General features: G+C 42.6%; 2 protein-coding genes and 2 long non-coding RNA genes across 4 annotated transcripts; 1 reads left to right on the top strand and 3 right to left on the bottom strand.

Annotated features, from left to right (window-relative positions):
- Positions 1–372: 372 nt before the first annotated feature.
- Positions 373–6,281, bottom strand: MESD (mesoderm development LRP chaperone). The gene is given in 5 exon segments (XM_036389826.2): positions 373–753; positions 1,461–1,596; positions 1,599–1,691; position 3,737; positions 6,083–6,281. Coding segments are annotated over 5 exon segments (690 nt in total). The 5' UTR covers positions 6,278–6,281; the 3' UTR covers positions 373–488.
- Positions 6,282–8,550: 2,269 nt separating this feature from the next.
- On the bottom strand, positions 8,551–15,238 carry LOC118690739 (uncharacterized). Its single transcript, XR_004980890.1, has 2 exons — positions 15,018–15,238; positions 8,551–13,491 (listed from the first exon to the last, which is right to left on the bottom strand). It is a non-coding gene; the product is annotated as an uncharacterized LOC118690739 (long non-coding RNA).
- A 686-nt stretch (positions 15,239–15,924) lies between these two features.
- On the top strand, positions 15,925–18,476 carry TLNRD1 (talin rod domain containing 1). Its single transcript, XM_036389674.2, has one exon. The coding sequence runs from the start codon at positions 16,642–16,644 to the stop codon at positions 17,707–17,709; it is 1,068 nt and encodes a 355-aa protein (XP_036245567.1). The 5' UTR covers positions 15,925–16,641; the 3' UTR covers positions 17,710–18,476.
- A 2,549-nt stretch (positions 18,477–21,025) lies between these two features.
- LOC118690970 (uncharacterized) lies at positions 21,026–37,156 on the bottom strand. Its single transcript, XR_004980927.2, has 6 exons — positions 37,051–37,156; positions 36,652–36,761; positions 35,567–35,651; positions 29,815–29,906; positions 27,235–27,479; positions 21,026–21,960 (listed from the first exon to the last, which is right to left on the bottom strand). It is a non-coding gene; the product is annotated as an uncharacterized LOC118690970 (long non-coding RNA).
- Positions 37,157–55,314: the final 18,158 nt, after the last annotated feature.

The raw sequence follows: 55,314 nt of genomic DNA, 5'->3' as shown, positions 1-55,314 counted from the left end.
TGTCATTTCAGGCATCTTTGGCCACTATTCTTTGCTACTTTGGGCAGTTTTGTACCAACTATGTGTATCAAGCCATCATCCAAGAGAATCTTTTCACACTGCACTTGGCTCTCAGCAGCTGTGAATCCATGATTTGCACACCCAAGATGGACACAGCTACTACAGATGAACATCAGCATATTCTGAGACCATAATTCTTCTTTGCCACTTAAATTAAGTTTGTGATGTTAGACACACAGATTCGTATGCTAGTTTTAAACAACAACAAAAGCATAAAAAATTACAAACTAAAGCAGTCAATTGCTGTCATGAAGCATTACGTTTCCTGTAACTAAACAAATGGTCAACAGCAATGAGTAAACTGGTGAATTTCAACATAAATTTAAACTTCAGTAGTCTCTGCTTCCTTCCTCCCCAAAACCCAGGACTCAATAGCAGATTCCCTTCAAGGAGCAGCAGAGCAGGATTCAGTCTGGGCACCGTGGCTGTCATAGCTCCTCTCTCTGGTTGGTTGCTCGGTTGTCCTCTTTGACGCCGTTGGATTTCTTCTCTGTGTCTTTTTTCTTCTTTGCTTTTTCAGGTTTTGTTTTGTTTTTCACTTTCTCATTTCCATCTGCTCCTTTGCCAGGATAAACCTGACCTTCCAGAGTAACATCTGCACACCTTTCCTGACTGATCAGGAAGTCTTTGATCTCCCAGGCATAGCCACCATCCCGCAGCATGAAGATGGCGCGGTTGGAGCCAACAATAAACCTACAGGAAAAATCCACATTTTTTTCAGTTAACTCTGTGCTTTTCAAACACTCCAGCATCTTAAACACTCCTCCATGACTGAGGCACGTGTTTAAGAGCAAGAAGCTGGTCTAGTTGTTGCCTGGGGATGGGGACAAGAGAACAATCTTCTATGACATTTAGAATAAAATGTATGAAGTCTATCAATAAGTAACCAAGGAAGTAAGAATAAGAAAACAAATTTAGAACTAATTTGGCACTATGAAAAATCCACTAATGAGCATTAAATTTGCTTTATACACTCATTGCAAGCCTTCTCAGCCTCAATGCAAGAGCACTTCTGTTTCAAAATTATGCTCTCTCTCTCAGAGAGAAAAAAGAGTCAAATTTTTTAACAGGGGAACAAAAAGCCTTTTGGGGTGACAAGTCTTCAGAGTGTGATGTTTTCCATCAGGCACATAGAGGCAAACTACTGCAGCTAGAACTGATAAATAGCTGAACCATAGTGAGATAAAAAGAACTGGGGCTATACACACACGCACACAGTGCACGAGCATTGAAGAGGTTTGTGTACCACACCACAAATTTTGTCACAACTGACAAAGAAAACAGAAACAGCAATGGATGATGGAGATAGAGAACAGCAAAGGATGAACAGTTGAAAAGGTTTTCAGGAAGAAAGAAAGGGTTCTGCAAAGGCAGGAACTTTATCTTTGTGCACAGCTCACCTTTGCACGTCGTAGTTTGCGTTGAAGAGGCTGCCCTGCCACAAGCTGGTGATTTCTTCTGTCTCCTTTTCTGTTGGATCTCCTGACACTGTGACAAACATCATCAAAGTCTTCCCCTTCTTTGTCAGCTTCAGATGCTTTCAGGCTTGCCTGGATCTATTTTTGAGAAATCTATAGGTGCTGGAGGCCTCTTGTGTTCAGGGAGATCTCCCTCTTCAATGTCATCATCTTCTGTTTTGAAAACAACAAGGAAGCTTTAAACTCAACTGTTCCACAAATATATTTTGGGTCTTTTTTTTTCTAATTCCTCTTTGTTTAGAGAATAACTGTACTTTGATAAAATATTTTTTAGCTGAATGATGGAGATTGTGAAACCAAAAGGAATAGTGACTGTTGTTTCAAGATACTTCACCAAGAGTGCTCTTTCCATTTATAACCCTCCCCTGAAAATGCTGCATTTTCATACTGACACGTGGAATCTCATTTTATCACATACTGAGAAATATTTCAGCCTTAAGGCTAATTCAATACAATTCCACCTATGAAACTCGTAAAATGGTATTTTTTTTTTCTTCAGTTTCACAAATATTTATTATGCATGCAAGATGAAATGGGAAAATTGCAGTAAAAAGCCTCATACACACATATATGAAAAAAACTTCATCTGATACTGCTTTCAGAGGTCAAAACTCAGTTCTGGGAATCATGTGATTGCTTGAGAATTTAAGTTCCCTTACTTTGTGTCTTTAAACAATTAAACCCACAAGAATTCAGATCTTCTGTGTGCTTATGCCACAGAAAGACTTTGATTAAAGGTTTCATGACTTTTCTAATGCACAGATGCAGCTCACAGCCTGACAACATAATCACCCAGAGTAAATCACTACCACAGAAAAGAAAAAAATTAACCTCTTGATGCTTCTGCTGAGGCTGACAGCTATTTAAATATTTGGAAAGGCACAATCAAACTGCTGCTCCCTAAAACAGCTCACAACTGTGAGCTGAATATGGTGACAACTTACAATAAGCCAGAACCTGGTTTCTGTAACAGCAAACTTTAAAGTTTATGCACTGCAGAACAGAAGCTGTAGGAGGCTTAAATTTTATCCTTTCTTTCCTTACTAATTATGTATTTGTTTCAATTTTGCCAGACTGAAACATGCTTCAAGTAGTTCACACGCCTTGAAATTTCTGAAATGAGTGAACTGGGAGGAAAGGAGAACCCAAGAAAGTCCCTGCCACCACTAAGTGAGAACATTAATCTTACAGGAGGCCAGAGAATGGTCAAATTGGTAAAGTACAGTGAAAATACAAAATCTTGTGTGATTGACTGAAAAACATTCTCCACAATTAAAAGAAGCTTAAGTCTGGTTTGACTAGAGCAAAGCCAGCTTATTCCACAGTTTTGAAAGAAAAAGGCAGAAAGAAACATTTCCAAATACTCTCCAAATACTCTGTATGAAATACAGAAACTGACTTTGGATTTAGTGACAACATGAGCTACTAACATGTATTACCTATTTTTTTCCTAACTATTCAACTAAATGCTCCTGAAGTTGTATCCTTTCACTTCGAATGGAAATATTATCAGAAGATGCCAAGAGCTCCCCTAGATGGCATCTATTTTCTTATTTCCTGTACAAAATGTCATGCAGCTGTGCTTAAAGCTATCTAAAAGGAAAAAAGTGAAGGAAAAGTGTAAGCTTTGAAAAGTCTAGCAGACTGTCCTGGTTTAGGGCAAACTTGGGAGGAAACTTCCAAAGGGGTCCCTCTAGAAAGCAGATTCAAGTGGCCTCTCTCTCTCTACTGGTTCGGGAAAAGATTTCTTTGGAGAAAAGTGGAAAAAAAACTTTATTCAAGAAGCAAGAGTACTCACAAACATAAAAAATAATAATATTAAACAATAAAACCTCTCGTTGTCCTAAGAGATGACAAGTTCAGAAGGTCCTTTCTGTGGCGTGTGGCTCAGCTCAGTCTCCTCTCAGTCCCTCCTGCACTGGAATGCAGTGTCCCAGGCCCTGGAGGGCCACAGGGCTCAGCTCCAGCGCTTCCCTGGGTTTTCAGTCCAGAGCAGGGCAAATCACTTTGAAGAAAAAGAAAAGCCACAGTCCAGGGAACTTCTCTGCCTCAGCTAGCTAAAAACTAACTGAGAGCAAAGGAGAGCTCTGTCCTGTCCATGCTGTCTGTGAGAAGGAAGGCTGAAGCTCTTATCTCTGTGTTTTTGAATACAGCCACCTCAGACATCCCACTGCTTCTCCTTCTCCCCCTCCCTTCACTCTCACCTAGCTTTAAGGGTGCAAAACTTATTTCTGGGCTAAACAGATGAATGGGGATTCAACTCAGCATCATGAAGTCACCCCAGGACACAGACTCACTCACCTAAACAGTAACATGAGGTTCCAGAGGAAAAGCATTATATAGACACAGGAAAAACTGCAAATTCCTTTACTTGCTCCTCTCCTCAGCTCCCATTTTCAGAAATTTCTCATAAATGCCCCGCATTTTGATTTTTAAAAACATTAAAACATTATCTCACTTAATTGCTTTGCCTATTCAGTGATCAGAGTCAAGCCTGAGAAACCCTGAGCTTGTAACAGTAATGAACTATTTAAAGCACTTGACATTTCAATAACTAAGAGTCCTCCAGCCCAGATTCTCAGTTCTGTGTCCAGCTCCCCAGGACTCCAGGCTTCAGGAGAGTCCCCTTCCATGAGGAAAATCCCTTGGTGGCTTCCTCCAAGCTCCAGCTGTGCGACTGAGCTGCTGAAGCACCTCTGCCTCTTGGCCCTGTTGCCCATCCCTGTTTTCCACCAGATCACCCTCGTGGATCAGCAGGCAGTCATGCACAGGGTGCAAGGGGCAGCACGAGACCCTGTGCAGAGGTGGCTGCTCCTGCTGGGAAAGCTGCTGCAGCCACACACTCAGCCTTGTGGCTGAACCCAAGCATGTCATAACCACCATCCTCCAATGGTTTTAGACTAATTGCCATGGAAATAAAAAAACTTTGGAGTAATTTCATTCAGTTGAAAGTAATGACATTTGGTTCTGTACAGATCATTCCTGTGTCCCTCATTCCCAAGCGCAGTTCCTGCTCTTACCCGAATTCAGTGGCCCCTTTGTTTCTCATCCCACTCCATGAAGTGCACTCGTGCCCTTTCTTCTGCTCCACCACCCCCTCAAGCCTTTCATGTTCCCTGTGTGTCCTGACTCCCACCTATGGCAAAGTGCCCTGCAGCTGACCATCCCAGGAGACCAAACAACCCCAACTGCTGAGCTCAGTCCCTGCTCTGCTCCATGTGCCTCTCCCCAGGGATGCCCCCAGCCCCAGCAGTGACTCCCCAGCTGCTCTGCCACATCTGCATTTGTGCAGCACACCATGACCTGCATCAGGGACCTGCTCCAGCTGAAAGGGAAAAACCCTCCATAGCCTCCTGACCTGCCCACTAGGGCTGGAGCAGAAAATACAGTCAAGAGTTCAACAGCATCAACAGCCCCCTTTCAGCCATCTCATTAATAAGAGATGCTCACCTTTTAAGGTTTTTTATTTTCCTACAAGGCCAAATTTGGTTCAAGTTGGGCAATATGAAGCCTTGATTTTTTTGGAGGCTGGGCCTGTTGGGTCCTTGGCTGATATCACTACGAAAAAAGTGAACTTTGAACCTTTTATTGATTTTATTTAAAATTTTAACTCAATTTTATAAGAACTTCCCTTCCTAAAGGGATATGTGGAATCCATGGGATGAACAAGTCCATAACCTGCCAACCAGGACCAAGGCAGGCATCCATACTTCCTGTTACTTTATCTATAATTCACATATAAAACACATTTCACCTTGCCTTACAGCTGCAACTAGTGCTACATAAAACAGAAGTTTTCTCTCTATTATTTCTTTCAGGGTTTTTTGCAAAATATTCCAGGAAAAAACCTCATGGGAAAGAATAAATGACAGTGAGGAGTGCTCTGGCATTTATCAGAAGATGATGGAACATAACATAGGGAAAAGAACCTAACAGTGGCATGACAACCACATGGAGAAGAGAGTGATGGGAAACCGCCAAGGAAAGTTAAGGCAGCGGGCTGATAAGGATGCAGGCGACGAGAGAGAGCTGGAATTAGAAGTTGTTACTATGAGGAAAGATAGGAAAGAAACACCAAACCAAAACAACGTATCTACCCTGTGAACGTGCAATTAATATTCCTTCCGGTATCCACCCCTCGGTCGTACACTGTGTATCGCTCAATACTTGGAAAAAACCAGACTTTTCAGCCAGACGAGGCTGCTGGCAGGCACCGAGCACCGGGCTGGGTGCTGGGGCTCTGGGAAGGCGGGACAGGGCCAGCCGGGCAGGGCAGGCTGAGGGCCGCTCGCCCGACTTTGAAACCCCCACACACGGACCCGGAGCCTCGGAGGAAGGAACACAGCACCGGCCACCCTCCACCAGGCTCGGGGATCCCTCCCGCCCGGTCCCGACCAGGCCCGGGGATTCCCCGCTGCCCGGGACCGGGCAGAGCGGCCGCTGCCCCGCGGAGCTGCCCCGGCCCGGCCCCGCCGCCCCCCGGCACCGCGGCGTTCCCTCCGCGTGCTGCGGGCGGACACCGCCGGCCCCGGCGCCTCCCGCACCTCCCACTGCTCCAGCAGCCGGGCCATGTCCGCGTCGTTGTAGTCCCGAATGTCCTTCTTCTTGGGCGGCCGCTTCCCCTCGGAGCCGCCGGTCGCGGCCGCCGCGCTCAGACACAGCGCCAGGGCCAGCAGCGCCCAGCCCGCGGCCGCCGCCATCTTCTGCCGATCCCGGGAAGGCGGCCCCGGCTCCCTCATGGGCGGGGGCAGCGCGGCCGGGCCGGGAGGAGGAGCTGGAACGGGAGCGGGGCGGATCGGGCCGGGAGGAGGAGCTGGAACGGGAGCGGGGCGGATCGGGCCGGGAGGAGGAGCTGGAACGGGAGCGGGGCGGATCGGGCCGGGAGGAGGAGCTGGAACGGGAGCGGGGCGGATCGGGCCGGGAGGAGGAGCTGGAACGGGAGCGGGGCGGATCGGGCCGGGAGGAGGAGCTGGAAGGGCAGCGGAGCGATCGGGCCGGGAGGAGGAGTGGAAGGGCAGCGGGGCGGGATGGATCGGGCCGGGAGGAGGAGCTGGACGGGCGGATCGGGCCGGGTCCCCGGAGCGGCCGGGGCTGCCGGGGCTGCCGGGCACTGCAGGTCCTGACGGGCACTGCCGGCTCCCCCGCCGCCTCCCCCGGTGCCGCCGTCCCCGCACCAAGCCCCGCTCCCGGAGGAGAAGCCCCGGTGCGGAGCAGGCCCCGGTGCGGTCCTGCAGGGCCCGGGCAGGGAGTGAACGCTGGGCACTGAAAGGATAAAACGAGTAAATAAATGATGGGCCCAGCGCCTGGCATCTAAACTATGTGGTTGCCTCCTGTTTTTTTAAAAAAACAGGATGAAAAGTATCTGGGTTTGCTGATCTGGGCCCATTGCATGAGTCTTCTGATTTTGGCTACTGTCTCAGCAATATTAGGGTTCTAAAAGAAAACGATTAAAATTAATGCTGTTTGCTACCAAAATAGAACTCCACAACATCTGACCACCACAACAACGTATAAAATACGTTGTTTTAAATACGGGTTTTTCTTTGTACAGAGTGGTTTTCCAACATCTAAACCAAATTACATTCATGGATGTCTGCACAGCCTTATTTCACTCCAATCTTAATTTTTTCCTCATGGTAGGATTTTAATTACAAATAGTACAATCTTCTCTTCTACCTTTCACCTTGGATTCCAGCAAGTTTAAACTTGGGAATTCAAGGAAGCATCACTGTTATTGCTGCTGGTAGATATTAATTGCAGTCAGGCTGATTAGTGAAGAGGCTGCTTTTCTATTTCAGTATTGAAGGTAGATCAGGTTCAGAGCAGAGGAAATAATTCTGTTGAGAGAACTCTTCAACCCCAATTCTGTTACTGTATCATAGAATGCTGTAATCATAGAATGGTTTGGGTTGGAAGGGACTTTAAGGATCATTAGTTTCAACCCCAGATGGTCCAGTTCTGGTCATGTAATGAACCAGGAACCCACCGCCTTTATGGGCAAGGTGTGCACATGGAAAACAAAAGCAGTGAGGAGGCAGAGGTGTGGGTTTGAGGGGCTCTCCAAAGCCTGGCTGACTCTTGAAGTGAGCAGACTCTGCAGGGCCATGTAGCTGGAGAACACCGGGGAGACACGGCACCTGAAGGAGCAGCTTGCCAAGCACGTGAACCATGAGAAACAGCAGAGGAGGATGTGGGATCCAAGATTTCAGCACCCCCAGAACCAACCAGCCTGGGCTGCAGCCTCCGTGTGTTTTATAACATTTCAGACACACTGCCAGTGCCTGAGGAACAGGAAGCAGCCCAGAGCTATTCGTGGAGCTTGTTAAATGTACATAACTGAAACAGGGTTTAGACAAGTACTTCTCACAGAGCTGTCCAATACCAGAGCCACTAATGAGCACATTTGCTCGGTGATCTCTCATTAAATATAATGAACATCAGGTATACTGTATCAGATTGCTGTGATTAATGAGGTTTTACTAAAATAGGTTTCTGCTAACTTTTGTTATTACTGGACCGTGCATACATTCACTGGAAAAAAAAAGAAGAGTCTATCTTGGAATGCTGGACTTGCAGTGTAAAATATTTTCCTTGAATTTCTACTAGGAAATATTTTCTTCAATTCTGTTTTTTCTTGTTAGAACAAACCAAGCCAACTTACTTTCTTTAATATCTGAGACTGTGTTCAGATAGGGATCTCAAAAGTAACCTGTTTCCCTTTGGTAGGTGAACAAGTCGTTCAGTACGCCCAGCACTGCACCAACAAAACGATACATTTCATTGTCGTGCCAGTAAAAGCTTTAATTTGAAAAGGAGGTAGTTTTCATGCTTGGCTCTGACTTTGCAACTACCTCTGTTCAGGCAAAATTCTGTGTCTGGGAAGACTCGTTCAAGTCTGCTGCTTGTAGGGTCAGCTGCAGGACAAACACCTGCTCAGCCCCTGCTCGCTGCTCTCCCTCTCTCCCATGCAAGAAACAAACACAGTGCAGCACATACCACTGACAGCAGCAAATTAAATTGCATTCTCTTTTTATTGAAGCACAATATGTTTTGATCAGATCATCTACTGAATCATGCCAATATGCTTTTTATAGCTTAAGCGTTTTCACATTTCCTAACAGTTTTTATAGTCCTAGCAGCTAACACTATTAGGATTGCAATACAGAATATCAGAGAATACATGGCTACTTCCATTGTAGATTGTGAGGGTAAGGTAGTAAATACTTTACCTTGTAGCCAGAAGTCCCATCTAGTCATGCCAGGGAAGGTCTCAAACAGTGACTGTCGTTTTTGCTTCTGCAACACTCAAGTTTAATGAGTATTATCTTTAATTATAAAGTTATATCTTACCAGAAAGGCAAATCTACCTTCCTTGTAAACTGTTTTTCTTATTGAGCAGGCCTGGGTCAAGCTGTAATATGAGAGGATTCAGGATGTTCTAAATTTCTGTTAATGAAGTTTTAAATTCTCTCTTTTTTCCCATTTTTGGAACTATATTTGTGCAAAATGTATTTTCCATACCATTCTTTCTTATGAGTTGGGAGAAAAATGTGAATTTTTACCTGCCAAAAGCTCTCTCAAGTCTTAGCTGGTGGTGGAGTTTTATATGCAATTTTCTATTTTAAAGTGGATTCCTATTTGTCACATTTTACTTTTATTTGCAGATACAGTGCAGTAGAACCTTAAAGCTTGTTCCTTGACAATCCTAGGAATTAAACCTTAGAAAGAACAGAGAACTTGACTTCGTTAAGGAAAAGGCAGTGCCTTTTGGAAGGACATACGGACAATTAAGACAGAACATCAGTCCTAGAGCATGCAGAAGAGAGAATGAACATGCAAGGGCTGCCTGCTATCAGCATTTGCTATGTCTGGAAGAATCAATTCATTTCAAGAACTCTTCTGGCACAGAAAGATGTTTAATAGAAGCTCACATGAATTAAGTGTTGTGCAAGGCAGCCTTGCAGTGGTAATTTTGGATGCAAGTTTTGAGATGCCCCAGCATTCAGCATATTCTTCCCTGTTTAAAAGCACTATCATACATCTTACAGAATGTCAGGCTATTATGAGTTATTTGCAGTAAAACAATCAAAATTATTGTTTTCATAGGTCAAATTATCTCAAGTACCTTAAATGTTCCCCTGCAGAGAGAATCTAATGCCCGAGCTGTCATGCACAGACAGTGCATTTGTTAATCCAACCCTCTGAATTTACTCACAGGCAGAATAAAACTTGAAGAATCAGACCTGAACATGTTATCTTTAAAAACAAGAAAACGTCTAAGATAAAAAGCAGCACAGCAAGCAGAATATGCTGTCATCTAGAGCGTGAACATTTGAATAATTCAGAATAATTTCAGTCCTCAATTTAATTTCATGCATAAGACAAGCACACTTACTTGCCATGTATTAAAAGAACACAAATTTTTGTTCCACAGCTAGTCAGCTCTTGAATTCCTGGATCCAATTTGAAAAACTACGTCTTTAATTCAAAATTCTCCCAGATTAACTATGGTGATTCCGACATGAAATTCTAATTCAAGTACTAACCTTGAAATTCAGATTCTGACTTGAGCTTTGAACACAAAAGAAATATTTACCCTGAATTTGTGTTATCCTGTGAACATGCATTTTATAAATTCAAATTCATTGATGGGATGGAGATGCCTGATAAATGACATCACAGCTTTGTGTCATTGCCTCCTGCTAAGGGCTGGGGAGGGGGTATGCTGCCTGTCTACTCAACTGCATTAAAACTATACAGTGTGATCCCTAAATTCAGAAACACCATAGAATGTTCTTCTTAGTACTCATCTTACTGCAAGATTTGCTACAAATCTGTGCTGGTTGAAACTATGTACTGGTTACACAATTTACAGTTACCCTATTAAGAAAAGAATTACATTAAATCAATGTCAAAGAAGATTTATACAGCTCCCACAGGAATTCCATTTATAGTCTAATTTTCAGAATCTAATGAAATTAATTTTGTAGTCCCAATTTCACTTTAGGTTTACAGGTCAGTTTTGGCACCTACATCTAATGTAAGTAATACATTACATGAACTTCAGATGAATTAGAGGTGCTAGGCTTAAACTGTTAATGATCAGCAGCCCTGCTCAGAGAACACAGAGAGAGGCACAATGAGAGCAGTGTAGGACCAGAGACTCCTGTGAAAACATCTATTAAACTTCTCTCACAATACATTAAAAGAGGGCAGGGAGGGGAGAAACCCAAAGCCTTCTGTAGAGTATTACAGCTGCAGGACAGAACATACAACCAAAAGTGCAATTCAGGAAGGGTGGGGCCCTTGCACATTTTGTTCAAAATACCATGTTCTCCTTTGATCTCAAAAAAACCCAGATGTAAGAGTCTAAGGGAGGGTCTTGGAGTCCTGTTTGTGCTGGACCACTGTAACCAGCAGCATTTGGCATTCTTGCATTGAGTGCTCCTGAGTCTCGAGGCTACAAACCTGCCTCTGGTCCTTCTCACCTGCTCCAGGGAGGGAGAAGGGACACAAGGAGCTGCATGGCACCTCCTGGGCACCAGCCTCGAGACACACGAGGTGCAGGAGAGATCTCTGTGTGCAAATGGCAGGCAAGAACAAGAAGCAAAAAGCCATTATTGGCTGTATTCATGTGAAATATGGCACAGCTGTCCATTCAGTGCAAGAGGAGCTTTGTAGCTGCATTTTCCTTTTCATAAATACATGTCTCTTTTCCAGGTTGATGTATTAAATATCCATGGTAACAGCAGGGGACAACCAATTGATTATATACAGCAAGTGGTGAAAACAGTGCAATAAATAATGAATAAAAGGACAACAAAAGAAAAACCTCTTTTGCTGTATTACCTTTCAGTTGAGAAACAGGAACTGACCAGCATCCCACTACTGGGATGTTTACATTAATGTTGTTTACATAATAAATTTGTTCTTACCTTTGATACTGTGGTTTTGACCTATGCCATATTAAAAAAAGAAAAAACACAAATAACCAGAACATCAGAACACTGGATTAATTAAACCTGTATGTGAAAGCCCACCCTATCCTAAAACCTATTTATTTATAGACAAAAGAAACAAAACCTGTGACTGTGTTTGCACTTTGCTGTCTCAAGTGCCTAGTTAACTGTTCCTCCAGATCTGTGTTTTTGGCTACAAGCAGACCAGTTCTCAGGTTGCATCCCTGAGAGTGCATCGACCATGGCCACCTCTGCAGACCCGAGACAGACCCAGACCTCACAGTTTAATCTCTCATGAAGTAATGGCTGTAAGCACTGACCACAAAACACTTACTCAGCACCAAAGCATTTAGGACAAAATAGATCTGAAGAACAATAAGCTGGTCATTCTTGGAAACTTGCCTTTCCTTCCATGTGACTTACACTGCTGCAGAGAGGAAGGCCCATCTTCATCCACCCTCTTCTGCAAACTCTGCCTTGGTATTGGAAGTATTTCTTCCATCAGTCCCTGCCAACTTTATCCTCCTATGATTTTCAGTTTACAGCCTGACAAAGCAGCTGCATCCCTCAGAACTGGAGCTATCATTCCTGTAATTACCACCTCATGGGTTCTGTCACATACAGCTGACACAGGGGAACCACTGAATTGCCTTTTATTCCTTCATCAGCTAGCTCCCTATTAGGTTAGATCAATACATCTATACAGGAAAGTAATATAAAGAAGTACAACCCACCATATAGTAACTTCCTCTCACCCACCTGGCCACATACAGTGCTCATGAAATTATTACGACTTGGTATTCTTCAGCTATTACTTAACAGTGGCTACACTGGCAAAAATCAATTCCTCCTTCACAATAAAATATTTTACTAAGCAATAAAAGGGCCAAGTCCTTTCAGACGATTCAGGAAAGAAGACTTCAGCCTCCAGATTCTGTTGTACTAAGCACAATGCAAAATAAAGATCAATGTGACAAAAGAAGAGCTCATACAAGTAAGCCAATCTTCTGTACACTACTAAGCCACATTAAAAAGCCTTTTAATCCCTTGTATCTGACAATGCCTGCTGGTTTGAACCCCAGAGAGTTAATTCATTCAGACTCTGTCACTGAAATCTTTTCAAGGCCAAACATGGCCACCTGATTGTCACATCGTCCAAGTTTTTGTACCAATTCAGTGAGCTGCCCAAGCCCTGTGGATCACTTTTGCACTGAAATAAATGGGTATGAACACACCCTCCTTGAAAGAGATGTGCAGAAGACCTTTGAAGGAAATACCCACCCAAACATCACTGGGTACACGTCTCCTCCTCAATCACAGAGATGCATGTACTGGCACTTTAAAGCAAGTACCTTGCTCAGGTTACCAGCCCAGGAGAATCCACCTCCAAGGCTGCCTTTTAGAATGAGACTGCATGTTCATGGGAAACACAGACTAAGAGGGAATCCAGCTAGGCCAGGTGTACCTAGGCAGCAACCCTACAGTCTGTAGGATGGATCTAACAGGCACCTGCTCCAGGAAAAGCCACTTGCATGGTAAAAATTACTAATGAAGGTGGTATTTTTGACATTATTTTTTCAAAAAGCAAAAGCCAAGTTATTCTTCCCCAAACATTTAATATGCAGAATAACTAAACACCCAGGGCTACCATGGGAGGACAATGGCATTTGGCAAGACTTCCTTGGACACTGTCCACATGCAACACTTACTACAGGACAAAAATTACCAGTTTTGCCCCTGGCTAATACCAAGGCAGATAAGGACTGGATCAGTCTTGAGGATGGGTTATAAGAGCTAGAAACAAAATTTGCTTTATATTGTAGCAGTTGCTAAGAGCTCTGGTCAGGAACTGCCACGGTTAAGGCCCAACTGGGTTTCTGTGGAGGGAGACTGGTGGAGGAGGCACTGCAGGACCTGTCCAAACCAAGGATCTCTCCCCTTTGTCCTTGGGGAATGGCACAAATCACACAGAGCATCATGGCAGGCAGCAGCATCTAAAAATGGAAAAGATTATTAGGTCATGTAACACCTCTTCTAGCCAGGGATGAGACCTACGTTTTCTAAAATGAAATCTTTCAAACCCTAATTAAATGTAGTCAATCCTCATTAAAGATAAACTAGGTTAATATTTATGAGAGACATTCCTTGTGCTGCATACTATCTAACCTCATTTTAGGATGTATCTGGAAATACTTTGAAATACAGTTCAGCTGGCTTCTTCTGCCCACTGATTTTTATTTTTCAGAGCACTCTGAAATCATTCCTATTTATACTTTTGAACACAAGTTGCTGGCAGTAAGCCAAAATTGTTTAGGCCCAAATCATGACCTTCCTTGAAACTGCTATAATCTGACTCAAGTAAACAGAATTTCCCTCACACTGTTTTTGTGAGGAGGGATGGGTGGAGAACTGCCCTATTTTTGACACACCCATAGACCAGAATCTACCCCTTTCCTCAAGCCTTGCCTTATGGCAAGGGCTTCCCCTGCCCCCCAATACATTCACCCTGTTAACCCCCACTTTCACATCTGTGTTCATCCTGCTCACATCCTGCTCTACAAGGAGAAGGCCAAAGGTTCCTCTAGCTAGTGGCTAAGAATATGTGCAAATAAACTTGTCTGAAGCTCTTTAAAGGTATGGAATCCATTTGGTGGGCTCTGTTTGTGCCAGGATATTGTTGGAGCTGACCTGCAACTGCAAGTGAGGAATCTGGTTCAATTTCCATTTATTTCAAGGTCACTTATACCCCTGCAGCAGTAGGAATGTAGCAGGATGTTAACTGTGAATTGGGACAAATGTACTTCTGGAGCTCTGTAACCTGCTAAAAGCATTGTAAATGCCTAGAATTAAGGGGCTGACTTAAAAAAGAGAATTCTGATTGAAAGGTGCAAAATAATGTTATTATTTAGCTGCAGCTTAAGGTACAGCAAAATACGTAACAAGTGTAGGATGTGGTTTCAACATGGGTTTTGATTAATCAGAATTATATTGATGCAGATGCTGTGCAACAGGACAGAACCTGATGTATGCCTCAGGTTTACTGACTCTAACATCTTGCTTTTGACAAGAATCATCTCAAAAAGTTCTCGGTGTGCTGCAGAATGGAAACAGATCAGAGGAAGTCTTTGTAGAGCTTTCAGTACACAGCAGCGTCAGAAGGTTTACATTTTCCCTGCTGAAGTCTAATAAACAGTAACCAGTGTTCAAAAACAGCGACAGAAACGGGGGAGCAACAGACCAAATTCGTCTTCATTGGTTTAAAATCTGGGTCAAGGCCTGTGCTGAGAGCAGTAATTCTGTGTAAAGGAAGCTGCGGCAGTTCCCCATCCCGCGTTTCCAGCACTCCGGACGGCCAGCCCGGCCCGGGTACCGGAGCCCCGCGGGATGAGCGAGGCGGGTCCGAGCCGCGCTGCCTCGGGCTCTGCCCCTCGGTGCCGCCTGGCACAGGGGCGGCTTCTGCCGCCCGGACCGGGCCAGCCGCCCGGCGGGCCGGGAGCTCCGAGCGGAACGCCGCACTCACCTGGCGGGCTGCCCGGGGCAGGGGCCGGCCGGGGAGCGGCACCCGGGCCGGGGCGGCTCCTCGCTCTCCGGTATCCGACTGCTCCGTGCGCCCCGGGCCGCGCTGTCCGGCTGCCTCTCGCCTTCCTCCCAGCGGCCTCTCCCTCGGGCACCCCCGCTGTTTGTTTATTGGCGGAGCCCCTCCGGAGCCCCGCGCGGCGGGGACGGGGCAGCGGCGGCGGCGGGCGGGCGGTGCCGGCGCTGCTGCCCCCTCCGCCTGGGAGGAGCGAGCGGCGGCGGGCGCGGAGCGGCGGCGGGGGGAGGGCAGGATTTAAACGAAGGGCGGTGACACCGCACAAAAGATTTCGATAGGCTCAAGTGAGGTTACAGCAAAGGCAGCGGGGCGGGGGAGCTCCCCCGGAGCCGTGCAGCGTCTGGCTGGCAGCGGCGTCGCAGCCGCCGCTTCCCAGTAGTTTGTCTGAAAGCCTGAGAAAGGGAATTTAAACGAAGATTTCCTGCCCCTCTTTTTTTTCTTTTTTTTTCCTCTTTTTCTATTTTTTTTTTTTTCCCTCCCTGGGAGTTGGCCGCTCAGCCGGGGAAGATGGCAGGAGGAGCGCAAGGCCGGGCGGGTCGCAGCATCCGCGGCTGCAGCCCGCGGCCACCACCCTTGTTTGCGGGAAGAGCCTAAGTTGGTGCGGCGGCGGCCACCGCGGGAGCCGGCGAGGAGGGCCCGGGGCGCAGGGGATGGACGGCGGCGGCGGGGAGCGAGCGCGCAGCGGCCGCGTGAATGATCGCGGCAGGAAGGAGTGAGGCAGCGGCAAAGGAAGGGGAACGGATCCGCCCGCCCGGCCCAGCACCCGGATCCGGTGGAGCTTTTTTTTTTTTTTACCCCCTCCTCTCTTTCTTCTTTTTGTTTTTTTTTTTTTTTCCTTCCCCCCACGGTCCCCCGCGTCCCGGCTCCCCGCCGTGCCCCTCTCCCCTCCCGGGCCGGCTCCCCGCGGGTGCGCGGCGGGGCCGTGCGGGGCGGGCGGGCCACACCCTCCGCGGCGCTTCCTGCGAGCCGGGGCCGCGGCGGGCGCCGGGGGCGGCACATGGTGCGCAGCCGCCGCCCCTCCGGCCCCTGCGAGCTGCGCCCGGCGGGCGCTCCCCGAGCGGAGGCGCCGGGGGCGCGGTAGCAACTTGGAGGGCTGCGTCCCTGCCCCAACTCCGCGCGGCGGCGGAGCGTCCCTGAGGTACCGCGTCCGGTAAAGGGAACTTCGCGCAGGATCCCGCAGCCGGGGAGCCGCACGAGACGGTGGAAGGAAGGCGAGCCAGCGTGCGAGAAGGAAAGGAGAAAAAAAATTACGTATTTTTAGCTAAAGGATGCCAGACCGGGGCCCGGGGGCTCCCGGCGAGCGCCGCCCCGCCGCGGGAGCGCCGTAGGAGCGGAGGCTGGCGCCGGAGCGGGGCGGGCGCCCCGGCCGAGCTCGCTCCCCGAGCAGCGGCAGCCCCGGCGCCCAGAGCCTTTTCTTGCCTCCCGGCGATTAATGGAATGATGTTGCGGAAAAGGCAGAGCGATCCTGCCGGGCTCAGTCGGGACTGCTCGGGCGGCGGCGGAGGCGGCAGCAGCGGGGTAGCGAGCGGCATGCGAGTGCCCCCCCGGCGCTATGGCTAGCGGTGGCTCCGGCAAGTCCAGCAGCGAGGTCTCCGGCGGCGGCATCCCCAGCAGCAGCTCCCTGCAGAGGAAGAAGCTCATCTCTATCTGCGACCACTGCAAGATCAAGATGCAACTGGTGGCCGATCTGCTTCTGCTGTCGAGCGAGACCAGGCCGGTGAACACCGAGAGTCTGTCTGTCTTCGGTGAGTCCTTTGAGAAGTGCAGGGACACGATCATTGCCAGGACCAAAGGACTCTCCATCTTGACCCATGACGTCCAGAGCCAGCTCAACATGGGACGCTTCGGGGAGGTGGGAGAAAGCCTGATGGAGATGGGGGAGCTGGTGGTCTCCCTGACCGAGTGCTCTGCCCATGCTGCCTACCTGGCTGCAGTGGAGACTCCGGGGGCCCAGCCTGCCATGCCTGGCTTGGTGGATCGCTACAAGGTGACCCGATGTAGGCATGAGGTGGAGCACGGCTGCGGGGTCTTGAAGACCACCCCTTTGGCAGATATGAGCCCTCAGCTCCTGCTGGAGGTTTCTCAGAACATGTCCAAGAACTTGAAATTCCTGACAGACGCCTGCGTGCTGGCCAGTGAGAAATCCAAGGATAAATTTGCTAAGGAGCAGTTCAAACTCAGCGTCAAATGTATGAGCACCAGCGCCTCTGCCCTCTTGGCCTGTGTCAAGGAGGTCAAGACCTCGCCCAGCGAGCTGACCAGGAACCGGTGCGTCTTGTTCAGTGGACCTTTGGTGCAGTCTGTCTATGCTCTGGTGGGCTTTGCCACTGAGCCCCAGTTTTTGGGTAAAGCTGCCACCATTAATCCAGAGGGCAAAGCTGTGCAAACTGCCATCCTAGGAGGAGCCATGAGTGTGGTATCTGCTTGTGTGCTCCTGACCCAATGCCTCAGGGATATAGCCCAACACCCCGAAAGTAGCACCAAAATGAGCGATTACAGGGAACGGTTGAGGAACTCAGCTTGCGCCGTCTCGGATGGCTGCAACCTGCTATCTCAGGCACTAAGAGAAAGATCTTCACCCAGGACTTTACCGCCAGTGAACTCCAATTCTGTGAATTAACCCCCACATCTTCTGTTTAGATCCCAGTCATTGCTAAAGGAAAATAATATCCCACCTCCTCACCCCTTTTTTGTATACCAAAGAATTTGCTTGGATGAGCCCAATCCTTTGATTTCATGTGGTGAAGAAGCAGAACGTATTCAAACTATATGTACTAATAAAGGTAGCCAGTTTTGGCTTCTTTTTATTTTACTTTAAAGTTAAGCAAGTATCTGCAGATAAAATTTTCCTTTATTCAACAAGGTCTTCACACAAGTGGTAAAACTGTTTCAAAGTTTTTTATATTTGGGGAGGTGGGGGTATCTTAGAAAAAGGAGAAAAAAAAGAGCTTTAATCGCGCTGGGTGCGGTTTTTAAAGTTTGTCTTGTCTTGTCTTCCGAAATTTCCCTTCTAAATTTTGCTGTTCGGTTGTGCAGGAAAAAGGTTACCTCAGTTTCTAACTCATTTAAAAAAATGAAAAAACCCAACACATAGATGATGGATGTAGCTACTATTTTGTTTGTTTTTGTTTTGTATGACTTTTTTTTATTTTGCATCAAGTGTTAGGTTAGAAGTGCATTTGGTGTGTAGGAGTGGAAGGACTGGAGGTTGTGATTATGTTTTCCATGTGTTGATTTCCAAACTGGGGGAAAAGCTACTGTGAGTGTTTAAACAAACAAACAAAATTACACTATAACAAAAGTGATTTTTAATTTTTTTCCAATGTCAGTTTTTATCTTGCATGTACTGGAGTATTTATTTCATCTATTAAAATGTTATGTTTCTCAGATGCTTTTCTGTGAATCTTTTAATACTTGAATAATTGAACAACTAGGCCTGTTTGTATTGTATGTCATTTCCCCCAGGGAATGGGTGGTACAAACGTAACTGTAAGTTCTAGACAGCAGCATACAGGCTTCAGTTCAGTTCTTTTATTTTCATAAATACTGTCCCTCTCCCAGTACTAGCACACAGAGCTGCTCCAGTTGTATCTGTGGGCAGCTGTGCAGTGCTGCATACACTGGGATTGCTGTGCACTGGGACTGCTCTGCAGAGCACTGGTGCTTGCTGCAGCAGGGCACAGCCTGGCTTTGTTTGTCTTCAGCAGCATTCGGTATTAACTTTGGAGAAGGTTTTGTATTTTAATTCTTGCAGGTGTTGTGGGCCATCTGTGTGGTAAATCTATGAGTTTCAGTATGATTTCTTAAAAAACTTTGCTGGTTAGCCTGGTGTGTGCCATATGTCTTCTTGGGATTGTGAAGGTTTGCTGGAGTGGGTACTTGAATTCCTCAGAGGTTAGTGTTGGAGCTCCTCAGTAGAGATTTCTGTCACAGCAGTTTGAGTTTGATGTTGTAGATTACAGGAGACCATGGCTACCTTTTGAGGTGCAGCTGACCTCCAGTTGAATTCCTTGGGAGGTGTGAGTGGAGCTTCGTGCATACTGCAGTAGTTCCAGAGCTGCAGTGATGAATGTTGTCAGCCTGGTCTTTGTGGCCCTGTGAGATCTGTTGCCTTCTATATGTTCTGTTAAACAGAAGAGCAAATCTTCGGGAAAGGAGGTTTTGTTTCTCTGTCCTGATCCATTGCATAATTGGGTTTTTTAATAGGTCTACAGATCGAACCATGTTGAAAGCTATTGGCACCTTAAAATGTTACTGTGGCTTAAACCTCAACAAATACTGTCCCGTTTATTCCTTTGAAGAAGGAAACCCTTGGGCTTTGGGTATGGAATGGACCTGGAGTAGTGAAAGGTCTTTGTTTTATAGCATTGTTGTTTCTCTTGCATATGATGCTTTTACTTAAGTGGAGTGAACGATTACTGGGTAGTGGACAGACATAGCTGTTGGAGGACATAAAAACTGTACCTTCAAGGTTAGAGAGAGATAATTCCTTAAGTACAGTGGACCTCTGTGTTAGGTTTTGTTTATATTTAAATGGAACTTTTCTGACTTCACTGAATTGTACGAACAATTCTTTGCCATAATCAGCCCAAGCTGCACTCCTGCAGGGTGTGATGTTCTTGCCATGCAGTGAGTGCTGCAGAGGTATGGCTGCCCACAGATGTGTGGTGAAGTATACAAGTCCTCCCACTTCCATACTTCACCACATAGAACACAGAGGTTCTAGTTATTTATTATTCTTATTATTATTCTAATTATTTATTTTAATAAACAAACCTATGCACACAGTGTTCTAACTTTGACTGGGATGCCTGCACAAGTGTTTGCTAAGGGGCTCTCAGATGTGCACGCACAAACCTTTTCCCATCATAGGGCAGGAGCAGCTGTAGGAGTCGGGATGGACTTGCAGGAGGCCAAGGCCATCTCCAGGGAGGTCCTCTGTGTCTGTGCTGGGTGCAGTCTCTGCTCAGGGAGGTCCTGGGGCTCTGTGCTGGGTGCAGTCTCTGCTCAGGGAGGTCCTGTGTGTCTGTGCTGGGTGCATTCTCTGCTCAGGGAGGTCCTGTGTGTCTGTGCTGGGTGCATTCTCTGCTCAGGGAGGTCCTGTGTGTCTGTGCTGGGTGCTCTCTGCTCAGGGAGGTCCTGTGTGTCTGTGCTGGGTGCAGTCTCTGCTCAGGGAGGTCCTGTGTGTCTGTGCTGGGTGCAGTCTCTGCTCAGGGAGGTCCTGTGTGTCTGTGCTGGGTGCATTCTCTGCTCAGGGAGGTCCTGTGTGTCTGTGCTGGGTGCAGTCTCTGCTCAGGGAGGTCCTGTGTGTCTGTGCTGGGTGCATTCTCTGCTCAGGGAGGTCCTGGGACTCTGTGCTGGGTGCAGTCTCTGCTCAGGGAGGTCCTGTGTGTCTGTGCTGGGTGCTCTGTGCTCAGCTCTCCTTTGCATCTCCTCCCTCGCGTGTCTCCGTGGGAGCAGAGGCACCTCCCCAGTGCCTGTTTCTCCTTTTCTTTTCCGCCGGGGCTCTGGGGAAGGAGGAAAAGGGGCAGTGTTCACTCAGGATGTGCTATCTGCTGCCGCAGACAGGAGGTGAGCAGCCCGCCCCACCCTTCCTGTGCAGGATCCCGGTGGGGCAGGATCCGTGCGGGACGTGCAGGGATGGGGCCGGGAGCTGCAGGCACAGCCACAGCAGCATCCTTCAGCTCCAGGTACGGTCACCTCCATGGTGAGGCCTCCTCCTGCCAGATACAAACCAGAGAATTCTGAAGGGCAGCTCTGCAGCACGTCTGACAAAAAACCAGTAATGTCCCACTGGCTCTTTTGATGTTTCTACTTATTAGTTTTTGGTGCTGCTGAACTAATTAGATCCTTTTTGATTCATTTATACATTATTGAGATTATATGGATCACAGTACAGCCTCCTTATTACCTCTGCATATGAAAGGCACTGTATTATTAACAACGATAAAGCTGATTTTTGTTGTGGTAAGATCTTGTTTGAAGTGGTTTAGTGCAATTTTTGTTTTAACAAGGTTACTGTAGATTCTTCCTCCCCTTTCTTATTATATTTTTAAGTGAGGTACATGCATACATATATAAATAAGTACGTATCTTCTTCTTTTTATAATACTGAAATAAACCAGACTGCCCTTGGTGTCCCTTTGCTTTTGAACTGTCTGAGTTCAGGAAAGATTCAGTTTTATAAATAAAGTGGAAAATGTAGCCAGGCCATGATTTTTTAACAGGCTGATAAAAAAAATACATATACACAAATAGTAAATTCACCAAAGTAACTTCCTGTAACATTTTAAAACAATAGTAATTTTAACAGTTCAAAATGTTCAATCATTTCTTTTGAGAGTACAGCTTGCACAAAGGGAGGCACCCACTGCACCATGTCCTCAGCTCAACACTGTATCTGTCAAAATCTGCTACTCATGTAATTAGCACAGCAAAGTTGAAAAAAACCAAGTTTTGATGCCAACAAGCACAACTTACACATTGTGGCATTCTTCTGAGCTGAAAAAAGTGGGGTCCCACTACTAAGTGCGAATATATGTATCTTTTAAATGCTGTAGTGCCACATTTATAGACTTAATGTATATTGTGATAATTTATTTGGAATTTGTTCTTATAGAATGTTAATTCTGACACAGGACATTAGTTCAGTAGGTAGATTCATGCTTACTTTGCACTCTCTGGGCCAGAAGAAATACAAAATGGATGAGTTTTCAGGGTGCACTTGCAGGGCCCATCGAAGTCAGTGATTATCACTTGGCACCATACTTAGGCCCCTGCTCCCAAATCTTCCTCACCATTTAAATTAGCAGGTACTGTGACTATTGCATCACGGGCTTACACAAGCATGAGATGTTTTCTGATGTGGAGCCTTGAAGGAAAAAAAAAAAAGTTTTAGGGTGCTTATATCACATATGTCATAGTTAAATGCATTCTTAATAGTGCATTTAATAAAATGGTTAACTTATTTCTAAAAGCATTATGCAATGCACATTTGTAGCCAAAAACAACGCTATCCCCACCACAAGAGAAGTAAGCTTGTTTTTTAAATGTAATAATTTTTTAACAGGGAAGAAGCTGCCACCTTTGTATTGTCTGTAAATTTGATGCTATCTTGTGGTTGCTTTTTCAGCATGGGGAAGGTCATTATTGATGTAATAATACAGCAGCTGAGTTCGAGTTTGAGATCAGAGCAATGTGTTTTCTGATTCTTAAAAAAGTAAGTTCTGTGAGGCAACCAGTAAGCCAGCAGCAGAATGCTATTGGAAAGCAAGTACACTATTTAAGGGAACTTGCAAATGTAAAGCCATGTTATTTTTCAAAACTAAGAAAGAAAAAAAAAAGACCCTGGGTCAGATAATTCCCTTCACTTTTTACCACAGGAAATGATCAAAGTAGCAGAAAATCTGCTCTTTTTGGCCAAACTTCTGTCAGAGACAGAAGGGGTCCAGCCAACACATGGTGTATGCAGCCTTGCAGTAACAGGGGATGTGGCTGATGGGAAAGGAGGTGGGACCAGAGAAAATCTGTAGGGCAATACCTCTTATTAAACCCACAGGAATTTTCCTATTCTAGATAAACCAGCGGCTGATCCAATAAAACAAATCTCAGACAGCACAGCCTTTCTCTCGGGGCTGTCAGGAGGCTGAGAGGGAGGACGTGGGGCTGGCAGTGTTTGGGATGCTCTGTGCTCAGCAGCTGTGCTGCTGTAGGGAACCAGAGGTCTCTGGGGTGGCCCTGAGATGTGTAAAAGCCCAGGCACAACGTGTACCTGCCAGAACAGTTTGGTGGGAAACGAAGGGGTTGGGTTTTATCTTTCTTTGCTTTCTTCCCTATCGGGCTCTCTCCAGACTTCACAAGCAGAAGCAGATGGTAGGGGCCAGTACATTTTACTTCTTTGTTCTTGCTGCCTGTGAAAGGTGCCAGATGGGCAATGATAAAGATAGAAATTCTCTTCCTGTAGCCCAGGGATAGCGGAAAACGCAGAGCTTCAAGGCTGCCCTATCCACACAGGATCACCATAACATGTTTTTTTGGGCCCACTGTTTCACTCTTTGATTTTTTGCCAAGAAACTGACAGAAAATCCCAATGGCAACTTGACAGGGGCATTGAGGACCAGTTAAATATTTCCCATATGACATCCAGGTTTGGATCACTTACAAATGATCCAAAAAGTGGATGGGCTAGGTATGAAGTGCAAGGCCAGATCCTACATATGAATAACTCAGAAAATTGAATACTGTACACTCTGAGGTGTTTACTTACTTGGGAATTAGAATTACCATATTTTCTATATGTAAAACTAGTTCAAAAGTGTATTTAATTTACATAATTAGCAGCATTACTCAGAACCATCTTCTTAATGAAGACAGACATCTATGGACATGAAGGGCTTTTTCCATGACTTTAATTAAATACTGATGTTTTCCAAAGCATGTTCAAATATTAAGGGTTGTTTTTTGTGTCGCAAAGTAAGGAATTACACATTGATTTTCATTAATCTGAATATTTTCCTAGAGCTGGTTTTATTGTGCTTGAGTCCTTTGAACCTAAGAGGGTTTTTTATTTTGTTTTTTTAAAACCATGCAGAGTATGATGCTATATTCCAACAAGTCAAAAGCAGCATTTCAAGATTAATGCAGAGATTCCTGGGGTCTTTTGTCAGCTTGCCAGGCTCTTGTTCCTGTTCTAACGTAATTCTTTATAATTTCCTTTTATGTTAATAAAGACTTCTTGTGCTGTAAAAGTTGAAGTTGTCTCACTCCATAGACAGCCTGGTTCTTATGTAGATACTATTTAGATTATTTAGAAATCCTGCTGGTTGCCAGATGGAGCTCTTCTGGGTTTTATGTTAAATACTTGGAAAGCTAAATAGCTTGATTTTCCTCTCCTCCCTCCCTCAATAAAATAAATACTTGAAAAGTGATTACTAACAACTTGCTTAAATTCAATTTTAAAATCAAATTATTTTCAGCTGAAGTGACTGGAAGTACAAGATGGCTCAGAGTAGTTGGGTTTTGGTCTGACTTACCTACCAAGATCTTAAACCAGCAGTTTTTCTCCTGTTTTGTTTGGGCATCGGGAACTTTAGTCTGGGGATAGAGAACACAGCCCTGAAGCCTGTTGGGCACTGGTACTGATGAACTTGTATTTCATACTGAATGCACACCAGGTGTGCCCCAGGTCATGCAGAAGGTGCCTGGGAAGCACTGGGAGTCACTGTCCCACTAACCATAATTCTATTGCTGTCAGCTTACAAAATGTCAAGAAAGCAATTCTGGCCCTCAGGGTTATGGTTTTAAGCACAGAGTAAGGAATTACCTTTTCCCAGTCAATTTTTTTCAGGATGTATTGATTCTGTCTGGTTCACATTACATATAGGAAGTCTCTCAATTGGCTGTTCAGGTGCACTTTGGCCCCTGTTTGCATTCTGACCATGCACACAATAGAAAAATGTGAGAAAAGTCATCTTGATCTGTATGTGCAGAGTGACAAATTATAGGCCCTGCAGCACTTCTGAATTGGTGTGCAGTTAATGCTCTGATCTTATTTAAATGCTTCAAATTTAGTCAATGTTTAAAAATTTACTTTCTGTTTAAAAATTTACTATGAAATCAATCTGTTCTGGCTATATTAGATTCATAGTTCAAAAATTTTATCCTCTTTCATCATCTTAATGTAGTCATTGGTCTAAAACTCTTCAATCTCTGGGTCTGGCTTAAAAAACAAAAAGAAACTGAGCCCTGTGTTTCAGTTTTAGTATTTTTGAAAGCTTTAAAGCTAATGAGTTGACCTATTTTTAAATTACAGAGCATGGAAAAATAATGGGTGTATTCTTTTTCATGCTGAAATGAGCTATTGTTTCTCTGCTCATAATTAAAAACTCACTTTTTAGAAACTCAGATAGGTCCTAGACATTGCAAGAAAGTCTGTAAGTGAAACTGCCTGCATGAAATTTCCTTAATACTGAGTTTAGACATGGATTCATTCAGGATCTTTAATCTTGTCTTGTCTTGTGACTGGCATTAGAGGAGTTTGTGCCTGTAAATGGAGCTGGTAACATGTGAGTGGGCTGAAGAGCAGTTGTTGAAGTGAGTGCTACATGCTCCAGAGACACCAGCACTATCTCTGAAACTCCAGATAGGTGCTGCTGCCTGGCCACTGCAGGTTGTGATGCTCTCAAGAAATTACAGTGAAATATAGGACTGAAAAAAGCTATGAGCAAGAGAGGCTCAAAGGGATGACACAACTTGGAGTTTTTAAGGGGGGAAAAAAGGAAAATATTTGGTCAGAACTACTGGAGTATTTAGGGGCTTAGCTCCCTCTGATTTTCAGTGGGAGGTGTATGTCTGGATGTTTTGTGGGCCTCGTAATTTGTGATGAACTTTGAATGCCTGTGGGTTTAAAATTAATTTAGGATGTTGGGTAGACTCTTAGTGAAACTGGGAAGCTAGGAAATTTGCAGTTGCAGTACCAGCACGGGCCATAATTGTGTTCTGCCATCCTGACCCTTCTGCATGGGTTACAAGCTCTTGTTATCCTTGCAGGCACCCTGGCTGGCAACAGCCCAGAGGCCCAGCTCTACCTCATGTGTGTTTTATGGCTGCCAGATGCCAGCACTGTGCACCTTGCTTTCACATCAGAACCACAGATTTCATCTCTGTCCCTCCACCCTGTGCTCCTGGTGCAGCACCCAGATGTGGAAAAGAGATCCCTTTGTACTCTGTGCACATTATCCCTGCAGAGGCCACGTGTATGAGGATAGATCCTGGTAACCAAGGGCCAGGTGGCATTAGAAACATGTTCTCTCTGGATGTGAATTCCAACCACCTCCATGCCATGGACATCCTTCCAAAATGTGTCTTGAAGAGTTGCCCCAGATCTGTGTGTCCATGGATCTGCATTTCACACATCTTGTCAGAGCTCTAATGCTCCCCAGAAGGGAGGGTAATCTGCTTTAGGTATTTATGAGGTGATTTGAGCTGCTGGGGAGGCAGGAGAGCTGGATAGTAAGTTAGTGGCCAGATTAAAGTTATAGCCCTTAAGGTGTCCTTTGGGGCTTTTGTATGGCATTTTCTGTTTCTATTTTACCTAATTCTGCTCTTTGCTAACTTTGTGTATGGAGTTGATTTGCAGCTTTGAGTTCAGCAAGACAGAGAGGCATCTGAATTTACACTGCTCTATAATATCTATTTATTGAAGAATCTCCTATAACTTTCTGATATTGGACCCTGAGGCTTCTTTTCTTACCTTGCCATGAGTGTTTTGTTTATGAAAATTACCTTAGGTTTCTCTCCAGTGGAAGAAAATAACTCTAAAGGAAATCCTATTTGGTGTATTTTTCCAATTCCTTACCTATCTTTCTTTTATGGACAATTTCAAGATAATTAGATGAAAATTACTTTCTTTGAGAAAATAATTTTACTCCTAAATATCAAAGTCATAGCCTGAAACTTGTGAGCATTTTCTTTTGTATGTGATTAAACCCACATCTGTTCATTGGGTAGAACAGGGGAAGAGCCACGCTTTTCTGTCTTGGTTATGTAAGACAACAAAAGACCAAATGTTCTTCTTTGGTTCACTTTCATGGCTGTACTGTAGCACACAGAAATGTCTGGCTGCATCAACAGTGCTGGTTTGGACACTGAGTGTCCTTTGATTACAGGCCCAGCACTTTGCAGACACTTGTATTGGGGGAAAAAGAAAAATATGGTCAAGGACCATGTTAGTACATTATATTGTTCTGTATTAGGTTTGGTTTTGTTTAAAACAAGAAAGCTCAAATCAGAATTATGTGCCAATTCTTTATAAGATCCCACTCATTTGGCAAAGGAATTGCATTAATTACCTCTTGTTTTCTGTACTGTGTCATTTCAGAAGAGAGAGCACATGCTGCACTTGTGAATGAAATAATTCACTCGCATCATTGAAGCCTTTGCTGTATTTTCCCCTTTTCCTTTGAAAATAATGGTGATTTGGAGAAGACTTTACCTGGATGATAAATATACTTTGCAAATGTACAGTGGTGATCAGGAAGAAACTTGAGTAAAACAGACATCTAAAATCTAGTAGATCTATCTGATAATAACATTATTTTTAAACAGTCAAATTACTTTTTAAAAGCTTTTCCCAAAGGTGTATTACCTTAGCCATAGCTTTTCCTGAGTTGCTGTTACAGTAGTTTTCTGTTGCTGTGGACACCTCCTGCCCATGAGATGATTTTAGAAGATGGACAGGTTTCACTTATGGAAGATGCAGTTGCTCACTGGGTTTGGATCCTTTTTAAGACTGTGATCTCTGAGATGTTGCAGGTTCTTCCTTGTGAGACAGCATTTTACTGGAGTGATCTGGAGTTTCCATTAATCACTGACATCCAAGGAAAATCACTCCTGTCAAGAGAATAGAGCATAAAGAATGGTCACAGTACAGCTGTAGGAAAATGCTGCAAGATGGACACTTCTCTTTCAATAACTCTGAACTAGCCCTTCTACCTCAGGACTATTAATTCCAAAATAGAAAGAATTTCAGCTGCCAAAAAAATTTATATCCTACATGATTAATGAAAGCCTTCCTTCATATTTTGATCTTTTCAAAATCTACTTATCAAAAATATCAGGTTAAATGTTGGGGGGTTTATGCCAAAAAATAGCAGGTTTTTTCTATCGATGGGGAAAAAGCAAACTGCTTTACTTTACAGAAATGGGCTGCAAAACAATATTTCTTTTACTCATTCACATGCTCTGTAACTAAGTTATTCTACTTCTTACATCCTTCTAAAATAGATTGTTACTGTTGATTTGCATTGACGTCCTACAGTTTTATTTTAGAAAAGTTCTCAGCTAGTTAATGTGCTTCAGTGATAGTGACTATATCAGAACCAAGTAATCCTGGTTAGTGACAGAGTGAAATTATGTTAAATTTCTTTCTAAGGGAAAAAGCTAGCACTGTGCTGAAGTCAGATGGATGATAATTTCAACCTAGTAGTTTTAAATGCTGCTTTATCTGTAGTAGTGTTTGAGGACTCCTGTAAGCTTGAAGCATTTTATTTTCAAATAAATTTAATTTCACCACTCCAGAAAGTACAGAATTCTCAGACCATTTTTTAGGAGGGGAATTATAGCCCTTTAGAATGTGCTCAGCAAAATGTTCCTGGTTAGGTCTGGTTTTCAGAGTGAGTCATACCAGCCAATATGGAACTGGGATGTACAGGTTTAAATGTTCTGAAAAGAGGTTGTTGTACTGTTAGTGAAGAACTGCATTACCTGAGGTTTGGGTATTTTGATTTTTCAAAGAAACACAGAATTTTTTATTATTTATAAGCAACATTTTAAATTAGTTTTTTTGAGATGAAAGCCCTAGAAGTGTTTTATTAAAGGTCTCACCCCTCCGTAGTTCTTGTCAAATAGTTCCATAGCTTATCTATTTATTTAATTATTTTTAAAATACACAGCACAGTACAAATATGAAGCATTGATGTTAGCAGCAAATCAGCTTCTGTTTTCAGTGAGGATAGAGTTTATACCATGATTCTCTTCACTGGATAAATTCTTTGTGTTTAACATCTCCAGATAGACAGCAGATCTACCAAATTACTACTACTCATTAAATAGTAAGTAATTATTAAATGCTAAAACTCTGCATCAGAACTAGCAGCTAGTTGAGGGACTATATAAGCAGTGGCCTATATGGAAATATATTTGGTAATAAGGTAAATGCTTGTCATCATTGTGCCCTGCCAGTGATTTTGGGTCTCTGCATGTTAGGACTGGGAAAGAAGGTGGAAACTTGTTTGGTCAAACAGTACAGCTCAGTTCTCAGGGAATAAAAAAGCCCTTGCAGAGTTGGCTTGGATGAGCTGATAAATAGGGAGCTGTAGCTTGCTGATAACTGAGGGATTTGTAGAGCACATCCAGTCACAGGAACTTTAAAGGGCAGTTGGGCCAAGTCTGCTCACAGTGAACCTTTCTTCTTCATCAGAACAAAAGCTCTATTGTTTATCCCAGGCTGTCATGTATCTTCACCTTTGGTGACTGTGCCTTTTCTAGAAGCACAGATAAAAAACAATGCACCTGCTTCCCATGAGATATGTCCCAACAGTCATCACTTTTTTGTGGCTGTCTTGGTCCTGAGCATGGCACTGTGTAATACTGTCCAGTGATGCTTTTTCTCCCTTGCTTTTTACACTGTCACTCACATATTCCTTAGTGCACATCATCAGGCTAGAAGCCATAAATCACCTCTGTTTCTATTTCTTCTCTAATGCTTCCTAAGATCTCTTGTACTGACTTCTAAAAACAGCTGGAGCTGCAACATCACTCCATTTTAAGCTCTGAATTGTGTTAGCCATTACATTGGTTCCACACGCTGCTTGGGTGGAGACATCAGTTAAAATTCACAACACGGCCAGCAATTCCAGCTTTGTGCAAGTGGTGGTGACTTTCTAATTTTTAACTACATTACATTAAAAAAGAGGATTTTTCCCAGAGCAATTTACCAAGAGGGGAAAAATGGAAATACTGTTTGAGGATGACCTACCACCCCGGTGATCTGGGGGTGGCGTTGGCTGACGTCTGTTATTGCTCAGCTTTCCTGAAGTAGTCGAGTGCTTTGTCACTGCTACTAAACAGAAAACTCCTGAGCTCACTGAATAGTTTGTGAGGGGTTTGGGAAATGGCAGCAGGATTTATGAAAGCAACTGCAGAACAGAGTATTCCTCAAGTTTACCTGAAACAAACGTGGGTCCTTTTTGAGCAGATTAGAATGTGTTGGTTCTAACAATTTCTTCACTCTGAAGTGCTGTTCCTGACCCCAAGATCCTGAGAAAGAGAGAAGGAGAGATAAAAGAAGAATGAAATTACTTTGCAGCGCTCCAGAATGGGAGCAGAAAAAAGTGTTGTTTTGATTGTCTCCAAAAGAGAGGCAGTGCTGTAATTCTGTTTCGTTTTCGTACGCAGAACTTGAAAAGATTTTTCCTAGAAATGTGTAATGGGACTGTCAGAAAACAGACCCCTCCCCTTCCCAGTAGTTTCCTGCTGAAGTCATTTAAGGCCTCTCACAGCTTTCATCTGTGTAGGCACTGAGAGCTCACGGGCCAAGATTTTTTTTTTTTTTTTCAAAGGGAATACTAGCAAAACTGAGGCACTTTTTAAAAAGTCGTTAGGAACAAAAGTTGGAAGTTTCAGTGCATGTGAAGCTGGCTCTCCACCTAATCAGTTTCTCATTTCCGTTCTGTTTCCGCCAGCCCCACTGAAGTGGCTGTAGGTGTTTTTCTTGTTTTAGGTATTGCTAAAAGCATGTATGAGAGCTGCCCAAAGGGGCGGAGGGGGAAGTTGTTCCTTACTTCACTTCTGGGACTGTCTGTTCAGGGCTTTACACAGGAGGTGACTTGGAAAGGCTTGTGAATTCCATTTACTGTGCCCTCAGACCTGATGATCACAGTAGGCTGAGCACACAGGACCTGCTCTGCAGGCAACAGCCCTTATGCAGTAGCTATTTAGGGAAAAAAAAAATCCCTTTGTGGAACTGGCAGATAGCCTGCATTTGCAAAGATGGGAATTTTTGTTGGTTATATATACAGTGTTTAACACAATGATCAAGGCAATGTGCTCTTAGAAGAAAACATTACTACTCTGAATAAATGGATGCTACTCAGCATGCATTTTCTGGTTGGACTGAATTCAAGCCTCCCATTCTGAAATGGATAGCTTTTTTGGATCGCATTCACTTGTCTCTCAGACAAATCTGTAGTGTGGATTTGTTCCTCAGATGAATGATACACATTTCATCCGGTTTCTTTCAAGCTGAACTCTGCCTGGCACAAGAACGATAAATGTTTTTTTCTTTCTCCTTCTGTTTAGAAGACCATGTTGTATTGTGAAAGATGAACTTCATTCCCAAGAGAGATGAAGTGCATTCAGAGGTGGATTTTCTGGTACATGTTTGTAATGCTACAGCAGTGCCACAGGCACCTCATCAGACAGACACACACTAGGGTAGCCTTGAGCCTCAGTCATACTGCACATATCAGCTCTCCTGTAAAGCTTTAATTGGAAGTTATGTGTCCTTAAAGCCTGGAGGAGTCTTCTCTCTAGGGAGTGAATTCCCCTATCTTGTTTTGCTATTACTCTTTGGAGGTAGTAGAGTATACAAGTATAATATACAAGTATTTCAGCCTTGGAGCATGAAAATCTTCCTGATGTTAGCTGACTATTATAAATTACACATGCATTGAAGAGAAGAAAATGCTAGTATTTAAGTAGGGCACCAGCATGCTGTTAATGCAATCCACTGCATTCATATGACATTTAAAGTGAGTATTTGCATTTGCTATGAAACTGTGCATACCTAATGTGTAATTTTTGGGGCTTTTCTTGATCCAGTGGATAAAGAAAGTCTGTGAGTTGAGTACAATCTAAAGAACAAATTTACTGCTTTGAATTAAATTCCTGATGAGGTCCCAGGATCATATTTGGGACTGCTGAACTAATCAGTACACTTGGAGAAAAACTAAAGTTCACTCCCAGCATCTGACCCCTATCCTGCAGTGCTAGCAAGCCCTGAGCATTACCTGTCTCAATCATCTCCCCACAACCCATCTGTCCTTGTGATGAGACCATAAGTTTGAGGCCAGCCAGACAAAATGTTCTCTGGCCTTTTTGATAAGGGCTGATGAGGCCTGAAGTGAGAACATGGCACTTTTAGATATTCTGGATTCAGGTTGTCTGCAAGGGCAACCTGGAATGGAGAAATTAGGTTGTGGCTCAAGACCTGTTTCTAGGAGTGGCCTTCTCAGGTACAATTCAAGCAAACCTGTTTAATTTGTTACGGTTCTGTTTGTCCTGAAAGCTTATCCAGCCCATCCCAAGGCTTTAGATCTTTACCTGCTTGCTAAGGTATTCTTGTTTGTCTGTCTTATTACTGGAGTTATTCTTGTTGCTTAATTACAGTGTTGGCAAAAGTTCTTGTCATACTGAAAACAAGATTTGAACTGAATCCAAAGACTGTGAAGTTGGTGCAGCTGTATGATGGGGAGGAACTGCCAATGTTTTCTAAGATTTGAAAATATTAACCATATATTCAAGGAAATGGCATCTGAAATGTCCTTATTTCAGGTGATAACTGATAATTTTAAACAAGTGCAGCTTTTGATTTTTATTACAACTTCTGTCGAGAGGCTTAGACTAGCCAACACTAGCCAACTAGTAATGGTAATTAGAGATGCCTGGTCTACTTTACAGTGATATGTACATACTCTGCTAAAGATTGATAATAGGAAAGTTGTCACTCAGAAGCCATTCTGCCAAAATGTCTGTCTGCTCTTTGGCCCCTTGTGTAACCAATGGTGCCAGTCACCACAAGTCACTGGGGGTGACCTAATGACCAGTCACCACTAGTCACCACCTAGTCTCAGGGCAGCAGCAGCAGCATTTTTATACAGAATTCCTTTCTGTGAAAGCCCTTCTAAGAATCAGCAGAACAGCTGGCTCAGTAACTGAGGCACACAATGCACAGGGGTGACAAAAAACTGTACAAGTAATGTAAGCCTGCCTTGTGAAGAATAGAACAGTCAGAGCTCCTGGCAGAAAGTGCTGAGAGTGTGAGTGGCTGCCTAGGTTAGGGGAGGAGGGGTGTGTTCAGTGAGGGGGACAGTGTTTGTTTAGGTTTTTCCTCCTGGGACTACTTTAGTATGTCAAGCACGTTTGGGAACTTTCTTTTCCCCCAGTGGTCTGAGATGTGAACTGGACAGTGTGTACGGATCTGAGAGAATAAGACTTAGCAATGCTTCAGAAAAAGCAGTTGCATATCCTATAATGACAGCTTTGTTTCTGAGTGCCTGTGTAGACTCAGTTTTTGTTTGCTGACTTTTCTTTCAGCTCAAAATACACAAGAAGATGTCTGTTGGGACTGAAAAACCCTGAAGATAGACAAAACTGTAGAGTAAAATGGAGCTGAAGCCAGCCTTGTCTGGGGAGTCCCTATGTGTGCTGTATCAGAGGGAACAGCTGGGGTCTGCTACTGACACCATTATGAAACTCACATTGCTTCCCACCTGACTGTTTGCTTAGTGTGTATGCCCTGTCCAGCAAAATGCAGAGCTGATGCTTGTCTCCTTTTTACTCAGTGTCTGTGGGAAGGTCATTTAGAGCAGCATTTGCCTGAGTCACTTTGTCACAAGCCCATTCAAAAGGCATTTGCTCCAAGATAAGAGTAGACACAAAGGGACATACTTGTACAAGTTGCTATTCAGAGATCTTGAAACATAAAGACACATAGCTTTGAAGGAAAAGGCCAAGACCCTGAAAATAACTGGCCAGGGTAATGGAAATTGTTAAAAGAACGATTGGGAGCAGCCACAGCCATTTCCAAAATCATTACATTCATCAAACTGAAAAACAAGCCTGGTCATAGCAGTACATCCAGATGGCCAAGGACTCCAAGGAATATTGGTAATCCACCCATTAGCCTGGTTGGAATCTTGTCCACACACCAGCTCAGGGGACACTCCAGAGGGGCTCCCAACATCCCAGGCACGGGGACCCATGCTCCCCAGACAGTCACTGAGGAAGCTGCAGGAGCTCTGTGTGCAAACCTGGCATGGTGATGTTAACTTGCCTTGTCCAGAGCCACTCCAGACCCTGCATTCCAGTGCCTGTGTGTGCTGCCAGTGTGGCTGGGTGTGTGCCAGCAATTAGGGACCCCAGGAGGTCTCTGGAAACTGATGTACAGGCTTGTGCAGCTCTCCTGCAACACAACTTTTCCCAGCAGAGTATGATGGCTGTAACGTGGGAGGGAGCTTTGCTCTATGCATGCTAAGCAAAGTGCCCTAACTAACATAATTAGATTAAACTAAGAGGAATTGGGCCTAATCTCATCTCTGTCTTAGATTCTGCCACTCCTTTTCAGACCCAGAGAAAGGACTTGGAGTCCAAAAGCCTGCCTGTTCTTTCCAATTATATTAACTGGCCTAAAAAAAGATTTTTTTTTTAATGTTCTTTTTCTACAAACTCTGTTTCACTCTTGCTATGATACAATTGTTAGTTCCATCCTGGAATGATTGGCATGTATGCAAATTGGAATAAAAGGATCTGATCTGAACTGTTAACTAAGTTTAAAAAAACAAATAAAAAAGCTATGCATTAGTGTAAGAAAGCTGTCATTAAAGGGGCAGTGTTTTTTAATACAATTAAAAGTCAAATATTATGGTTACCACAATATTAAGTCATTCTCCCCACAATTCACCTGTCCTTTTAATTAGGACAAAACTTTCTCCATAAAGTGTCTACTTTATTTTTAGATGAAACTGTGGCTATTTAATGTTTCATTTCAAAAACTACTAGCAAGGTGGAGAAAACAGATAGTGGCATTACAACAAAACCCACTCTTTGGTTTGTTTTGTTTGTAATCTTTCTATAATACTTACATTACGTTATGATTTTTTTTTACACTGACCAGCATCCTCATATAAAACTGCAAAGACTTGATGTGGTAACAGTGAACACTAGAATAATTGAAACTATCCTAGATGTCCCCTTGCAATACATCAGCACTATGAAGAGAGGTGTGTGTCACCTGCACTAGCAAAGTAAAGGTTCAGGGACAGGGACATCCTCTCTCTTTTCCTATTTAAGTAAATATTTAAAAGACCAAAAAAAACTCCTCTCCAGTATGGAACTGAAATATGCTACAGAATGATTCACATCAAATAAATAAATGCTTTTCAGTTGCAATCATTCCCTATTGAGTTGAAGTGGCATTATGCTGTTTTAATCTCATCAGTTCCAGAAAGCACAGACAAATGAAAAGAAGTGATTTTAACACTGTAGGAGGGGGAATAGCAGCTTGTGCAGAGCATCCAGCCAAAGGAAGAGGAATAATTTTACAATGACTGACCTCAATTCTATGCCAGTTTACAAATTCCACTACAATTAATTTCATTATAATTTCTCCACTTCATTCCTGAAAAATTAACCCTGCATGGTAACCTGTCACTCTTTAACCTATCCAGTCCACACTTTTTGCCACAGAAGAATTTAAAACACTTATAACCCTTTCCCAGTTCCATCTGATTGCCACTCCTTCACAGGGAAATGCCACCTTCACAGGGAAATTCAACTTCTGCTGCCATCTGCAACAACAATCAAACATAGGCAACAACCTTTTGAAATGGTCCTTTTGGGCTCAAATGCACACCTGGGAACATTCCCTGCCTAATGCTGAAACACAGCCACCTCTTTGGTGAGCAGCATAAGTAATATGACAGCTTGTAGCAACACTAAATAATCATCTACTTAGCCTAGAGCAAAAATTGAAGCAGTGGGAATGTATAACATTTGAATCAGCATTTGTTGGGGAAATATTTCTCTTGTGACACAGAAACCTTATTGACTGCAAACATCCAGAAATTTCATCGTGCAGTACCTAAGCCGGCAAATTCAGCAAAAATTACTACAGCACTCTTGTATCTTGTTGATAGTACCTGTGCACTTTTGGAAAGATTTCTTCTTACAAACACCAGCCTTCTTTGGGAAATTTTTTCATTTGTACAACAGGAAGCTCCAGTCCTGCAAAATGATAATATTCTGATGAGAGTACAGTCAGAGACAGTGCAATCAATAGTCATGACACTAATTTGTCATGTACAGCTAAATGTTCTGCTTGAACGAATCCCTCCCTCTCTAGACTCAGCTCTGTACTGCAAACACTGGGTTTGAGGACTGAATTTGTTCTTTCTTTTAATACTTCAATACTCCTAGAGAGCTGATGCTCCTCTTCATGTGGAATAGCATCTAATTTCCCAAGGTATCTATTGGTTTGAACAGGATTATTTGGTATTAGACATACCATGGAGAGGTTACAGATAGCATTGGTTTGTCTATGCTGAAAAACAGTTCTGCCAAGGACCTTGCTCATTAAAGAGCAGGGAAAAGCAAATCTTGGTAGCACCTGAGTGCATTTAAGTTAGTATGCTTTAAGAAGTGTGCTTAAACAACAGCCAAAAATATGCAGGTGATTTTCCTATGCTATTGGTAATAACACAAAGGTGTATTTCTAGCTTCATTTAAAATTCAGTTTTTCATTAGTCTTGGAATGTCCTTAATAGAGAAAAACAAACAAAAAGAAATCTCTATTTTCCCAGTGGTGCTCATTACAGATGCAGACTTGTCAAATTGCCACTACACTGCAGAAAGGTACACAAATCAAAAGCCTTCATACACTGGAAATTTTAACAATTTGGCAAGCAGAATATACAATTCATATACTTAAGAACAGAGAGTAGGCACCAAAAGAATGGAAATATCTCGTTGGTTTGAGGGCTTGTTATTACAAGAACATTGTCTTGAAATATTATTCATAGATACTGCCAGGTTATCTGAATTCAGTCCTACCACAATGGCTGCCTTCTTCTTGGAAAAAATACATGCTAAGCCATTGCAATTAACTAAAAAAAAATTGTTGTTAATTTGAAAACTGCACAGAACTAATTGCAATTGTAAATTTCAGTCAAACTGTTTAATTCTGTAATAAAAAATATATAAAATTAGCAGTGTTGAAAAGTCTTACCAGGTCCATTTTGATAGCAGCCAACTGCTCACTAGTAAATATGCTCCACTTTTCTACTAGGAAGCAGCAGATGAATTCTTGCAATTCTCTTTGTAACTCTGATCCAAGTCCTGCTGAAGCCAGTGGAATGATTTATATTAAAACAGCTTATTAGATCTGCATTTTACGTGTTTGTCTCACTAAGATGAGTGCTTATTTCATCTTGATATTTCAGAGCTTCCAAACTCAACTCTACAGTTTGTCAAGAGCTGTTTTCTCTCTTGAAACTGAGATAGTATATTAAAAAGAGCACTATTGGATAGCAACAGACATTTGTTACTGGTCCATGGCAAGATACCAAATTGTATCAATGCTAAGAATATAATTTCAATAAATTTTGAGAGAAAAAGTCATACTGACCTCACAAAATGTCCTTAGGTGACACCCATAATGAAGAAGTCACTTTTGATAGGCAGTTCTTGCTCTTGCAGGTGTACTCTCATAAGGCTGGGAAAGTCTTTATTTTTGGGGGTTTCCATGGTAATGCTGGCAGTCCTAAATGGAAACAAAAATATTTAAAAGGAGATGTTAAAAAAAAGCATTATTCCAATGTGACTGAAGTTTGTATTTTTCTAAGAGTAGGAAGCAGAAATGTTGTATATGAGTTTAAAAATTCTATATAAATTAAATCCAAATACAAATTTCAGACATTTTTACAAACTCTTTTGGGTTTGGCATCACAAAAGACTCTTTAGAGGCAGCCTTTTAAGAATCTGCAGAAACAAAGTAACTCTTTTCATGTTTTTCTGAACCAGGCAGCCATTTTCTACAACCTGAATTTCCATACACTCAAAATAATCTTTGCAAGGGTGCAAATGCTTGCTCCAAAACTACATAACACAGAAGTCCAAAGCAGATTTCATTGATTTTTAGAAATAGCCTTTAGGCACTTGGAATGATTCAAGTGAAACTTAGGCTGCCATCTTAAAAAGAAGCCTGCAGCACTGGAGAGATTTTTAGATTTACTTTCTGCTGCTGGCAGTGAAACCTTGTGAGTGCCAGGGCAGAGCTCAGCGAGTGCTTCCTGCCATGCCCTCCATCCTCCAGCCCCTGGGAGGGTCCAGGAGGAAGGCTCTGGAGCTGGGAGCAGCTCTGCACTGTCCCCTCCAGAGAAGAGCTGGAGTGATGATGCTGCAGGAGGAAGGCTCTGGAGCTGGGAGCAGCTCTGCCCTGTCCCCTCCAGGGAAGAGCTGGAGTGATGATGCTGCAGGAGGAAGGCTCTGGAGCTGGGAGCAGCTCTGCACTGTCCCCTCCAGAGAAGAGCTGGAGTGATGATGCTGCAGGAGGAAGGCCCTGGAGCTGGGAGCAGCTCTGCACTGTCCCCTCCAGAGAAGAGCCAACAGCACACGTGGGAGGGCAGTCCTGGCATGGCCTCAGCAAGGCTGTGGAGGTGACACAAGTCCCCAAAGACCTCAGGAGGGACCAGGGAAGCCTCCTCCTCTCTGCTGTCACAGCAGGCTGGGAAGGAACATGTCGTGTGAGCCTTTGCCTGTGTTCCCTTTGCCTGGAAGGCTCACACTCAGCTGGCCCAGCACTCAGGCAGTGCAGGGACCTGCTGGCACTGCTATTTATACACCCTGCTTGAAAAAACACTTGAAAGTGCCTCTGTTATAAGGTCTTACTTGTAAAAAAAAAACCCAAGCAATTCCACATCTGTGAAACCTTCCAAAAATTGCTTTCCTCAGTGTAGAAGCCGGATATATATTTATTGAATTAGGCTCTTGATTAGGTAGGACACAAAGGGCTTTCTCCCCCTGCAATACTTCCTGCCCAACAACACAGTTCCCCCTGCTAACCCTGGGAACATTTCATGGGGGACAATTTTTGGTGTTATTATTGTTTAATTCCACTATAGAAATCAGCATCTGAGCCCTTTTCTTCCCCCTTTCCTCAGCCCCATTTTAATTTCAGGGTTTTTTCAGGCCAAACTTCTTCCCACTTACTTGGTCTGGTCTTTTCATTAAAATAAGTTCTTCCAATGACCCCCAATCATTTGCCCTTCCTGTCCATTCTTGGTTATGCCAAAATTGTTAGTTCACAACAGGAAACCAATAGCTTGTGCTATCAGGAGACATTTCCTTCACGGCACAAAATGTCTGCATAATAATTTCAAGAAAGGCTTCACCCATTTCCTGTGAGTGGAGGGAAGTTTGCCTATCCCAGTCCCTCAGAGCTCTTTGTTTCCATCCCTTCATGATGTAATGCTTTCTGCATAGGGAGGATGGATCATTTTCCCTTACCAGCACTGAATTCAATGTCCTGTGTAAAGTTTTGATACAGCTCTTCAGCAATAAAACATGTAACATTTACAAATAATAAAAAGTTAAGCTCTAGTTTATACTTGTGGAGTCTCTTTCAAAAAACAAACTCAGCTTTTGGTGTCTGGAAAATAGCTATAATGAAAACACAGAGGCTAAATACAGTCTGGTTTATAAAATGTGTTACCTGCAGGATATTTAGCACTACAATTCTACTACTGAATGTCCTCTCAGCAGGTAGGAGAGCCCACCTGGGATAATTTACAGAAATAATGCAGATAGATAAACCTAATAATCAATTAAGGACTGCTTAGTTTCATGCCTATATAGCAAAACAGGCATTGACCAAATAGTGAAGAGTTACTGGCTTTTTAAAGTGATATGATACATGAAAGCCTTATTATAAGGACAATGCTAAATTGCAAAAAGGGGAATATCAAGCAATACATGTTAGCTCTTCAGTACTGAAATATTTAGGAAGCATATTTTTGACCAACAAGTGTGTCAAGCTATTCTATATCTAAAAATATAGGCATAGAAAATGTTATATGAGAGCCACTTTTTCCCATTGAGCTCTACTGTGGTGCTTCTAAACTTATTTTTGTTAAATTATGCAAATGGGAATCAGAATATATATTTTATTTAATTTTCTACTTTTCTTTTTTTAAACAAGCTTTATAAGGGCTTGCAATTTTGATTTTTTGTTACATCATATGATTTTTTTCCCCCACTGTTGGGGGAAGCAAGAAAGCTTAAAAGGAGAATTTGTCAAAGATTTTGAGAACCTTAAAAATAGCTCTTGTCACACTTGTTTTTATAGTGCAGTCTTAATTACAGCATTTTCTGTCACACAAAAACCACAATAAATCTCCCCATTATTCTGAAGACAATAAAATTTTTATTACATTTGTGTCCTTTCTGTAATTTGAAATGTTCAAGTCAACATGAAATTTTACATCTCTTACTCTAATTCACTTGTTCCCATCATAAGACTGAGCTGAGTCAAGTCCCTGTTTTCATCCCTCCCTTAAGCAGCACTGCCTGCAGGTCCTGCTGCCTGTCTCCTCAGCTGGGATGCTGCAGGGGGCAGGCACCTTCCTCCTCACAGATCCTAGTCATGTTTGTCTTAGGTAAATAAACTGATTTAACACCTCTGCACAAGGAGCTGTGTTTAAGAGCAGCAGTTTTGTGTTTCGACATCTCTTGCTTGAAAGCTGGAATGCAATTTTCTTGCTGCAGATTGGCAGAACCTTTGCATTTTGTATTTTCCAGTCCATTTCCAAAAGTGTATTTGTCTGTTATGGACCCTGGCAGGAGATTTCACCCACCCTAACACCCTTCAGTCCTCCCTTTCCCCATCAGTAACTCTAAGATGAGAGACAATGTCATTCTCTTTGTATTTGTTTCAGAGGAACTATAAAGATGAATTCTGTTTCATTTCACTTTGGGGCTGAGGAAAGTGTTTCCCTCTCAATGTCTTGGACAGATCAGAAAAATGTTTCTGAAGGAAAAAAAAAATCTGTAAGATATTATTCAGTTTTTTATCCAATTGTTCAACCTTAAACATGGACATCTTGTTGAAAACCTCTTTTGAGGGTGATACCCCAAGACTATTGCTGCATTTTTCTATTCTTTCTTTCCCTTCTCAATTTTGAATCCCTTTCATCTGGCCATTAAAGTATGACAAAGTTACATTTAATTGTGCACTGAAACCTCAAGTGGCTGTTCATTCAGCAGTTTGTAAGGCCAGATCTGGAAACCCTTTCTTTGTTCTGGCCATCTGCCTCCAAAGCAGAATAGCAGGTGAGCTGGGGAAAAAGAAATGCAAACACCAATGCCCAAAGACACCAGCTCCTGACTATATCTAGCTGTGCCTAGTGGCAAGAAAAGCTAATGGCAGTGTTATTCTATTAACTATTAGAAAATACCAATGCCAAGGTATAACTAATATATAAAACAACAAATAATCAGGCCAATCATGAGAGAAAGCTTCCTGTCAATCCCATGTTTTAATACTACAAAAAGATCTTTTATAGCAACTTAGGGAACACAATGTCCTTTTCAGCTTCTAAAACTGCATTTGCAAAGCACTCTGAAAAGGTCTGTGGGTAATACCACAAACTGTCAAGAAGTTACATCTTTCTTCCTACTATTAACTTGTATAATACTGTATATACTCAAGTAAACTTCTCTAAAAATCCAACAGGAATGGGGGTTTGTGCAGGGTCTTGCTGTGGAATAGATGACAGAACTCTGTACATCCATCAAAACACATGAGAAAATGAATGCTTAATCCTAATTGTCTAGTTGGTGAGCTTGGAAAAACTAGGAAACTTGATAAAGGCTGCACAGAGAAAGAAGCAGCTCACAGTCTGTGAGCCATTCCAGGGGCTGCAACTGCACATGCCAGCTTTTGGGACACATCACACAGAGCTAATGTGCAGAAGGTTCTAGAATTCCCTATCAAAATGGTCAGAGCTGTCTGGTTCCCTCCCTGCAGCTGCAGTGATGCTGCCTGACATAGCTGCAGGGGAGGGGAGCAGAGGTGCTTCAGAACAACCCTAACAAACAAGGCAATGCCAGGAGCTGGGAATGATCAAATGTCCCTGCTAAACTCACAGAGCAACAAAAGGAGCTAATAGTTGACATTTTAACACTGGAATTTTCAGGCAAGTGAAATCATAACTTTATCAGAATAGTGATATCAACACTGTATCATATATAACTCCTGGCTTAAAAGTCCTGGTAGACAACAGAGCAGTCCTGGAAACTAGATACCTTTAAAATCCATGTCCCTTAAATAGGTTAAATCCCTCTAACACCTTTCATGGCAACATTTCTTCTGCTTGGACCTCAGGCTCTCATTATGTTTGACATTTTATTTCCACTATTGAATTGTCTTTTCCTTGTTTTTGCTAACTCACGGGGCATGCTGGCCAGCCTACAAAAAAGTAATTTGAATGTTTTAAACTAGACTAATATATTTTGACTGTATCCTCTCTGACACAGAGGACTGTAATGCAGCCAGCTGTTCATTGTTACTATGTTAAATAAAGTAGAACTCCCTTGTGGCATTCCATATGCTAACAAATGATGTAATGAAATTCTGGTCATGTGAAAATTCTATCATTATACCACCCAACATCCCCCATGAGCACTCAGAGGCAAACAGACTTCCCTGAAAAGCCCCATTAACACATCCTCCTTACAATATAGAGCTGCAATTGGTTTAACCTGATATGCTCCCTGTTTTCTGTGTGCTACATGCCCCAGTAGTACATATACACTTTTCTCTGTATTGGTGAAAAGGTGCACAAGACAAAGACAGAAGACTTTGTTAACATGATGTTAACTTTGTTAACTTCTGTAAACACAGGGTGTGAGGAGCTGATTGCAAGAAATGTGATCTACAAGTGGCAGGTGGGACTGCTCAGGTGGGCAAAGATAGAGAAGGAGGGAGAGAAAGCCATGCAGGGAGAGAAGGAAGATGAATCCTCTGAGAGACCTTGGTGAAGTCAATTTAACAAGTTTGTTCTTCCTCCCTCCCTCCCTCCCTGCCTCGATAAATGTTGTACCATTTCAGTAATCTGGTTTCTAACACAAGCCCACACACAGTTGTAGGATCACAGCTAAAGAACTAAAGAAATGCCGAGTGGGAGTGAGACCAAATGCCAACTGTTAAAGTTTCACATCAACACTGAAACCAGCCTTCAGAGAGCTGTGCCTGAAAGTGTGAAAAAAGAAGCAAGGATAAGAATGAAGGAAAAGAAATAGATGAGCTTTACCTTGGAAAATGTGCTACAATTTAGAAATAGAAACCTTGATAGAAATTTTAACTTTGATTTAGGTGATGCTGGGTCAGCTCTGTGTCTGACTCACATAAACCAGGGTGGCAAGAGGTACAGCTCAAATGGGCTGGAGGCAGCTGAGGAAGGAGGAAAGGAGATAAAGCAAGCAAAATGTTTTTACCAGGAGAATTTTCAGACAAGAGAAACCAAATAATAGCAAACTAAATTTAAACTTTTAGAAGCTGCAGGTGAGCGATCAGTTCCTCAAAGTAAAATCAATATGTGGGGTACCATCCAGCCAGTCACATGCTGCACAGGAGACTTGGTTGTGGAACTGAGTCCCTTAAATCAGCCCATCAGCTATGGAAATTGGGCACTGCAATGCAACTCTGAATTCCCTGGAGATGTACAAAGCCATAGCCCTGTGAATTCTGTACTTCTATTACATCTGAAACATGTATCTCTTGCCCTCTTCAGAGCCCACAGAACCCACTTTTGGTGGGCAGCAGATGCTGTCTGGAAAGCAGGGAGGTGCAAAGGGGAAGGTTCTGGGCTAGCCGGGGAGCTGGGGAGAAAAGGACTGAGAGCAGCCATTCCCAGAGAGCACTGGGGCTTCCAGGGCAATCCTGCACAATGTTGGGCTTTTTGATCACCAGAATAGGATCTCTAGAGCAAGAACAGGAGCACTGCATCATACCTGGCTGTTGGATGGCAGTCTCTTGTATCAGAAAGGAAAATATTGGGAGATGCCCAACTCTTCCCATTGCACAGCCATAATTCAGCACTGCTAGCAACAATGAGAGCTGATTTCTCTGGTGGGAAAGATGTGAGTTTGTCTCTGTGAGTTTGTCTCTGTGAGTTTGTCTCTGTGAGTTTGTCTCTGTGAGTTCGTCAAAAGGATAGGCAAAAATAACCTGAAGCATTTACAGAGACTAAAACGAGAAGAAAACGAGACTAAATGAGAAGAAATCCTGAGCATGTATGAAGACAGCAAAGCTTTGTGCCCCACAAGGCAGAACAGTTTGAGAGTTACCTCCATTCTCCTGCAGCAGACAGTGGGGCTGTGCAGCCCAGAGGGTGGCACACAGAAGTAGCAGCACATGACAATTAGTCTCATGCAAAGCCCCCCTGGCACAGCTGTGCTGGCTCAGGCTCTGGAGGAGACTTGCTTGTAGCCAAAACAGGTATCTGTGCTGAGCAATGCAGACATACCCCAGGAGCCACTACAAACAGGTTAAAGCAGCCTGGATGCATCTCTGACAGCACTGGGATCTGTCTCTCTCCATGATTCACAAGGAACAGGCAGGAACAATAAGTCAGCAAACACCAGTCCCATGTAAGCTTGGCCTAAGCCAGAGGAGGGATAAAGTCTCATCTGAGCTTGAGCCTGGCTAAGCTGCAGTTTCATCTTGGTGTTTATCTGTTCTTTCCTAGAGAATTCAAGGCAAAAATGTCAGCAGGCTTTCACTAGCAAGGATGGGGAGGAGGAAGAACACCATATGGCATTTCCCAAACGTGCTCACATGCCTTTCACATGTTTACATTTCTTGACCATGGTCTGAGTCCAACCTCAAGGTAACCTTGAACCTTGAAAACTAAATACAGCCCTGCTAGTGCAGCTGGAACAGGTGAGAGAGGCAGATAACACTGAGAGAGCTTAATCCAGAGTCTTAAGAAAAGAAAGAAAAAATTACTCCTCAAAATCTGTGCTGCTAGAGCCACCCTTCTTGCTACACTGACAACTTTTTATTCTGCAAATAGCAGTGCAGTATGTTCACCACCACAGATCATGGATCTGAATGAAGAATCCAACAGTTTTATTGCTTAAATAGAGCACAGAAGAAGGACACCTTAAGGACAGAGACAGACTGCTGACTCACCCACCCTTGCTTCCAGCTGAGCAATAGCCTTGGGGAACTGTGCAGCAGAAAAGCCATTACACAGATCTGCTCCTACTCTGTATTCTGCCTGAAGAAAATGGGGAGATATTCCCTTCCTGGGCCCTGGATGGTGTCTGTGGGCAGGGCTAGAGCTGGGCAGCTCCCACAGAGCCCCATCTCTGCCTGAGCTCCCAGGAGAGCTGCTGCCCCAGCCGGAGCACCTGGGGGAATACTGTGTTTAAATTCCCACCAGGGGATAGGACTGTGGGCTGTGATCCAGGCTCTGAGCCTTCCTGAAGCAGTTTTATTCCTGCAACATAATTGGTGATGTAAATGAATTGGCAGTGAAACACCAAGAAAACAATTCTTAATTCTTAACATGGCCTCAGACTGTTGAATCATAAAATACATGTTATGTAATATTTTTTTTTTCTTTTTAAATGCACTTTTAAAAAACCCCAAACAAAACTTATCTCCCCACTTCTCCTGGGAGACAAATAATATTTTGTGAAGTATTTTGGCAGAAGACACAGATTATTGTATTTATTAGTGACAACATAATGAATTAAAATAAAGAGGGAAAAAATAAAGCTATTACAAAGAGGTCAAATTCCAGCTATCTGTCTGGAGTAAGGCTCAGTTTTGAAGTAATTTTTCAAAAGAGATTTTATAGTTACAATTTATAATGAGGTTAATTTTGAAACTCAATATGCTAATCATTGGTTTGATACCCTTGACACTGCAAATGTATTGCTTCCCTTGGTGTGATAATGTTATTTATCATCTTTCTTTTGCTACTCTGTCAAAAGAATAATTTCAATTTCAGTCAGAGGCTCTGACTTTCATATTCATGGAAGATTTTGCTGTTCCATTATCTTAATACTGGAAAAAAAATATCTCTGGATGAATCACAACAATTGGAGTTGGTAAGGATGGAAAATAGGATGGATGCTGCCTGCTGAACACCCATTCAGGACTGCTGTGCATAGGCTGGGAGTCGTTCCAGAGAACTGAGCATGAATTCCTCCTCATCTAAGTTGCTGGTCAGTTTGTTTGGGTTTTTTTTTTTAATTACTTAATTTTTTAATTACTTATTTTTTTCTGTGACTTTTCTGTTATCATTTATGGAACAACTCTCAGGAAGTAAGGAGTTTAAATATCTTCAGAATTTTCAGGTTTTCATCCCCTGACTTTGAAGCCCATATGAATCTTACAAGGCATAAAAAGTGAAAATAATGCTTTGCCTTCCACCTGTAGGCCACTGAGCTGAATCATGGTGCCTTGTAAGTGTTCAGCAGCATAGCATACTCGAGTGGTGCTTACACCTTCAATACATTTCCTAGCTTAGAGTTGTTAACAACATCCAAACTCCTCTTCTGTCCAGCCCTACACAGCCCAAGTCCTCTGGCAGAGCTTAAAAAGAGTGAGAATTGAGAGAGGCAGCAGCCCTAACACAGATGTTTACTATTCGATTAATTAACTCTGTCAGTGTTAGTCACTGCACATTCAACTCAGAGAATAGAAACATGCCGGGTGGACAACACAACAGAAAAAAAATCGCTAAGAAATGAACCCATTTCAATATGAATTGGGCAGAAAATAAAACAAAGATTTCAATCCAAAACCTGTGGGCTCTGCCCACAACTCAAAACTGACAAAACCACCCTGCAATATTGTGGTTTCCATGTTTGTTCTGCAACCCAACACACACAGAGGCATTGCCATGGAGCAAGTCCTGTGGACTTCACTGAGGGTGAACAGTGCTCCTTCCCTCCTCACCCTCCTCAGTGTATGTTCCTCCCTGCAAGGCTTCACCACTACACAATTTCCCTCTTTTCCTATTCCTGCCCAATTCACAGGAACCTGTGACCACCTCTGAATCAGCCATCATCCCTTCCACCCACCCCTTTTCAGAGGCCTGGTGAAACACATGGGTCTACATGGAGGAACTGCTTTCCTATTGGGTGTTTTACTGGCTGGACCAAAGAGTTCTGAGCTGCTGCTTCTTAAACTGTGAGAAAATAGCTAATGCAATACAATGGCTATCTCCACCCTGAAGCCTGTGTTTTCCAAAACCACAAAGCGACTTCATGGCAGCCAAGTTCCTTACTTTTTAATATATATTTATGCATATATGTGTATATTTATATTTATAGATTTATATGTGCATTACAGTATATTTATACCCAAAGAATGGATAATAAATGAATCTACTCTTTTATACACAGAAGATGTTGGTGTAGGCCAGTTTGGATGCAGGATAGAGTTTGGATACAGAACTCCATGAATTTTGTTGAGAGGGAAAAACATCAAAAATATCTCTGCTACACAGTTAAACACACTTCTGAACTCTGCCTAACCAATTACTTTTGTACAAGGCTTGAAAGTACAGCTGCAAGCTGTACAAAGGAAATGACGACAGGATATAAAGGACTAGGGAATATTCAATATTTACTAAACAAAGATCTTACTTTGAGCGTGTGTTCAGTCATACCATAAGTATTTGACAGAAACAGCTCTCTGTGCCTGGATAGTTCAGACAGTCATTGCTGTCATTTTGCAGTGCACATACAATAACTCACTTTGCATTAAAGGTACGTGCCATAGCTGACTTTATCCTCCTCTCTTAAACTATGAATTCAATCCAAGAAGGCTCTGGCAAGCCAAAAGTCACTGATAAATATCAGAACAAAACCTGGAACCCTGAAAGACCATGAGCTTTTTGAGAAATTAATTTTGTATCTTAGTTGTTCAAAGGAACTCTCTTCAAAGGAAGAATTTCCAAGCTCAGACTTGAAGACAGGTTAAAATCACACCAAGTTGTTGAAAGGGATTTTATAACTTCATCTGACTTCTTAGGTGACTAGAGAGCAGTTCAGAACATTTTTAATATTACCAGATGAGAGTTGTTCCTTTAACACAATGTGTTACGTCTTCTCCTGAAGGGAACTGAAGAAAAGGGCTATTGTAAAACATGATTATTTATGAACTGTGTTATGGTGTTTGCCAGATGACTGTGCAAGGGGCCCCTGTCTAATCAGGCTGTACAGATCTTAGGCACTGCAGTGACAGACTGCCACATTTTGGGAGCCTTTAGCCTGCAGAGGCAACAGAGGCAAAAGGTCTGAGCTGATCACCCCTGCTGGAGATGGCCAGCAGTGATTAAATTACTTATCCAGCTTCAGAGACTGAGATCTGCCATAAAGCAGGAAACAAGCTCAGATCTCCTGAGACCCATGGTTGCACCCCTGATGTGCTGTGACTCCCAGTTAACTCATGGTTGATTAATGATAATTAGGATTTCAGTCAGGAGGGATCACCCATCTCCTCTGCCCTTCACATTTTCTAGGACTGCTTAAGGTCACATTTTACTGGCACTCTTTTTTGTCAAAATTATTTTTGAGGCCCAGATATTGAAGCATATGCAGACATCTTGGTTCACAAAAGATGATAAAAGACATGAGAGAAAACTGATAATTCCCTGCCACTCATCTGAGCCACTGTGAGCAAGCAGCAATACCAGTTCTGATAAGATTTATATGAAAAGACCTTTGATTTGTCAGCTAGAAATTTGGGAAAACTGTGATCTTTTTGCAGTAGCCCTTGACTAGAATAAGAGCTATAATCCTAGAATAAAATATTTGCTAACTCCTTTAAAGTAGACTCTGTAGGAGGGGGGACACTATGGTGGTCCCAATTTTATGATGGACTTGCAGATTTTCTGTTCTCATTTTATCAGGATCCTCTGCCATCATTGCATTTCCCAAATTTTCCCACCATTGATTTACTTTTTTCTCAGGTGCTGCTTATGCAGCAATTTGAGCTAAGTGTTAAGCAAACTGGATCAGTGTAAAAGTAAGTTTTTTTCTTTCTTCCTAGCTGCTAACATGGGTATGAGATTGAAGAGAATCACAGACACAAAAGAATAGTGGTAAGTCAAGCTTTTTGCACCTTTTGAACATCTTTGTAATGCACCTTGTTCTCCTTTTACCTTCACAGTTCAATAGTGAACTCTGAAAGAGATCTCCCTTGTTCAAGTAAAGCCTGACTCCTGTCTAAGATAGCAGTTCAGTTTTACACCCCTGCACTTCCCATTCATTCCAGAAACACTACAGCCTTCTCTGAGCTAGCTGCAGATCTCCCTTCCTCCTCCACCCCCACCCAAATGGAAGTTGCAGGAGCAAAAAGTTGTAATATTTTATTTCCTTGCAAGTTTTTTTTTGTGCTGCTTATCACTGGAAAGGGTTTGATCTTTTCCTGCTTTGATTAGAAGATGACCCAGATGGGAAAGTACAGTTATTTTGTGCCATCAGCAGAATTATAATTTGTTCAAGTTGAAAAATTTACCACTAGATTCTCACTAGGTGAGGATTTATTGTAGGAGGCTTTAAGGTGTAGGAAGCAACAAAAATAGCTGTACAGTGTGGGGCTAGCAAGCCTTAGCAGAGTCATTTGCTTCAGGTGTTCTTGACATTTCTGTGCAAGGAGCCCAATCACTGCTCTGTAGTTAACTTTCTTTTTTATGATCTCATTTTTCCTTCTGTGAAAAGGAAAGAGTTTTGCTCAATCCTACCAGCTTGTTCCAAAGTATTGAACAACACAACAACATGTCAGGAAAAATAAATGAAATGGCTTTGTGGTGTCAGTTTGGGAAGAATTGAGATGAAATATTTTTTCCATGTGCTGAATGAGCCCAGACAAAATCTGTCTAGATACTAGACTCACTACAACCTGCTTGTAGCATTTTTGGAGGAATGACCAGTCTATTTTATGGCAGACACTCAACCATGCTACACACTCTGAAAAATACTCCCTTTTCTCAGAATAAAATTCCTTCATAGTTAGATAAAACAGAGTGGAAGTTATTTGGTAGAGTCTTCTGGAATAGCAGAACACATTAGCTCTGATTTTACACAGCACTCATATTTTTTTCTTCATTTCTAACTCCTCTCAAATCAGAGCTAAATGAATAAATCTCAATAAAAGGAGAATTCAAAAAAATCAAGTGCTTGTTCCAGGTGACCTCATATGTTGGAGAGCAAGTTCTGGGTAACTGTGGGTTTCTGGAAGTCTATTCTGGATGGAAATATATGTGATTTTTTTTTCCTCCAGGGTTAGGATGAAGCTAGCTTAGCTTCTACTAAGCTGATTCAGGTAAATACATATTATTTAAGCCTTAAATTTTCAGTTCACAGAAAGTTCAGTTACTCTCTAATTAAAACCAAACAAAACCAAACCACAAATACACAACAAAAACCCCAACACTGCCCCCAAACAATGAGAACACACACATACAAAAGAACACCTCAAAACCAAATGGATATGAAGAGCAAGTTTTTCCAGGGAAGATTATCCATGTGTAGAATGGGCATATTTTCTGTCTTTGACCTTCCCATGTTCTCATGAATTTCATTTACTATTAAACCAATATCAAAAAGGAGCAACAGCATTTTCTGTAACTTGCAGCCAGTAAGTCTCATTTTAAACTCTGAAAATATCCCAGTGCCCAGCTTAAGGACAGCAAATTGAGCACAAAGAAGAAACTTTCTGCATAAACTTTATGTGCAGAGTCTCACAGTGTCCTTGGGGGCAAAACCAGTATTATAAAGAGATATTTTTTTAAACAGCCAAGAATTCTTGAGTTTTCATTCACAGCTTCTAAAATATAACTACATTAACACTCATAAAACTGCTACATTCTACGTGCTAGAAAGACTGTTTATTCACAGCAATTACTAAAAGCACCACCCATTCTCACTGTATCTCTCAGGCCACAATCACTGGTGTCAGATGTGTTTTTACTAACGGGACTGTGGAACTGGTAAGCAGAGAGCTTTCCCACCCTTCCCTTCTCCCAAGCATTTGACAAGCTGCAGTTTCAGTATGGCCACACCCTGCTTGTTATTGTTAAATTGAAATATTAAAGGTGGGTTCTTTTCTATTTTTCCTTAGCCTTTCACCTCTGTTTAAAATAGAGTGCATTCAAGGGACATCTGTGTTACTGGCAACACCATCACATGAAGGAGCTTTCTATAAATAGCACCACTACTAAATAAACAGCTGAAGCACAGCACTCACCAGCATGGTGAAGTCAGTATTATATTTTTTATTCTTAGCAGATCTGATGGCTGATGAATAAAGTGTACATTTGTTTTCATTTTGAAGTAGTATGGTGAAAATGCAAATAAAATTAAAAAGTAAGAGTCACAAGATGCATTGCCAAAATTGCTAAATTTCTTAGGACACACTGGTAAAATGACTGATATCTGCATTCAAAAGGGGCTCCTGAATTTTTACACTTAAGGTTTTTAGAGGTCATTTTTGAAAGTGTCATTTCTCATCTCTCTTATCTCTGTGTTTTTCAGCTGTAAAACGAGGTTAATAACACTTAAGTAGTTCACAAAAGTATTATGATGGTGAAAATATTCAAGTGAGTAAAATGCATTGTTTCTCTGACTGAATGAGTCACAACAATACAGAAATGACTTCAATTTGAGATGTTAGGCATGTGAAGGAGCAAGGTAAAGAGCAAATAGTTTTCTCCTGTTCTCACAACTAAAAAAATCACAAACTTCATAAAACAGAGGCCAGACTTTCAAAGAGCTGTGGAAAAATCTATCCAAATATACCTTCAGAGCTTTATGTAGACATACCTCACACCAGTCCTAAATTTTTCTGCTAAGGATTGTTCAAGGACTCGTCAAATCTGTGATTTGCTGGTGAAATTCAGTAATTACTTGCTCTCTAAATTACTACTTTTAAATACACCAACTAGGTAAACCTAGTTTGGTTGTTTATGCTTTTCAAAGTAGACCCAAAATACTGACCAGTTTCCTTAACTTTTTCTTTTCAAAATACTCAACATCTCTTAGAATAAATTCACACAGAAAAGCCTAAAAAAGAATAATCAGGAATGAATAGAGAACAAAACAAGAAATATCTTTTTGCCACTGTGTAAATACATTATTTACCTATACCTTAGTATATATGCACCTCTGGTTGTTCTTTGTCTGAATCAATCGTTGGGAATAATGCCACGTGTCATTAAATAGAGGTGATATTTGTAATATTTTTCAGGACTGATTGACTAAGATCTTAGGTATTTTTCATTGAGATGCATCATTAAAATATTGAATGCAGAAATCAGTAAGCTTGGAGGAATATAATTGCCAAGTAAAACAAATCAGAATTAAATGTACATTTCCACTGCAGAGCTCCCATGAGTTGGTATATGAGCCTTAGGAGAGGAGTAGGCAGGTTAGGTCTCACAGAGATTTGTTTTCTTTGGCTGGCAAACAGCTAATCATTTTTTAACTTGGCTCTTGTTTCATATCTCACATTCTATATGACTGCACTTATGTTCCCCTCTTTTAAGTATTCTGAGTTTCCTTCATATAGAGCAAGGTCTAATTCAATATCAGCTTTTCACTTAGAATAAGAAGGCAATCTGCTGTGTAGTACATTAAAGGGAAACCAAATATTTTTGGTGACAACTCAACACCTAAGGGTTCAAGCTGACCTTACACTAATGATTGTTATCCTATCCTGTATTCCCCAAGCCATGTGGATTTTTGATTCCAGTGCAAGCACAGACTTGCATAACAGACCAGTCACTACAGTAAGACACCAGTAATGACACAATCAGACATGTAATTTGTGCTGCTCAGCCATCAGTTAGAACCTATAGGGAGCTGCAGTACCCCGGGGGAGAATGGTGAAGCACACAACTGTCTCTTCCAGAGCAGCCTCACAGGACTGAGGACAGCAAAGCTTGCACCCTCTCTTTAAGTTAAGCTGACTGACTGTCAGCTTGTTCTCTGGCATGACTGCAAGAACAGATTAAGAGGCACTCAGCAAAATGACCCTTCAGGAGCAAAATTTGATGGGTTACCTCAGGTTAGGAGTAGAGGCTCCAACTGTGATTGACCTTTGCAAACTTCTCTGGGGTGCTGGACTGTGGTGAGAAGCTGGTTCTCCTTACCTTATCCCAGAACTGTGCATTTTCCACAAGCCTGCTGGTCTTCTGAGGAACTTCAGTGGGGTAAATCTGCATAACCAGCTATGAAAGGGGGAATTCCATTTTCAGTGCCATGTTCGGGAGGCTGATTGCACAACCTGCATTCATAAAGAATGCAAACTTTATAACTTATACTTATAAAACTTTATAAGTTATATTACTTTATAAGTTTAAGTAATGAAATGCAGCTTTTGTTGTGGAGCAAGAACAAAATATCGTACTCTGCATATATTTATATTTCTTGATTAAAGATAAAAAAGTCAGAACAACATTCAACTACTCTCCTTTTACAACATCAGAAATTTATGTCTGACTTTAAGAGAGGTTGCCTGGACTCTCACAGGTCTGATTCCCTGCAGGAAACATAAAAATTGCAAGAGGAATCAAATGATTGCTTGACAGGGCAGTCAGGTCACAAAAGAGAAAATGCAGCAGAACTTTGCCTTTAACAGCACTCACAGATCAGTCAGGCTGCAATCACACTTAGCACTAGAGGAAAAAGTGCACTGATGACAACATTATGCTCAGGGCAAACTTATTTAACCTACTTATACAAGTCTGTATTTGACACTCTGTTCTAGCAAACAGCACATTAATCATGTGTATCTGACACCATTCATGAAGATTCTCAGTTGACATCTATTACCAGTGCATTACATTTCCTTTATGGCTTACTACAACTTGGAAAGGAGCAAACTGCCTTTGCTGATGTTATACAGCTATTTCTGCAGTTTTACTTTTGGATTGACCCCAAAACTTTCACAGCAGTGAATCCCAAAATACTTACAATCAAGTTCTAGCTCATCTGGGAACTACTGAAAAACATTATTTCAAATACAAGCGCACAGAGCTCAGCTAATGTTTGTCAGTCTATCAAAATCAAACCAAAAAGAACTCTCAGAAGAATGACATAACATTAACAGTAGTTTCAATATTAAACATCACAGCAACATCTAGTTTTGTTACATCCTTTCTTTCTAATACAATAAAAGGCAAGCTCACTGTACCATACCTGCAAAAGCTGTTTTTTCTTCCATCTAAATCCAACAGCAGGTGATTGGGGTTCTTGGACTGTGTCAAAGAGGTGAGCAGATAGGAAGTGAAAACAGCCACAGCCTCATTTACTGACCTCACTATGGGAATGGACAAGAGCCACTTCTTCTTAAACAATGTGATTCCCTCCAAAAATCTGGCATCTCACAGCTAACCTGCAGGCAGCCAAGTTAAACACCTGCATGCCAGACAAAAGCAGCTGTCTGTCCATCTCTGCCAGCCATCTGCTCAATACACCTCCTACCAGTGGGCTGGGATCTTTCAGCAAATACCCAGCCAAACACAAGGTTTGGTGTTTTCCTTCCTTTTCTCTACTCTTCCTTAGGACCTTAATTTTCCAAGCATCCATTGATTAACTACAGTATTACAACTACCTTTATTATCACTAGCAGCTGAACATCACCTCCATTTCAGCTGATCACTGTGGAGATATAAGTAACACACACACTAAATAAGTTACCATTAAATTGCTGTTGCCTTCATTACTCATAGACACATAAATACTGTGTTACTCAAGCTTTTCACAAAAGAATTAAAAATTAAGGATAAGATTTTCACACAATTTATCAAAGGATTCAAGAAGGGATTCTATAAGTGAAAACAAATTTCTTTTGGCTGTCCAGCATTCAAAAATAAGTTAGCTACTTTGGAACATAGGCAAATTTAACACACATAGAATGAATAGACAAAAGGGGAAAAGGGATTGTATAGGTGCTGGACTCAGGAAGGAAAAAATGTTCAAGTTGCCTTTCATTTCATCTTAAGCAGCTCCACAGTTACACACACAGCTGTTATTAGGAGTATCAGAGTCTGAATTTGTATCAAGGGAAGAAATGCCACCCCACCCTCCCTTCTCAGCACAGAGGTTCTCAAATCCATCCTCACAGAATGAGTTTTCACAACTATTAATAAGATATAGGTGGGTTTGCTGTTTACATGTGTAACAGGAGCTGCTGTTACCTCATCAAAGTCCCACAAAAACAAACTTTGCAAGCAGTCTCTGCTATCAGGCCTGAACATGGTATTATGTTCATACATATCCTTGTATGAACAAGGATTTATTCTTCCTTCCTTGCCTACAGACCCACTTGCTCCTTAGTTTCCAGGTTAGTCGCTCCATCTATTTCAGAAAGCATTTTGATATCTGAAAGGATGAAGGGTGTCACTTAGAAGACTACTTATAATAATTTTAACCTCTTTTATCTCTCATCCTGCTCATTCCTGTGTTAGTATTTTGAAGGAGGAGGACATGTTAGGTCTGTACAGAAAGTGTGCTGTGTCTGAAGAGGAATGACCTTTGAAAAGTTCCCAACAGCTTTGCTCTCTATCTGCTGGGTTGCTGGGTAGCTTCTCCACACAGTGAACTCTTGGTTCACTCTTTGTTCACACAGACTATCTGTCTATTTTCAAACTGGTAAAGCTGAACTGGTGCTACACAGGATGTGCCTGATCAGGGAGGCTAATACAAACCAGCAGGAGACACTTTCAGCATTGTGTTCATTCTCTTTATATGATGTCACCCTACTGCTGCCTGGGGAGGGGGGGAGGTGAATGGATTGACGACTTACTTTTCTAAAATTTATAGGTAAATGACATAAACTAATTAAAAATTCTTAATTTCAGTACAT

Source organism: Molothrus ater, chromosome 13 (assembly GCF_012460135.2).
Source record: "Molothrus ater isolate BHLD 08-10-18 breed brown headed cowbird chromosome 13, BPBGC_Mater_1.1, whole genome shotgun sequence".
In the NCBI taxonomy this organism is placed as follows: domain Eukaryota; kingdom Metazoa; phylum Chordata; class Aves; order Passeriformes; family Icteridae; genus Molothrus; species Molothrus ater.
Note: the sequence above shows the minus strand (reverse complement) of the source record. Positions and strands in the feature narration are given on the sequence as shown.

Coding starts and splice junctions, on each gene's coding strand:
- TLNRD1 (XM_036389674.2), top strand. CDS start 16,642: ATGGCTAGCGGTGGCTCCGGCAAGTCCAGCAGCGAGGTCTCCGGCGGC.